General features: G+C 36.3%; 1 protein-coding gene, 1 non-coding gene and 1 pseudogene across 2 annotated transcripts; 2 read left to right on the plus strand and 1 right to left on the minus strand.

The window, feature by feature from the left end:
* The first annotated feature begins 16544 nt into the window (after positions 1-16544).
* On the plus strand, positions 16545-18223 carry LOC131630322 (uncharacterized). Its single transcript, XM_058901107.1, has 4 exons — positions 16545-16853; positions 17023-17444; positions 17772-17917; positions 18039-18223. The coding sequence occupies exons 1-4, from the start codon at positions 16545-16547 to the stop codon at positions 18221-18223; spliced, it is 1062 nt and encodes a 353-aa protein (XP_058757090.1).
* Positions 18224-32328: 14105 nt separating this feature from the next.
* On the plus strand, positions 32329-32435 carry LOC131630328 (small nucleolar RNA R71). Its single transcript, XR_009292305.1, has one exon. It is a non-coding gene; the product is annotated as a small nucleolar RNA R71 (small nucleolar RNA).
* Positions 32436-48207: 15772 nt separating this feature from the next.
* LOC131630308 (leucine-rich repeat receptor-like serine/threonine-protein kinase At1g17230) lies at positions 48208-52593 on the minus strand (annotated as a pseudogene).
* Positions 52594-72089: the final 19496 nt, after the last annotated feature.

Here is a 72089-nt window from a genome sequence, read left to right on the forward strand (position 1 = left end):
CACCATCAAATTCAATTTGGCACCCCCTGTTTACATTTTAATTTAGATTTTAATTAGATTTTTTGTCACTTTCTTAGTAATAAAAATGACTTCCTTTTCCTATCATTTTAGACCATTTAATCAAACTCTTTTGACATTAAAAATGTGCATAAAAATATTAGTTTTTACCATTTTCTTTTAGTGGATTAATTGCTAATTTTTCTACTATCATTTTTAGACTTGTAATATAATTTTTGACACATATAAAAAATAATCACTAAAAATAGTAGTTTTAGGCTATTTTGTTTTTAGTCTTTTTATTTGACTCGTAATTCAATTTCTCCCATAAAAATCAATATAAAAAAATAATAGTATTTTACTTCATTTTACTATATTTTGACTTGTTACTTCATGCTTGTATGTAACTTTGTACCATTGTATCATTCTTCACTTTCGTTTCTAATTGCGACTTTATTTTCATGTTTCTTTTATTCCTAACCTTAGGTAGAAACCATGATAACATTAGGTAGAAATTCCCTTCATGCTTAGGCTAGTTTCTTTTCCTTTTCAACCTTAAAACATCTAACAAATACTTGAATTAAATCTCATAAAAAATACAAAGAAAACACTTAAAAAACATTAATAAAAAAGTGAAAATCATTAAAAAGGGAATGGAAGCTTGAATCTCCCTTGCTTTAGGGAATCATTCGAGTGCTTGGATCTCCCTTGCTTTAGGGAACCATTCGAGCGTAAGTTCCCAATTTCTAAAAAACACAAACCAAAGAGCAATTCGAGTCTCCCTTGCTTTAGGGTGCCACTTGAACGCTCAAACTCTTTTCTCTATCTCGCCTCTGAGGCATTCTTTAATCGGACACGTTATTTCCGCTCCATTCCCAGCTTAAGACTCCAAAGGTCGAGCAGCGGAGTGCGAATGTAACTTCGTCCACTAAAAAACACAAAAACAAACAAAAACTAAAGAGCCGAACTACGGCGCTCTGATTCCTGAAAAGGATACGTAGGCATTGGGTCGCGGGGCCTAAGCGAGCACAACTATTTATAACCCTTATTTTCCCCGTGTTTCTTTTCTTTCATTTGCATGCATTCCCTTAGCATTAAGCCTTAGATTTATAGCACACACCCTTTAGATAGCAACAAACATAGGTGGATACCATCGAGTACGATGGGCGTGAGGGGTGCTAGCACCTTCCCCTCGCGTAACCGACTCCCGTACCCTATCTCTGGTCGAAAGACCTCGTTCTTATTCATCTTAGGTTTTCTGATATTCCTTTCCCTGTTTGGGATAAATATATTGGTGGCGACTCTGTCTCATTTTCGCGAGCGTGCGACAAAAGTGTTGTGGGAAGATATCGGTAATTTGTTAGCATTGAAGTCGCTTCCTTAGTCGTTTTTTTGGTGATTTTAATGCTATCGTTAGTGCCCATGAGCATAATGGCAGTCATGCTTCAGCGAAGGTTCCTATGCGGGATTTTCAGTTATGGACATATGTGAATTAGCTTATCCATGTTCCCACCAAAGTGTCATACCCTAATTTTGACCCCCCTGAGATGTCACATCTCCAGACTTTTCATCAGAATCAAAATAGATACTCAAAACAGTCACTTGTTCATCTGGTGCTTAATCGAGGATATTCAGGAACAAAAGAGCTCAGGAAAAGGATCATTCAATAAAAGAGTTAATCTATAATACGATCATAGGACTCAAAAAGCTTCATTCTATTCACTTGTGATTGGTTAGACACCCAATCATCTGGACTCAAGTTTGTTTAGTTCACCAATCTAGGGTTTTGAGCCCGTCAAGGACTGTAATCACTGATCACCTTTGGGAAACCCTAAAAAGCTCCAGGGCATTTATCAATTAGTTCAAATATCTTCAATTGGTTCATATGACATTCTCCATTGGGCATTACACTTCAAATCAAGATCTACAGTCATCAACTTCATCTGGTCGACAATTAGGGTTTCTAACCTAATTCACTTGGACAGTTGACTTTTAATCAGGACATGGATCCAAAATTCAAAACATGGCTCAAGAACTTCTATTACCTCAATATAATCCATTCACATCACTCATTTGAGGAGGAGATCTTGATTCCACACAAAAGTCCAAAATTTCACTTCATCTGAAAAAAGTCAACTATACAAGATCACCTTTGACTTTTGAGATTATTGGTCAAAATATGACTCTTAGGGATCAATATCATCAACATATGATCATTGAAGTCATTTTACCAAAGAAAATCAAGAAAATTCATCAGGGATCAAAAAGTCGGGAATTAGGGTTTTTGAGGGCATTATGGGAACTTAAAATTTCACCTACACAACTCAAAAAACTTTCAACATGAAAGTTGTAGATCTTGCAAAATAAAACAACTTCTTAAAATGAAACTTTTTTCAACAAATCAATCATTTAAGTGTTTTTAACCTAGTTTTCTTCCAACTTTGGGCTCATTTTTCACAATTTTCTCAAATGATTCTGAAGAAACCCCAAACTAATGAATTGAAGTAGATGTTTAGGGATTTCCAAATTGTGCTCAACCTCCTCCAAATTCATTTTGAGCTAAGAGATATGATTGATCAAAGTTAGGCATTTGAAGTGAAATTACAGGTCATGCATAAGTTTGAAATTTGCAATTTTATGCAAATGCTTACACTAATTGGTACCTCTAAACCTCATAAACATTGCAAGGATAAGAGAGGATTGTTTGCATCACTACGCAAATATTTGAAGAGAATATTCCAAAACCAAAACATGTGATTATGTAATGATTGGATTTTGAGAATTTATGGCCAATTGGTGAATCATCAAGGAATCTTTCCCTAAGCCAATTAGAAGCCATTCTGCATCAGAATTGTCCCCTATGATCAGAAGAGATCAATGGACGGGGAGCTAGCTCGAAAACACCATCATTGTATCTTGGAGATTCTTTGAATTCCTTCATGGCCAAGAAACCAAACTTACTTCACTAAGCAAGCTCACTATGTCCAATTGCTCTGCATCATTTGCCTATAATTAGAAGAGCATACCTTAGTAATTAAACACACCAAAGCAACTCAATTCCTTGCTTTCTCCTTCTCTCTCTCATGCTTATGGTTTTTCAAAGTTCTTTGGCAAGAAGAATCGATTTCTTCAAACCAGAGCTCTTCTTTGGAAAGTAAGGTTCTAACATCTTAAGGAGGTTCATAGGAGTTGATCCAAACCTCTGGATCACTTCTGTAAGTAGGAGAACACCATTGTTGCTTTCATTTTGAAGCTCGTGCAGTTGGAGGTCCATAGAGCAGTTCAAAAGGTGTCAAGCAAATCTAAGCACATCCACATGTTCCTAGAGCTGTAGTGAAGCTATTCAGATGCCTGCAGTGTGCTGTAACCACATAATCACCAACCTCCATGTTCACTTGAAGCTCAAGTAGAAGGTGTCGAGTAGAGCAATTCTGGAACACTCAAGGTGCAATAAGTATTCAGTTAGTATCACTGAGTCCCAAGGAAGCTTTTAGGATCACTCACACAAGCCCAGAAGCTCTCCATCATTCATACGACCTTCAGTTTCAGAGGTAAGTTTTTGAACTCCACCTCTTTAATTTAAGCACTCTTTGTGATAAATCTCGATACCATTTCACTCAGCATCATCAGAGGATTAAAAACCCTCTATCATCATCTATTTATCTTTCAATATAGTCATTTAATTTGATTTTCAAATTTTAGGGTTCTTCACGTTTTTCAGTTAATTCATTAGATGTAGTTAATATAAATCTGTGTTAGTTACATATCTGGATTCGAGAGGAAATTTGGAACAAAATCCATGTTTTACACCATCACGTTTGGTTGAGAAACCAGAGAGTTAGAAATTCAAATTGTTTCGAGCTCAAGGAAGAAGACGACCATGGTGCGCGTGAAATTTGAATCTCCTGGGATGTTTTAAAATATAATTAAATGCGTGTGTATGAATGACAAGCTGAGCGCGCAGCTCATTTGGTCAAGTTTTATGATGTGATCATAAGGGCGTGTGTTCGAACCTTGCTAGGGCCAAAAGCCAATTTTTTACCACTTTTCTTCTTCAATTTCTTCACAAATTCAACCATTTATTTAACCTATCAAACTAATTCATTTTAACTTCATTTTTCACACACTTGTCAATTAATATATATATTTTATGATTAAACAAAAACACACAAAAAAAATATTATTTATTTTATATATTTTTATTAGGTTAAAAAGGGTGTTGTTTTAAGTGTTTTAAAATATATTTTAATACATGTTTTCCTTGAATTTTCAAAACCTAATCTCTCATAAATACTTTAGTGATAAAATCCTAATCATTTAGGTATTAATTAGGTATAGATCTTATCTTTACCTTGTTTAAGTCGTCTTGTGTCAATAATTTAAAATTGTTTTCAAACTTCAAAGTAAACAGACGATCGAGGTTTTCAAACAACAGAACCTTGCATCTTTTCAACTGTTTCTCATAAATAGTGAAACACCTTTTTCTTTTATTAGTTTGTTTTCAAAAACTGTATTTACAAGATCTTCTTTCTGTTTTCAAAACTTTCTTCTGGTATTTGAAGGGCATTATTCTCGGTGAAACTCTTCAGATACCTATGTGACCTATGTCCATCTTCACTTCTTCTGTTTTCAAAACCCTTTAACTATCTATCATAAATATTCAACTGTTATCAATCAACTACTGGTAAGGCTTTGTATATACTTCTTCAAAGGCCTCCACTCCATCCAGGTTAGGCTTTATAGCTTTCAATTTACAGTCTTTATTTAAATTACTGTCAAATATAAACTGTTTATATATTGTTTAGAATTATGTCTGAGTGTGAACCTTAGGACAGTTAAACTATATATATATATATATATATATATATATATATATATATATTATAGGACTATGGCCTAGGATTGAGAATGTCTTCCCGGTGAAAGCTCTTTCTTAATTAAAGATCTTTAGTTCAAACCCTCAAGATAAATTATTCCCGGTGAAACATCTTGAAAAAGCCTTAGAACCCAAAACTAGGACACATCCACCCAAGAGGAATTATTCCCGATGAAACCTCTTACCCATTTTCTTAAAGCCAAAATAAGTTCAAAACCACATAGCTTCCTCTTGTGCTATAACAAGGACCCTCGATGACCCTCAATTAGCCTCCTCTTGGGCTTTGTACAAGGACCCACAAGCTTCTTAAAAGCATTTCCAGCTTACTCTTGAGCTTGTATACAAGGACCCATCAGGTTTATTATAAACATAGGAACAGGTCTTCCGTTACCTTTTAGCCTACCCTTGTGAGTTTCTTCTATTCCTTAAACCATACTTTTAAACAAGCTAAGATTACCTCAATCTCACATTGAGCACACCTTTTGGAATGAGAGACATGGACAGTCTCTGTCACCCTTATCTTCATTAATCTTCCTTAGCAGAGTCTAGGATCCATAGTTGTTTATCCTCAATCAGAGTCAGCCTTAATCTTGGGCTTTAAACAAGAAGTCTCAATTATATAATCTTCCTGCCATCATTCACAAAACCCCTGGAAAGGGTCAGCCACCATTCATTTTTTCCAAAAGATAAACTCTCCAGCTGAGTAAAATCCATGGAAAGGGTTAGCCTCCAAAATTACTCCTGTAAATCCAAAACCCCTGGAAAGGGTTAGCCTCCAAAAATTCATTCTTTCAAAAGATAACTTCCCAGCTAAGTGAAACCCCTAGAAAGGGTCAGCCTCCAATCTCAATCAATAAAAGACATATTTCTTAATAAAGAGTCCGCCACAACCTTGGGCCTCATACAAGGCATGAAATAATAACTTCCCCAGTCAAGAGTCAGCCTCAATTCTGGGCTTTGTACAGAACACCAAAACTTCTAAATTTAAGTCAATCTCCAGTAGAGTTATCTCCCAGAGTCAATAAAATAATAAATCAATCAAAAGCCTCAAGCTTGGGCCTCATACAAGCCAACTAAAAATCAAATCTTTTATACAGTATATAGACATAACTTATCTCTATAGAGAGATCTTTCTCCTATCTCACCACATTCAATCAAACAAACATTTCAATTTCAATTTCAATTTCAATTCCAATTCCAATTTCAAACATTCTCCCATTTAGGACTTTGAAAGGCATGCTCTGGGGAAAACAAACCCAGACTTGTACACTTTCCCTAATTTGGATGAGAATCCTTCTTTCATTTAAGAGGCATGTTGGCTGTCATACCTGATCAACCAAGTAGGCTCCCTCTCTTAATGAAATGAATTCAGTCATTCTGTCACTCTTTAAAAATGTTTGTGGTGGAATAGTAGAAATACCTCTCTATAAAGATGATTTCATGTCTCTTTACTGTAAACAGAGATTTAATTCAAGCTTCAACCTTGAGCTTCAAGAAAGGCACCCAAAAATAGTTAATTTCACTAATTAGTTCTCCGAACTACATTAAGCTCCGACTTCCATTAGGGATATGTAGGCATGAGGTTCACAAGGAATCTCAGCGAGCTAATAAAATACCAAAAATAGCCAGTCTGTCTGTCTGTCTTGTTGGAACAAGAATTGTTCTGATCAATATTCTTAGTTTTGATGATAACAATGTATATGAATTTTGCTTAAGATAATGTGGTACTCTAATCCTATGCAATTTCCTTTTCAAGAAATATATAAAGAGTATGCACAAATCAGCGCTCAGAAGCTTTGACTCTGAAGGTTCATCATGCAACATCAGAACATGATCTGGCAAGACATCAGAAGATGGTCAAGCAGAATCAGAACATGGTCTATGGAAGCATCAGAAGGACTGGAGTTCAGAAGCAGAAGCACTGAAGTCATGGTATCACGCTCAGAAGCACTTCAAGATCAGAAGATCAGAAGATGCTTATGCACCAAGTTGTTTGTACTCTGATGATATTCAAACGTCGTATCTACAAAAGATCAATCAGAATCAAGTACAAGATGGTAGGCTTCGCTGACTGACAAAAGGAACGTTAGAAGCTATTAACGGCAACGTCAGTAGTCGCAGCAAAAGCAAGGCTCGAGGTAGTTGACAAAAGAGTGAAACATTAAATGCAATGCTGTACGGAATACGCAAAGCATTAAATGCTCCCAACGGTCATCTTCTCATACGCCTATAAAATGAAGTTCTGATGAGAAGCAGAAAGAACCTTTGCGCATATTTACAAAAACGCTGTCAAATTCAAAAGCTCTCAAACTTCATCTTCAACCTCACTTATTGCTGTTGTAATACTATAGTGAGATTAAGCTTTAAACTGTAAGAGAAATATCACAGTTGTGATTATCGCTCTTAAGAAGCATTGTAATACTCTTAGAATTTGTTTACATTAAGTTGTAAAGGACTAGAGTGATCAGTTAGATCAGAAGACTCTAGAAAAGTCTTAGAGGGTATCTAAGCAGGTTGTTCCTAGAGTGATCAAGTTGTGATTAGAAGACTCTAGAAGACTTAGCAGTGTCTAAGTGGAAAACCATTGTAATCTTGTGTGATTAGTAGATTAAATCCTCAGTTGAGGTAAATCACCTGTAAGGGTGGACTGGAGTAGTTTAGTTAACAACGAACCAGGATAAAAATAATTGTGCAAGTTGTTTTTATCTTACAAGTTTTGAAACTAAACTTATTTAAACCCCCCCTTTCTAAGTGTTTTTCTATCCTTCAATTGGCATCAGAGCGCCGGTTCTAAGGTGCAAGCACTTAACCGTGTTTAGAAAAGATTTAGGAAGAGAAAAATGCTTAAGTCAAGATGGCTGATCCAACAAACACAAACACATCTACATCTGGCTCTGAGAAAAACAATGGTAACAATGGTTACACTAGACCACCAGTATTTGATGGTGAAAACTTTGAATATTGGAAGGATAAACTTGAAAGTTACTTTCTTGGTCTATATGTTGAATTATGGGATCTTTTGTTGGATGGTTACATACATCCAGTCAAAGCTAGTGGTGTAAGGCTCACAAGAAAAGAAATGTCTGATGAGCAAAAGAAAGATTTCAAAAATCATCACAGGTGTAGGACTGTATTGCTGAACGCTATCTCTCATGCTGAGTATGAGAAGATATCCAACAGGGAAACGGCCCATGACATATATGAGTCCTTGAAAATGACTCATGAAGGAAATGCTCAAGTCAAGGAGACCAAAGCTCTTGCGCTAATCCAGAAGTATGAAGCCTTCAAGATGGAGGATGATGAAGACATTGAAAAGATGTTTTCAAGATTTCAAACTCTAAATGCTGGATTAAGAGTTCTGGACAAAGGCTACACCAAGGCTGATCATGTGAAGAAGATCATCAGAAGCTTGCCCAGAAGATGGGGCCCAATGGTAACTGCATTCAAGATAGCAAAGAATCTGAATGAAGTCTCTTTGGAAGAGCTGATCAGTGCCCTGAGGAGTCATGAAATTGAACTTGACGCAAATGAACCTCAGAAGAGAGGTAAGTCTGTTGCATTAAAATCTAATTATAAAAAATGCACTAACGCTTTTCAGGCTGAAGAAGTAGATTCTGAAGAATCAGAATCAGAAGAAGAAGAAGATGAACTGTCCATGATTTCCAGAAGAGTTAACCAACTCTGGAAAAGCAAGCAGAGGAAGTTCAAAAGCTTCAGAAGCTCAAAAAAGTCTGAAAGAGGAGAATCTTCTAGAGGCAGAAGATTTGACAAGAAGGTCATGTGCTATGAATGCAATGAGCCTGGACACTACAAGAGTGAGTGCCCAAAACTTCAGAAGGAAAATCCCAAGAAGAAGTTTCATAAGAAGAACGGTCTTATGGCAACATGGGATGAGTCAGAAGATGAATCAGACTCTGAAGATGAGCAGGCAAACGTTGCACTGATGGCCACTGTCAATGATGGATCAGAATCTACATCAGAATCAGATTTTGAAGAGGTATTTTCTGAACTAACTAGAGATGAGTTAGTTTCCGGTCTAACAGAGCTTCTTGAACTAAAAGCTCATCTTAGTATCAAATACAAAAAGCTGAAAAAGCAATTTGAATTTGAAACTAAGAAGCTTGAGTTGGAAAATTCTGAATTAAAAGAAAAAGTTTTAAAATTATCCAACAACATTGGATCTTCTTCTGATTCAGAAAAGTCCACTCCTAGTCTGAACCATATTCTGAAAGAATATGATTTAAGCTTCAGGAAGTTCTTATCTAGAAGTATTGGCAGAAGTCAGCTAGCTTCTATGATATATGCTGTGTCTGGAAACAAAAGAGTTGGCATTGGTTTTGAGGGTGAAACCCCATACAAACTTGAACCTGTAGATGATATGAAAATCACATACAAGCCATTGTATGATCAGTTCAAGTATGGCCACTCACATGATATTAGGCACACATCACATGCTCAAAGCTTTCACATAACACACACCAAGAAGCATGTGACACAACCTAAGAAATATCATGAAACTCAAAATAAGAATTATCATGTTGTTCCTCCTATTGTTTATAATGCTAAACCCAAGTTCATTCAGAACTTGAGGAAAACTAACAAGAAAGGACCCAAGAAAATGTGGGTACCTAAGGAAAATATTATTCCTATTGCAGATATCCTTGGCTGCAAAGAAGACAAAGCACAACATGTCATGGTACCTGGACTCTGGATGCTCGCGACACATGACAGGAAGAAGGTCTATGTTCCAAGACCTGGTGCTTAAATCTGGTGGAGAAGTCAAGTTTGGAGGAGATCAGAAGGGCAAGATAATTGGCTCTGGAACTATAAAGTCTGGTAACTCTCCTTCCATAACTAATGTACTTCTTGTAGAAGGATTAACACATAACTTATTGTCCATAAGTCAATTAAGTGACAATGGTTATGATATAATCTTCAATCAAAAGTCTTGCAAGGCTGTAAGTCAGAAGGATGGCTCAATCCTATTTACAGGCAAGAGGAAGAACAACATTTATAAGACAGATCTTCAAGATCTTATTAGTCAGAAGGTAACTTGTCTTATGTCTGTTTCTGAAGAGCAGTGGGTCTGGCATAGAAGATTAGGACATGCTAGTTTGAGAAAGATTTCTCAGATTAACAAACTAAATCTTGTCAGAGGACTCCCAAATCTGAAATATCAATCAGATGCTCTTTGTGAAGCATGTCAGAAGGGCAAGTTCTCCAAACCTGCATTCAAGTCTAAGAATGTTGTTTCTACCTCAAGGCCGTTAGAACTTCTGCACATTGATCTGTTTGGCCCAGTCAAAACAGCATCTGTCAGAGGGAAGAAATATGGATTAGTCATCGTAGATGATTATAGCCGCTGGACATGGGTAAAGTTCTTGAAACACAAGGATGAGTCTCATTCAGTGTTCTTTGAATTCTGCACTCAGATTCAATCTGAGAAAGAGTGCAAAATCATAAAGGTTAGAAGTGATCATGGTGGCGAATTTGAGAACAGATTCTTTGAGGAGTTCTTCAAAGAAAATGGTATTGCCCATGATTTCTCTTGCCCTAGAACTCCACAGCAAAATGGAGTTGTAGAGCGAAAGAATAGGACTCTACATGAAATGGCCAGAACCATGATCAATGAAACCAATATGGCTAAGCATTTCTGGGCAGAAGCAATAAACACTGCATGTTATATTCAGAATAGAATCTCTATAAGACCTATTCTAAATAAGACTCCTTATGAATTGTGGAAGAACAGAAAGCCCAACATTTCATATTTCCATCCTTTTGGATGTGTATGCTTTATTCTGAATACTAAAGATCATCTTGGTAAGTTTGATTCTAAGGCACAAAAGTGTTTCCTTCTTGGATATTCTGAACGATCTAAAGGCTACAGAGTATACAATACTGAAACATTGGTTGTAGAAGAATCAATCAATATCAGGTTTGATGATAAGCTTGGTCTTGAAAAGCCAAAGCAGTTTGAGAATTTTGCAGATTTTGATATTGATATATCAGAAGTAGTAGAACCAAGAAGCAAAGCATCAGAAGCAGAGCTTCTCAGAAGCAAAGAATCTGAAGATCAAGTTGCAGCTTCTTTGGAGAACCTAAGCATTTCTGAAGAACCAACTGTCAGAATATCTTCCAGACTCACTTCTGCTCATTCAGAAGATGTCATTCTTGGAAAGAAGGATGATCCTATCAGAATAAGAGCATTCTTTAAGAACAACGCAGAATGTCATTTAAGTCTTGTATCTTTAATCGAGCCAACTTCTGTTGATCAAGCTCTAGAAGATCCAGACTGGATAATTGCTATGCAAGAAGAACTTAATCAGTTTACAAGGAATGATGTATGGGATCTTGTTCCTAGACTAAAAGGATTCAATATCATTGGTACAAAATGGGTCTTCAGAAACAAGCTGAGTGAGAAAGGAGAAGTGGTAAGAAACAAAGCCAGACTGGTCGCTCAGGGATATAGTCAGCAAGAAGGGGTTGACTATACAGAAACCTTTGCACCAGTGGCCAGGTTAGAATCTATTCGTCTATTAATTTCTTTTGCCACTCAACATAATATCACTCTGTATCAGATGGATGTTAAGAGTGCCTTCTTAAATGGTTATATAGATGAAGAAGTCTATGTCCACCAACCTCCTGGTTTTGAAGACTCCATGTCTCCAAATCATGTTTTTAAATTAAAGAAATCATTATACGGATTGAAACAAGCTCCTAGAGCTTGTTATGAACGTTTAAGTTCTTTCCTTCTGGAAAATGGTTTCACTAGAGGAAAAGTGGACACTACTCTCTTCTGTAAAACCTTTAAAAAGGATATTTTAATATGTCAAATATATGTAGATGATATTATCTTTGGAACATGTAATGCTACACTTGGAAAGGAGTTTGCTGAGTCTATGTAGGCTGAGTTAGAGATGAGCATGATGGGAGAACTCAAGTATTTCCTTGGGATACAAATCTATCAAACATCAGAAGGAACATATGTTCAACAAACCAAGTATGTGAAAGAACTTCTAAAGAAGTTTAATCTTTCTGACTGCAAAGAAGCCAAAACTCTTATGCATCCAACGTGCATCCTAGGTACGGATGAGGTAAGTAAAAAGGTAGATCAGAAGTTATACAGAGGTATGATTGGATCTCTTCTATATTTGACTGCTTCTAGACCTGACATACTGTTCAGTGTTTGTTTGTGTGCTAGATTTCAATCAGATCCTAGAGAATCTCACTTAACTGTTGTTAAGAGAATTCTGAGGTATCTGAAAGGTACTACTAATGTTGGTTTAGTCTACAGAAAATCTAAAGAATACAACTTAGTAGGATTCTGTGATGCTGACTATGCTGGAGATAGAATTGAAAGAAAGAGTACTTCTAGAAGTTGTCAATTTCTTGGAAGTCATCTGATCTCCTGGTACAGCAAGAAGCAAGCAACCATTTCTCTCTCAACAACAGAAGCAGAATATGTTACTGCTGCTGGTTGTAGCACACAAATGCTCTGGATGAAGAGTCAGCTAGAAGATTATCAGATATAGGAGAGTAACATTCCTATCTTTTGTGATAATACTTCTGCTATATGTTTATTTAAAAATCCTATTCTATATTCAAAAGCTAAACATATTGAGATTAAACATCATTTCATAAGGGACTATGTTCAGAAGGGTGTTCTATCTTTAAACTTTGTGGATACAGACCATCAATGGGCTGACATCTTTACAAAACCCCTGGCTGAAGATAGATTTAAATTCATTCTGAAGAATATCAGTATGGATTTATGCCCAGAATGAGAAGATGAGAAGATCTTATGTATGGTTAATTTCTGAAATATGATTGGACTATTAGAAGTTCTGATTTTAATCAATTAGAAGTAGTGATTCAGTTATTACTAACGTTTCATTGTCTAAGTTGATTCAGAACTGCTTTAAAAGTAAAACTGCTGTCAAGTGGCTTTCCAGATGGTAAACACGTGTTCACTATTTTTGGACAAGCATGCGTGCAGTTGAGGTGACGCCGCCCTAGGTAACTGTGCTAATCACGTCTTTTGTCATAAATCTCTCTCCTCATGTCACGTAATATTAAATGCCATTCATCATTTCGTTTTATTTCTTTTTCGTTTTATATTTCTTCAAATGTTTCACCTCCCTCTTTTATTTCTCTCACTCTTTGCATTTTGTGTCATTCTCTCTCTCTCTCTCTCTCTCTCTCTCTCTCTCTCTCTCATTTTCTGCATTTTTTGCATAAACCCTAGTTTATTCATCATCAACCTAGCATTCACCATGAATCCTTCTTCAAGTTCCTCTCAACAAGCATTCAACAAACAAGAAGATTCTCCACTGAAAACTTGCTCCATTCCTCCATCAGAAATGGAAGTTCTGTGTGAGTCTCCGATGGATGTTGATGACTTGGATGCATGTGGTTTCAAACCAAAGGCGAAGACTAAGGCTCAAGGGTGGTCGATCTATGTGAATAGAACGGTTGGAAGGGTTGATTGGTTCCAGGATAAGAAACAAATCTCGGGGGTCGCCGACATTGATTTCAAGACGGATCTCACAAGAGACTCAAGATTCCAAGAAGTCTCAAGTCAGATCTCTTCTTTGATACTGTTATCAACATTTATCCAAAGGAAGAAGACTTTCTTGAGATATTGGATGAAGTTAAGTCTCATGTACTTGACTTCTATGTTAAGGGAAAGCCCCATTTGAGACATTAGCTCTCTTCCTGTGAGATGTCTTCAGTTCCTCCTTGTATTCATGTATTCTCCTCCAGTAGAGCTTCTCGTCTGGACAGGCATGCAGAGTTTCAAGCTTTCATGGCTAGGCAAACTGAGAACAACGCTGGGATTCATGATATGTTAGCTAAGATTATGTCTAAGCTAGAGTTATAGTATTTGAGTCTTTGTAGTTTTTCTTTGTTTGTTGCACATGTCTATCTGCATACCTCTTTTGTAATTCTGATTGTTTAATCTAATGAAAAGTTATTCTGTTTCTTTCCTTTTGTCGTTTTCTACATCTGAATCTTTTTATGCTTTTTGATGTTATGACAAAAAGGGGGAGAAAATGTGATAAATGATCTGATTTAACTTATCAGTTGCTGGGTGAAAGTCCCCACATTTCTAACAAGAACTTGTAAGTTCTGTGTTGTTTTAAAGTGTTTTTGCAGGATTGAAGAAAAACTTAGAAGCAAAACCATGGGAAACGCAATTCTATAAAAGGAATAAGCTCATGGAACTGAAGCAGGCTGAGTGCTATGAAGCTTCAGAATTAGAAGCAAGAAGGAAGGATGTTATGATATTCTAATGATGGAATATACACTAACTTTTTCTCCTGTCCTTATATGCTCTGATATATTTGTTTAAGCTTTACTATATATATGATCTGATGCATTCTGTATGTTCTGATACATATTTTATGCTCTGATATATATATATATATATATATATATATATATATATATATATATATATATATATATATATATGTGTGTGTGTGTTATGCTCTGATTCACTCATTCTCTGACTTTTGTCGTATAGTTTGTTCCGTAACATTTCAGAATGTAGAAGATGCTCTGATGATGCTCTGGTACATTCAACAATGTTCTGATACAATCTAGCATGGAATGATTCTAGAAGAAATTCAAGCTCTGAAGCTGTCCTCTGGAAGCAAGAAGCAGAAGCTGTAAATATTCTGAAAATCTAAGCATGTGTGATCGTCTCAACTGAAATAGAAGATACTCAGGGAAGTTCTTTATGCAAAATTTCTTCCAGTATTTATTTCAGGGGGAGATTGTTAATCTCAGGGGGAGACACATTCACACATTATGTTTATATGCTGTTGCTATAAATGTGTAATTGTCTTTTGCCGTCTGATATTCTGATTGCAAATTCATATCATTTATATATGTTTTTGTCATCATCAAAAAGTGGGAGATTGGTAGAACAAGAATTGTTCTGATCAATATTCTTAGTTTTGATGATAACAATGTATATGAATTTTGCTTAAGATAATGTGGTACTCTAATCCTATGCAATTTCCTTTTCAGGAAATATATAAAGAGTATGCACAAATCAGCGCTTAGAAGCTTTGACTCTGAAGGTTCAACATGCAACATCAGAACATGATCTGGCAAGACATCAGAAGATGGTCAAGCAGAATCAGAACATGGTCTATGGAAGCATCAGAAGGACTGGAGTTCAGAAGCAGAAGCACTAAAGTCATGGTATCACGCTCAGAAGCACTTCAAGATCAGAAGATCAGAAGATGCTTATGCACCAAGTTGTTTGTACTCTGATGATATTCAAACGTCGTATCTACAAAAGATCAATCAGAATCAAGTACAAGATGGCAGGCTTCGCTGACTGACAAAAGGAACGTTAGAAGCTATTAACGGCAACGTCAGTAGTCGCAACAAAAGCAAGGCTCGAGGTAGTTGACAAAAGAGTGAAACATTAAATGCAATGCTGTACGGAATACGCAAAGCATTAAATGCTCCCAACGGTCATCTTCTCATACGCCTATAAAATGAAGTTCTGATGAGAAGCAGAAAGAACCTTTGCGCATATTTACGAAAACGCTGTCAAATTCAAAAGCTCTCAAACTTCATCTTCAACCTCACTTATTGCTATTGTAATACTATAGTGAGATTAAGCTTTAAACTGTAAGAGAAATATCACAGTTGTGATTATCGCTCTTAAGAAGCATTGTAATACTCTTAGAATTTGTTTACATTAAATTGTAAAGGACTAGAGTGATCAGTTAGATCAGAAGACTCTAGAAAAGTCTTAGAGGGTATCTAAGCAGGTTGTTCCTAGAGTGATCAAGTTGTGATCAGAAGACTCTAGAAGACTTAGCAGTGTCTAAGTGGAAAACCATTGTAATCTTGTGTGATTAGTGGATTAAATCCTCAGTTGAGGTAAATCACCTGTAAGGGTGGACTGGAGTAGTTTAGTTAACAAAGAACCAGGATAAAAATAATTGTGCAAGTTGTTTTTATCTTACAAGTTTTGAAACTACACTTATTCAAACCCCCCCTTTCTAAGTGTTTTTCTATCCTTCATGTCTTTCTTTAAATTCAATTCAATTCCTTCTCCTAACACAAAGGAGAAACTTTCCCAATCATTCAGCAACAAGCACAAACACATTGACACAGAGAAGGTTCCCGTAGAGTACTACGGATATGTAGGGTGCTTAAACTCTTCCCTATGTATAACCGACCCCCCAGACTCCAGAATTTCTAGTCTAGGTGAACCCCCTCACTTAGCAAACTCCTAGGGTTTATTTGAGATCTTTTTCCCTTCTCCTACTCGTTAGGATAATTAAAAAGTTCGTGTGATATCGTAGGAAGAACTGAAACAAAATTCATTCCGCCCCAGGCGCATTCTCCTTCCAAATTTCGCGTGAAGGGTCTAGCGTGCCGTCCTCCCAAGTGAAACGGGGAGGTAAATAAAAAACGACACCACACAAAGGATATTTTTTCACTTGGTCCAGTAAAAGGTCTCCTCCTTTTCTAATTGAGAGAAGGTTAGATAGGGTCATTGTCAATCAAGATTGGTTGGATCTCTGTGTCGGTAATGATTTTTATACCCTTACAAAGTTGCGTTCATATCACTTTCTTGTTTGAGTTCTCTATTTATTCTACTAAAGTGGCTTCGCAATTTCGGTTCTTGAAATCTTGGACGATGCACAAATGTTGCGAGAAATTAATTTCGGACTGTTGGAATCTTAAGGTGTCGGGTTGTCCTCTTGAGGTTATTGACGAGAAGCTAATAATCTTAAAGAAGGAGCTCAGAGTTTGGAATCATTCCTGTTTCGGTAATGTGACAGAGAACGTGTTGAAAGTTGAAGAAGAGTTGAACCGGATTCAGTCCTATCCGGAAGGGGCTGATGGAAACTTTAACAAGTTGGAAAAAGAAGCTCACGACCAGTTATCTCTAGTTCTGACATGGAGGAAAGATTTTGGAAGGAAAAATCGAGGATTAATATTGAGGGTGATCAGAACACAACCTTCTTTCATCGTTTAGCTAAAATCCGTAATGCGTTCAAGCCAATCTCCAGTCGTAGAGTTAGGGGGAGTTTTTGACATATCCAGTTCAAATTTCCTCGCATACGGTGGACTATTTCAAGAATTATTTTGCTACTAACGTTTCTATTTTGCAGGATTGTTCTATGGTCTCTAAAAGCATTCCCTATATGGTTAATGAAGATATGAACAAAATGCTCACTATCCTTCCCTCTTTGGTTGAAATTAAAGCTGCGGTTTTTTCTCTTAACGAAGATAGTGCTCTTAGGTCGGATGGTTTCAGCGCGTCGTTCTATCAAACCTATTGGGAGATTATCCAACATGATATTGCGGCGGTGGTTATTCAACTTTTCTCTAATGGGTGGCTTCCTCACGATTTTAATGTGAATGTGTTAGTGCTTATTCCAAAGGTGGTTAATACGGATTCTCTAGATCTATTTCGGCCTATTGTGTTTTCTAATTTCAAGTTTAAGATAATTTCAAAGATCATTGCTGTTAGACTTGCAGCTATTATGCCACAGTTAGTTTCTCAAGAACAAAGAGGCTTTATTCCAGGAAGGTAAATTAAAGATTGTATTGCGTTAGATTCACAGGCGTTTAAAATGCTTGACTTAAAGTCTTGGTGTGGGAACGTTGCGCTAGAGTTGGATATTTCGAAGGCTTTCGACACGTTAAATTGGAATTTTCTTCTTCAGGTTTTAATTCGAGTTGGATTCAATGCTAAGTTCTGTCAGTGGATTGAATGCATTTTGCAGTTGGTTGGATTTCTATCTCGGTCAATGGCGCGCTCCATGGTTTCTTTAATTGTAGTAGGGGGTGCGGTAAGGCGACCCTTTATCTCCGCTTTTAGTAAGCTGGTGCTAGACGGATCTCTTTCTTTGATCAGGGGGCCTAACCAAATTCAGGTTCCTCCTCATTTATTTTACACCGACGATGTGCTGATCTTTTGTAAAGGTAGTGTTGCAAATATCAAGTCTCTGATTAAGGTTTTTAAGGCTTATGAGGCAGCTTCTGGTCAGTCAGTTAACTGCAGTAAGTCTTCTATTTTTTGGTGGTGCAATGTTGCAATCTCGGCTGAACATTCTTTCGGTTATGTATGGCTTCACCATTAGGAATTTTCCTCTTATTTATCTCAGAGTTCCTATCTTTAAAGGTAAGCATTGGGCCAAGTATCTCCTTCCTAATGCCGATAAAATTATTCTTAAGTTTGCTTCGTGGAAAAGTGCTCTTCTTTATTTTGCGGGTAGAGTGGAGTTAGTTAAATCTTTGATTCAAAGTATGGTGATACACTCTATGTCCATATACGATTGGCCTGTTTCGTATATGAGTGTTATTTAGCGTGCAACCCGTAATTTTATTTGGAGCGGCGAGGTTTCCAAGAGCATGATTGTTACTGTTGCTTGGGAACACATTTGTAAACCATATTCTGAAGGTGGGCTTGGTATTAGATCTCTGCTTGACCTTGTAATACAGTGGGAGAACTGACTTTGTTTTATATTTCGCAAAACAATGTTGCGGTTAGCAAGAGTCGCCACCGACTTTTATTTTATCCAATTAAGAAAGGTATCAAAGAACAGGAAAGACCTTTTGCAAATAATTAAGTTAGGGGAGTTGGTTATACAAAGGGAATGTATTAGCACCATTTGTATCCATGGTTATCCATGGGCTCTTAATTGCTTAGCTCACTTGTCTTTGTTTGATTTTTTTTGAAAGAGTGTAGTGTGTGTATAGAAAAATATTTTTGTAAAAGAACTTTAACTTTGTAATGATTCTCATGTGAATGTATACAAAGTGTAGTCTTTGAAAGTGTTTTGAAATGAAAGGCGTGAAAAGCATTTTTGAATGTTTTGAGTTGAGCAAGCAATCAATAGTTACCTACCCTAAGTTCGTAAGGTCTTTATTGTTCTTAAAGTATTTCCTTGAGTGAAAGAGACTATCCACACCATTAGTTAGTGGGAAGTCCTTTCATTGGATGTGAAAAGTCATCAAAGGGTCGTCGAATGGTCATAGAAGGTAACTTGTAAGGATATCTTAGCGTTCGAAGGGACTATCATCATTTTTGTAGGCAACTCGAAGGACCATATCATATTTCGTAGGAAACATCGAAGGTTCATCGAGGGGAATATGATCTTTATATTGAAGGGACTATGATGATATTAATCGGAGGCAACCTTGCTAATACATCCCTAGGTTCGAGGGACTTGAACATGTATCGAAAGGCAACAAGAGAGGGTTACCTTAAAGGTGAGTGTGCGAACAAGAGTGTGTTTGTTTCAGATATTTAATCTTGAAGTTAGTGAGCTAACGATTGAGTTACTTTATCTTGCCATACACACCATAATTAGCATACATCTAAGCATTTAAGTGGTACGGAATGTAAAAGCATAAATTAAAGATCCTAAGCTATTACAAGGCTTCGAAATAGGGGGTACATAACCAAAATTTGGGAAGTGCGGAAAAGTAAAGTCCTAGATTAAAACTATTACATCCCTTAGCAGTTACAATTATATGTACAAAAGAAAGTGTGAATAATAAGATAGCGGATAAATCGAATCATCGAGAAAATAATGGAGGATGAGAGAGGAATGGAATTAGGATTAAGAGAATTAGGGTTGAAAGGTAGAAACCTAATTAATGTTACTTACTCCAAATTTAAAAGTCTAAATTAATTTTAATTAATTAAACCCTAATTCTAAAATAATTAATTGATTATTGGTTAAAACCTAATTAATTAATAATTGGCTAGAAAACCTAATCGAGCAAATTAAATTAATTTTCTTAGCTAAAAACCTTAATTACCTAATTAATTAAATTGGCTAAAAAACCTAAATCTAATTATAAAAAATTTTGGCCAATGGCTATTAGTTATTTCTGGGGTTTTTGATTGGTTATCTTTAATTAAGATGTAACTTAAATAAGTTAGAGGAATAAAAATAAGGAAGAGAGAAAGAAAAAAGGCGCTGGAATCAGGTGTGATGGCCCTCTAAGGGTGCACCATGTGGAAGCATTCCTAGGACTCTTGGATCTGAGCTTATAGAGATCCAATGGCAGTGGCATGATGGCATATCATGGACGTGAGTGAGTCACACGCATCTAATCTGCAATCAAATGCAAGCAAAGGAAATTTAGGAAAAATAAACGCAAGAGGCAAGGATGGAACTCGTGCCCTTGCGTATAGAACCCTTTGGACGCGCTGTTTCACCACTGGGTTGTGTACCTGTAGCTGACAAATAATGCACGTGATTCAAAATAAAATAAAATTAGAATTCAAATCTGGAAAAGCGCGTGCTAGCCCTCGTCTCTTTCCTTGCAAATAACCAGGTTTTTAGCTACGGTTTTGTTCCGTGGCTATAAGCTTTTACCTACGGAAGAAGCGTAGCTACAAGACCTGCACATTTCAAAACTACAAAATATGCAATGAAAATTAATGGGAAAGTCTAGTCTGGCTCTAAGTTTTCTCCTGAATGCAATGGTATCATTGGTTTCGTCCAATTGTGCCTGTAACAAGAAACCCTGTTTTGGAGCTCTAAAACCCTAGCCATGGTGAAACCTTCATCCTGTCCCAAAACTTCAATCAAACTATCCAAATAGCATCAAAACATCATAACAAACACAAATATATAATCAAATCATATTACAATTGCATGTATGAATGAGATCGAATCTGAAAAAAATATGGTCCAAGTATGATCGTGATTTAATGTTTCAGGTCGTGTTGATGGAAGAAGATGGTCTGGAATCCTTCATAGAGAATCGATAAAGCTATTGGAGTCCTTAGAAAGGCTTGAATTGGTTGAAGTCTTGGTTTGCAAACTCCTTGAAGGCCACGGTTTTTTTGCTCTTGAGGGGTGATCGCGACTTTACGTGTCTATAAATCTGATAACTGCAAGTGCACAGTCGTGTCGTGTAGTTTTAAAAGATATCGAATCCACAGGGACTATGAATCGATCTACCGTTATCTAAGGTTACTATGTAAAGCTAGGAGTACTAAAATTTTCGATTGTTCCTAAGGGAAAGTGATTGTGAGAAAATAAAGAGTAATAATAAAAGACAGGTGTCAGTATGTATTTCGTTTAACTAAAGGTAATCCGAAGGTCCATTGGCTTTTGCATAATTAAATTAAAAATCTTTACTAATTCCAATTGATTAAAAATCCTCGTCTCAAATTTTCGCTCTGTTGAGTCAGACTACTGTCCTAATCCTAATGTACGCTTTCGCCATCCCATTAGATTTTAGAAGAGCTTTTTGGAAACAATGTAATTAATAAAATGCCTATTTTACGAGGTTGTTATCTATTTAAATCTCCTAATCTCAAACTTTCGCTCTGTTGACTCGGAGCAAGCTAATACCCCTAACGTACGCTTTCGCCATCCCGCTCGAGTGTAAAAACAATTTTTGAAAATAAATAAGTTCCAATTAGTTTTAATACGCTTTCGCCATCCTTAAAACTAATGTCCTATGTCTACTATCCAGTTAAAGATCTCAAACTTTCGCTCTATTGATTTTAACCTTTGACCGTCCTAATCCCTCAAACTTTCGCTCTATTGGTTTTAAGACTTACTAATTAAACTAGACATATAAACCAAAAATAAGTGATAATTAATAAAACATAATTTAAGCCAATTTATTTCGGACCCCTACGGTTAACTTACTTTACATACCGACACCTTTAGTATTTTAGCCAGACATATCAATACGATTAAACATACATATATCGGTTCGGTTCATAATAATAAGCATATTAAATGGCATATGATATATCATGCAAATAAATAATATAAATAAGGCGGTAAATAAAAAACCTGAATTAAAATAAATCTGGATTGAATTGAATCTTGAAGTACTCGAACTTCCACCACAGGTTGGCTGGATCGTTCTTCGGAATTTAAATGGCAGAAAATAAAAACAAGGAAAATAAAGCGATAAATCTAACGTAAGGCTAGATCTATGAAAAGTTCACAACAATTTCCAGTGTAGAAATCGTTGTGAGAAAATAGACGGTTAAATGAAGACAGAATAAAGAAAAGCAGTTCGCGGTACAATTTCGGCAGCACTTCGTTGGCAGGAAATCGGACCGTTTGGACTGAAGTGACTGCCTCTATTTATAGGTGAGGCTTTGCAGTTGCTTTGCGTGAAAAACGGGACTTTTTGCAGACCGGGACTTGGAGACGTGCGTCTCCTGTTCTTCAGGGAGACTGGGTACGTGACTTGAGACGTGCGTCTCAAGTGGAGAAGATGTAGGAACATGGAGACGTGCGTCTCCCTTTGCTGACGTGGCATGGAGGATGTGGAGACGTGCGTCTCCACTTGCTGGGCAGGTTTGGGCCACGCAATTTTGTTCCTTTGTGGGCTGGTTCGTCTCTTTTGGGCCTTTTGGGTCCTAATTGCACCCCTCTTTAGTTTCAGCACCCTTTTCGTCTTTTAAGCATAAATATTGGTCATTTAAGCTCGATTTTCTTTCCTTTTCGCAAATAGTCGGAATTGAAGTGTAAAACCTGAAACAAAGCAAATACACGCGTAATATCATAATAAATTGACATAATAAATGGAAAATGCTATAAATATCTATGGATTTTTAGGCTAAATATACGATATAAAATCGTGTTATCAAATTCCCCCAGACTTGAACCTTTGCTTGTCCTCAAGCAAAATAAGAAGATAAAGATAAATGAAACACACTTCCACCACGTCGTTCAGTCATACTTAGCTACATAGTGTTCTTATTCGGAAGTAACGAATCTTAGCAATAAACCTATAGTAACAACACTAAACAACTCCCAGTATGCATACCAATCCGAATCATGCCATTATAGCTCGACCTATTTGACTTGTCATCATGTTTCACCCTTTTCATTCGCGCGCAATCACATTAAGCCCATTATCTTGACACGCACGTAGCAGAGTAGTCGGTTAGTGACTATGATCCTTCTCATGGAGTTCTGGCACAATATGTGGTATACTCCTTAGCATTCACTTGTAGATTGTGGGGAATCGGACAATAGTCCTTCCTACCAAGTTCATTACCAGATGACTTCTGAACCAATCGACAGTGAGTTTTTAAATTCTTTGTATATGAGATTTGCGACCGTTAGGTTAAATGATCTTGTGAGGATCACCTTACTTAGTAGGCACATTTCTTCTTATAGCTGAACACATAATTATTATGAGGATCATACACTTATATTCATCGACTCTCTGCGTAATTTGTATCTAAGACGGTGCCGACTGCTAGAATAAACTACTAAGGGTTATTTCAAAACTTAAAGTCGATGGTTTTGGTATAACGGGTATTCAAATCGGTTATGTATACTCGGGGGTTTTAGAGTGTTGCGACAATAAGGATATTGATTAATTCAGTTTCGGTTCGTTGAGTGATTGAGTAGCTTCGTATTTCTTGAACGTGTGGGGTTTGCGTTTATCGTTTAGGAGCAAAAATTTTTGTTATGGCTCAAGAAAATGGAAGAAATTGAAATAACTACGGAATTATACATATAAGACTTAAATTCCATAAATATTCTTTATTGAATTAGAAAAACATTACAAGGAAGGGAAATAAACTGAAGGGAAATAAAACTAAAGGAAATATAAATAATACGACTCCCCCAGACTTAGATGATGCAATGTCCTCAGTGCATAAGAACTACTCCTCATTGTTGCGGTTTCGAGAACTGCTCGCGCCTCTTGTACGAACACGGCGACGTCTATCAGGAGAGTCATTAACACGAATGTCAAGATCATGCAAATATGTGGCAATTTCAGCGTATTGACTTTCGTTCCTAATAGCATAGTCACGGTGCTCCTGTTGCATCTCTCGGATGAGCCTAATTGTTTCAGTTTGGTTTGTCTGCATAGCTTGAACGAGTTGATCTTGGCGTTGAATAGCAGCATACATGGCTTCAAGAGTGATAGGCGGAGGGTTGTTTGGAGGAGGTTGGTTGACATCAGCTTGTCCTTGGTTGAGCTCTTCTTCATTTGCATCCATAGGTTCATTAGGATGATCAGGTTGGTTATCTTGAGGATTGTCTTCAATAAGCCTCCAACGCTGAACATAACGGATGTTGATTCTTTCAGGACATGGAAGGATGACATAAGGAATCAGAACTTTGTTGACGACCAAGGTGTATCGGCCATCATGGCGTGGTGAAACCAAGTGGGAGTCACGACAATAGGTGAGGTCAAGTGATTGAGCAGGCATCATGAGATGAGAGAGTGAAAGGAGCTCGTCACCAAGACCTAAAGCACAGGCCAAGGAAGTAATAATTCCGCCAAACAAAAAGGGATTTGTAGCGGGGGCGTTGACACAGCCTTGGATGTGTTGGAGCATAAACGGTGCGGCATTAAAACGGATGTTGTTTAGCGCACAGTAAAGGAAGAATAGTTCATGTTGATTTACCTTGTGGTTGTTGGATCGCGCAAAAATAGTATGCCCCAAAACACGTTGAAAATAACGTATAGCGGGGTTTTGAATGTGAGAAGCATGTAGGGCCCTCCAACCAGTTTGAACTTCGCCAGTGAGGTGAAACCATAGGTCGAAGGCATGTTGTTCCCATGAACGACCATTGAGTTCTTGAAAGATATTGCGGAGAGCATTCGGTGATGTATTGAAATTCAAGTACGTAGCCACAACTTCTTGATCCAGTGTATATTCACGGTTGAACATCCTAAATTGGATGCTACCGGTTGAGAGTGGTTGATCAGAAGGAGTGTCGTAACTGAAAGAACTCAAGAATTCTAAGACGAGCGGCTCATAAGTGGGTACGAGTTCGGTACAGAGATGGTGTAGGCTAGATTTAGTGAGTAAACGGGTAACACCATCAATGAGGCCTAGAGTTTCTAGACATTCGGTGTTCACAAATTTTGTGGGAACAACCGAACGTTCGTAGAAAGCGAGGTATTTGGTTCTTTGAGCATCATTGTCGTCTTCGCGGAATATAATATTGTTAAGGTTAGGGGGTGGTCTCTCAGGACGCACACTACGGATGATTGAACGTGGAGGCATGATGAGTTTGAAGATGAAAAATAAAGATGGTATTAGAATGGTAGAAAAGAAATGGTATGAAGGTTGTGAAGAATAAGAGTGGTGGTGGTGTGGTTTTATAGTGAGGTTTGAAAATGGTAAATTAAATATGGATTAATGGTGGTGTTTGAATTTTTGAATAGAATAGAGAAATGGGAAATGAATGGAGTTTAAGAGGTGAATGATGGAGGATGAATGAGGTTAATGGAGTTTAAATGGAATAAAGAGGGGAAGAATGAAGAGAATGAATTTTGAAATTCAAATTCAAAATTCAAGAGGGAGAGAGGAATGGTCTGCGTGGTCAAATGCAGACTGCTAGCCTTGGGAGACGTGCGTCTCAGGCAGCCAGTCTGCTGGGGCAGAGCATGGAGACGTGCGTCTCCTGTCCCTTGTTTCGTCCCAACTGGTCCCACACAGATGGAGACGGGCGTCTCCTGTGGCAGACAAGTGGGTCACGCATGCAGGTGACCAGACAGTGCTGACTGATACCATTAACAGCAAAAAGTGTCCATCAGTTCAGAACAATGTCTTATTTTAATACTATTAACAGCAAAGAGTGATAGCCAGGCAAATATATATAGCAGTTAATAGCAGTGTATTATAACACAGCAGCAGAATATTATAACACAGCAGCAGAATATTATAACACAGCAGCAGTAGTGAATAAAATATTGCATTTAAAATTAAACCAGTACTGAGTGTTAACAATAGCAGAATGGAAAAGTGCAGAAAAATGTAAATCTAAACTAAGAATAGAAATTACTAAAACTAGAAATAAAAATCTAATAATCTAATACGGTAACATCTAGCCACGTCTATTGTTGTTCTGATTAGACTGAATGTGTTTGAAAACTTCGTCGAACTGAGCATTGACGGTGTCGATGAAATCGAAGAAATGCATTTGCAAAGTGTGAAGCTCGTTGCGCACATGTTGTACATCTTGTTGTAGCGCATTGATTGCTTGTTCGTGCGTATTCAGATTAGGCATTCTTTGATTCACCGAAGCGGTAGATGTAGCGGGTTGTTGTTGCTCGACCTCGACATCAGTCATATCAACAGTGTGATCTTCAACGGAATCTTCAGAACGAGTTTCAGGTTCATACTCAGATACAGGCTCGTCAATAGGAAGAGGTTCATAATCAGGAATGGGTTCATCAACAGGAAGAGGTTCATAATAACCAGGAGGTGTTTCAGGTTCAGATTCAGATGCAGGCATTTCCTCATCAAAATGTTCATAAGCTTGAGGAGTCTCAGGTGATGGCTCTCTCTCAGGAATCTGACCATAGTAAAGCCAGTTGGTAGGGTTGTGCACACTTGTCCTAGGATTCGGTAAGGTGAACTGATACCAAACTTTGTTATCAATGAGCAATTCAAAACGATCAGGTCCAAGATTACCGATGATACCTCGATTAAAGCAGAAATTGATGTCCATAGAGGTATGGGTACCAAAAGGTGTCAATCTAAGCAAAGGCACTCTCATTCCTATGGCATTAGCGATCATAGTGACAAATCCGCCAATCCTAATGGGTGAAACTTCGTCTTGCGTGATGCGCTCGAAGTTTGTTAGCATGAATGCGATGGCATTGACCGGGCGATTCTGAGATGTACAAAACATGATGAACAACTCTTCTCTAGTTACTTTAGTGACATTATCTGGTTTGCCAAAAATATAGTGAGCAAGGATCTTGTGAAAGTAGCGGAAAGCAGGATTGTGGATGTTCTCAGATTGAAATTCATTCTCTTCAGGGTTGTCGTTTCCAGTGATCTTGCCCCAGTATTTTTCCAACTCCCAGTATGGAAGATTTTCTTCAGCTACTTGGGCGTATGCATCAGGTCCATGAGGTAGTTCTAACATTTCAGCAAAATCTCGGATGCAGAAATTAAACTCCATACCAAAGAGTCTAAAGAGAATAACTCCTTTTTTCAGTCCTTGTCCACAGTTTGGAAGATAGGTCAGGGAGCTCAAGAATTCCAGAGTGAGCTTCCTATAAGGGCTAAACTTGCGGAACAAGTGAGAACCAGTCCAACCGATTTGGTTAAGCAGGTGTAGGATGCTTTCTTCGATACCAAGCTTCACCATAGTTGGTTGGTGAGGATAGCAAGTCAATTCCATGTGTCTTTCAGCCAGCTTGTTAAATCTTGCTTCTTGTCCTCTACCACGGAACACAACTTCCATATTGTCAACTTCTTGCATCGTAGTTAGTAATTAAATGAAAAACCTAGAAGTTGAAAATATTAGGATAAGTTAGAATTAGGCTAGTGTTAATTTAAAAAAAATAAAAAAGTTAAAATTTAGCTTAGGTAACAAGTTATAATAATAGATATAATTATAACGGAAATATTTTCTCAAATCAAGATAGTAGTTATAATTATAATAATTATTATAAGATGTATGAAAAATCAAAAATGATTAAAATTAAAATTAAAAATAGAATAAAGTTTAAAAAATGAAAAATAAAAATAATAAAAAAAATAGAAAAAATTAAAGTTTTAATAAAATAAAATAGAAGAATAAACAAATGTGGGTTGTCTCCCACCAAGCGCTTTGTTTAATGTCGTAAGCTCGACGATTTAAAAATAGAAAACTATTTTTTCGAAAAAAGCGGGCAGTTCGTCAAGTTTAAAAACTTCGATGTTTTCATCGTATTCGAGATGATGGTAATACTTAAGACGTTGCCCATTTACGACAAAAGGTTTGACGGTTTCTCCTTTGATTTCTATCGCTCCACTCGGAAATATGTTAGTTATTTCGAAAGGGCCAGACCATCTAGATCGTAACTTACCAGGAAATAATTTTAGTCTAGAATTAAATAAGAGCACTTTATCGCCTATGCTAAAATTTTTCCTAGATATACGCTTGTCGTGCCATTTTTTCGTTCGCTCTTTATAGATTTTGGCGTTTTCGTAAGCGTCTTGTCTAAGTTCTTCTAATTCGTTTATGTCTAGAAGTCGTTTCTCACCAGCGGCAGTGTAGTTTAGGTTTAAGTTCTTAATGGCCCAATAGGCTTTATGTTCTAACTCTACTGGTAGGTGGCATGATTTTCCATAAACGAGTTTGAATGGTGTAGTTCCTATTGGAGTTTTGAAAGCTGTTCTATAAGCCCATAAAGCTTCATTTAGCTTGGTTGACCAATCTTTCCTCGATATAGCAACAGTTTTCTCCAATATTTGTTTTATTTCGCGGTTAGATACTTCTACTTGACCGCTTGTTTGTGGATGATATGGTGTGGCTATTCGATGATTTACTCCATATTTTCGAAGGAGTTTCTCAAGTATTCTTGAAATGAAATGGGAACCACCATCGCTAATTACCAATCTTGGCACACCGAACCTAGGAAAGATGACGTTTTTGAAAAGTTTAATAACTACTCGTGTATCGTTTGTAGGAGAAGCGATAGCTTCTATCCATTTTGAAACGTAATCGACGGCTACGAGTATATATTGATTTCCAAACGATGACGGAAACGGTCCCATGAAGTCTATTCCCCAGACGTCAAATATTTCTACTTCTAGAATGCCTTTTTGAGGCATTTCATCGCGTCTTGAAATGTTTCCAGTTCGTTGGCATCTATCACAGCTTAGTACAGCAAAATAGACGTCTTTCCACAGGTTGGGCCAGAAAAGTCCAGATTGAAGGATTTTGGCGCAGGTTCTAGATGTGCTATGGTGTCCTCCACACGGTGCAGAATGACAGTGTGTTATTATGCTTCTTATCTCTTCCTCGGGTACACAACGTCTAAAGATTCCATCGGGGCCTCTTTTGAAAAGGAGTGGGTCGTCCCAATAGTAATGTTTTAGGTCATGGAAGAATTTCTTCTTCTGTTGGTAGCTTAGATCAGGAAGAAGCACACCAGCAGCTAGGTAATTTACGAAATCTGCATACCAAGGTGCGTCAGATCGGGCTAAAGCTATTTCAGCTAATTTGTTGGTTTCAGAGTTTGGACGGTATGGTTCGAATTCATTTGCTTCTAATTGGGCGATGAGTCTTTCATAAGGGAAATCATCGTCAATTGGTACTTGTTCGGGTTTCAGATTTTCCAATCGAGAGAGGTGGTCTGCTACGACATTTTCAGTGCCTTTCTTATCTTTAATTTCTAGGTCGAATTCTTGCAGTAACAAGATCCATCTCAAAAGTCTTGGTTTAGCGTCCTTTTTGGTTAGGAGGTACCTAATGGCGGCGTGGTCAGTGTATATGATTATTTTGGCTCCTACCAGGTAAGAACGGAATTTGTCTAATGCGAATACGACAGCTAATAATTCTTTTTCTGTCGTGGCATAATTCATCTGAGCTTCGTCTAGGGTTCTACTCGCATAATATATGACATGTAGTTTCTTATCCTTTCTTTGTCCTAGAACGGCTCCTACAGCATAATCACTTGCGTCACACATTATTTCGAAAGGCTCATTCCAGTCGGGAGGTTGCATGATTGGCGCAGAGATCAATGCTTGTTTAAGCGTTTGAAATGCTTCAGTGCATTTATCGGTGAAAACAAATTCGGCGTCTTTCATGAGTAGTTCAGTTAAGGGTTTGGTTATTTTAGAGAAATCTTTAATGAAGCGTCGGTAAAAACCAGCATGTCCCAGAAAACTTCTTATTTCTCTAACGGTTTTGGGAGGTTGAAGGTTTTCGATAATTTCGATTTTTGCTTTATCTACTTCGATTCCTCTATCTGATACGATGTGTCCAAGTACAATTCCTTGTCGCACCATGAAATGGCATTTTTCCCAATTAAGGACTAGGTTTACGCTTACACATCGTCTAAGCACCATTTCAAGGTTTTCTAAACATGTTTCAAAACTTCCTCCACAGACAGAGAAGTCGTCCATAAAGACCTCCATTATCCCATCTAGGAAGTCGGCAAATATTGCCATCATGCATCTTTGGAAGGTCGCAGGTGCATTGCAGAGTCCAAAAGGCATTCGTCTATAGGCGAATGTACCATAAGGACAGGTGAATGTGGTCTTCTCTTGGTCGTCAGGGTGGATAGGAATTTGGAAAAATCCGGAGTATCCATCCAGATAACAAAAATGTGAGTGTTTAGCTAGGCGTTCGAGCATTTGATCTATGAAAGGTAAAGGGAAATGGTCTTTTCGGGTAGCTTTATTTAGCTTCCTATAGTCAATGCACATCCTCCATCCAGTTTGGGTACGTTGTGCTACAGATTCTCCTTTTGCGTTAGTGATTACAGTGACTCCTCCTTTCTTTGGTACGACGTGAACGGGGCTAACCCATTTACTATCGGATATAGGATATATTATTCCAGCTTCTAGCAGTTTTTGGATTTCCTTTTTAACCACATCGCTCATAATAGGATTTATTCGCCTTTGATGTTCCCTAGAGGTTTTACTATCGTCTTCGAGCATAATGCGGTGCATACACAGAGAAGGGCTTATACCTTTTAGATCTGATATGTTGTATCCTAAAGCGGTAGGGTATTTTCTTAGGACATTAAGTAATTTTTCAGTCTCAGTTCGTCCTAAGTTGGCGTTCACTATAACTGGTCGGTTTAGTTCTTCGTCTAGAAATTCGTATCTAAGATCGGTAGGAAGTGTCTTCAGCTCTATAGCAGGTTTCTTTGGTCCAGGTATAGGATCAGGGGTTAAAGCTAAGCATTCACTCAGGTGGTTATCTTGATATTCCTCACGCCAGTTGTCATCTTCAAAAATTGGCGGCATAGGAATTCTTAGGGTTTCGGTTTCCTTATTTGGTTCGGATTTTATTTCCTTGACACACTCGTCGATTATGTCAGCAGAACAACATGTGTCAATTATAGAAGGTGCTTTTAGGAATTGGGAAAGGATAAATTCTATTTTCTCTTCTCCTACTTCGAAAGTAAGCTTTCCTCGCTTTACATCTATAATTGCACCAGCGGTCGCTAAAAATGGTCTTCCTAAAATGATCGGGATGTTAGAATCTTCTTGGATATCCATAATGATGAAGTCAGTTGGGATGTAGAATTGACCTACACGAACAGGGATATTCTCTAACATTCCTACAGGATATTTAACTGAACGGTCTGCTAGTTGAAGAGACATTCTTGTTGCTTTAAGCTCACCTAGATTGAGTTTCTTACAGGTCGAAAGAGGCATCAAACTAACACTAGCTCCTAAATCGCACAAGGCTTTCTCTATGATGGTTTTTCCAATTACGCAGGGTATAGAGAAACTACCAGGGTCTTTCAGTTTTGGAGGCATGTTGTTTTGGATGATAGCGCTACATTCAGCGGTAAGTGTTATAGTTTCGTTATCCTCGAGTTTCTTTTTGTTTGATAAGATTTCTTTTAAGAACTTAGCGTACGAAGGCATCTCAGTTATGGCTTCTGTGAATGGTATGGTTTTGTTTAATTGCTTCAGAAGTTCTACAAATCTTTTAAATTGCGCTTCGGTTTTTGATTTAGCTAATCTTTGAGGGTAAGGAATTGGTGGCTTATAAGGTGGTGGTGGAACATAAGGTTTCTCTTTTTCGGGTTCCACTTCGTTATTGGTCTCATCAGTCTTAGCAGTTTGTTCGTCGGTTGTTTTCTTTTGGGTTTCCTTTGGCTCTTGTTGTGACATGGGTACGTTTTGGGTTCTAGGATCTATGGGTCCATCGTAATTAGTTCCACTTCGTAGTGTTATCGCGTTCGCATGTCCTTTAGGATTAGGTTGTGGTTGAGCAGGAAACGTGCCAGCAGGGGCAGCAGTAGGTGCTTGTTGTTGAGCTACTTGTGAGATTTGAGTTTCTAACATTTTGTTATGCGTAGCTAAAGCATCTACTTTGTTCGATAGTTGTTTTAGTTGCTCGCTATTGTGGATGTTTTGATTCAGGAAGTCTTTATTGGTTTGTTGTTGGGAAGCTATGAAGTTCTCCATCATGATTTCTAGGTTCGACTTCCTAGGGGTGTTTTGAGCAGCTACAGGCGCTTTTTGGTAGCCAGGTGGTACAGCAGGTGCTTGTCCAGGCGCGTACAACGCATTGTTGTTCTTATAAGAAAAGTTCGGGTGGTTTTTCCATCCAGGGTTGTACGTGTTAGAATAAGGGTTTCCTTGAGCGTAATTTACTTGATCAGATGGGACTCCAGTCAAGAGTTGACATTCAGCAACTACATGCCCAGTCAATCCACAAATCTCGCAGTTAGGTGCTACAGCGGCAGCGGTGGCTGAAGGAGTGATGGTCAAATTCTCGATCTTTTGAGTTAAAGCGTCTACTTTAGCGTTAACGCGGTCTATACCACTAATTTCGTACATTCCTCCTTTGGTTTGGGCTTTCTCTAGAGCGGCGCGTTCTCCTCCCCATTGGTAATGGTTTTGTGCCATGTTCTCTATGAGTTTGTATGCTTCATCATGGGGTTTGTCCATTAATGCTCCGCCAGCAGCGGCATCTATAGTCATTTTAGTGTTATATAAGAGACCACCATAAAAGGTATGGATGATCAGCCATGGTTCGAGTCCATGATGAGGACATATTCTAAGCATGTCCTTGTAACGTTCCCAAGCTTCGAAAAGCGATTCGTTATCTTTCTGGGTAAATCCGTTGATTTGACCTCTAAGCATAGCAGTTTTGCTAGGCGGAAAGTATCTTGCTAAGAATACTCTCTTCAATTCGTCCCACGTAGTTATGGAATTGGAAGGCAGGGATTGAAGCCACGCTCTCGCTCTATCTCTCAAGGAGAAAGGGAAAAGGCGTAATCGAATAGCTTCGGAACTAACGTTGTTGGCTTTGATAGTGTCGGCGTATTGCACGAACACGGATAAATGGAGATTGGGGTCGTCTACAGGGCTTCCAGAGAATTGATTCTGTTGAACAGCTTGGACCAGTGAAGGTTTCAGCTCGAAATTGTTCGCTTCAATCGCAGGTGGTGCGATACTTGAATGCGGTTCAGCGCGCGAAGGAGCGGCGTAGTCTCTAAGAGGACGAATAGCAGCCATCTCTAACTTCGGGGTGATTTGATTGATTTGATCAGTAAAATTCAATTCCTGATTAATCGGAATTTCTGCTACTTCGGGAAGGTTGCGAGCTCGACGTTTAACGTTAATGAAACGTTCGATCTCGTTAATTCGTTGTATTAAGTCTCCTCCTTGTGAACGAGTATTTGGCATACAATCGTTCAAAAAGAAAGGGAAGAATTTTCCTAGTCTCTACGGTGTAACAGTGAGTTACGATATCGACTTAAATAGTCCCCGGCAACGGCGCCAAAAACTTGATCGCGACTTTACGTGTCTATAAATCTGATAACTGCAAGTGCACAGTCGTGTCGTGTAGTTTTAAAAGATATCGAATCCACAGGGACTATGAATCGATCTACCGTTATCTAAGGTTACTATGTAAAGCTAGGAGTACTAAAATTTTCGATTGTTCCTAAGGGAAAGTGATTGTGAGAAAATAAAGAGTAATAATAAAAGACAGGTGTCAGTATGTATTTCGTTTAACTAAAGGTAATCCGAAGGTCCATTGGCTTTTGCATAATTAAATTAAAAATCTTTACTAATTCCAATTGATTAAAAATCCTCGTCTCAAACTTTCGCTCTGTTGAGTCAGACTACTGTCCTAATCCTAATGTACGCTTTCGCCATCCCATTAGATTTTAGAAGAGCTTTTTGGAAACAATGTAATTAATAAAATGCCTATTTTACGAGGTTGTTATCTATTTAAATCTCCTAATCTCAAACTTTCGCTCTGTTGACTCGGAGCAAGCTAATACCCCTAACGTACGCTTTCGCCATCCCGCTCGAGTGTAAAAACAATTTTTGAAAATAAATAAGTTCCAATTAGTTTTAATACGCTTTCGCCATCCTTAAAACTAATGTCCTATGTCTACTATCCAGTTAAAGATCTCAAACTTTCGCTCTATTGATTTTAACCTTTGACCGTCCTAATCCCTCAAACTTTCGCTCTATTGGTTTTAAGACTTACTAATTAAACTAGACATATAAACCAAAAATAAGTGATAATTAATAAAACATAATTTAAGCCAATTTATTTCGGACCCCTACGGTTAACTTACTTTACATACCGACACCTTTAGTATTTTAGCCAGACATATCAATACGATTAAACATACATATATCGGTTCGGTTCATAATAATAAGCATATTAAATGGCATATGATATATCATGCAAATAAATAATATAAATAAGGCGGTAAATAAAAAACCTGAATTAAAATAAATCTGGATTGAATTGAATCTTGAAGTACTCGAACTTCCACCACAGGTTGGCTGGATCGTTCTTCGGAATTTAAATGGCAGAAAATAAAAACAAGGAAAATAAAGCGATAAATCTAACGTAAGGCTAGATCTATGAAAAGTTCACAACAATTTCCAGTGTAGAAATCGTTGTGAGAAAATAGACGGTTAAATGAAGACAGAATAAAGAAAAGCAGTTCGCGGTACAATTTCGGCAGCACTTCGTTGGCAGGAAATCGGACCGTTTGGACTGAAGTGACTGCCTCTATTTATAGGTGAGGCTTTGCAGTTGCTTTGCGTGAAAAACGGGACTTTTTGCAGACCGGGACTTGGAGACGTGCGTCTCCTGTTCTTCAGGGAGACTGGGTACGTGACTTGAGACGTGCGTCTCAAGTGGAGAAGATGTAGGAACATGGAGACGTGCGTCTCCCTTTGCTGACGTGGCATGGAGGATGTGGAGACGTGCGTCTCCACTTGCTGGGCAGGTTTGGGCCACACAATTTTGTTCCTTTGTGGGCTGGTTCGTCTCTTTTGGGCCTTTTGGGTCCTAATTGCACCCCTCTTTAGTTTCAGCACCCTTTTCGTCTTTTAAGCATAAATATTGGTCATTTAAGCTCGATTTTCTTTCCTTTTCGCAAATAGTCGGAATTGAAGTGTAAAACCTGAAACAAAGCAAATACACGCGTAATATCATAATAAATTGACATAATAAATGGAAAATGCTATAAATATCTATGGATTTTTAGGCTAAATATACGATATAAAATCGTGTTATCAAGGGGGTTCATGAGGCTGCCAAAATCGTGTCCTTACTTCTGATTAGGTTCAGTACTTATAGGGGATTGATTTAGGTCAACTTGTTTAGTAAGAATTAAGTCAAATCCAATTTTTTTTATGAGAAAATTTGATTGGAATCTTTCATGTACAAACTTTCTATTCTTGACCCAATGCTATTTCTTGCACTTTTCCCACATTTTCTAGCCCTTAGATTGATTTGGATCTGAATAAGTGAATGAGAATGATTCATAGAATATTCTTTCATTTAATTATGATTTTATTTGTATTAAATTGATTTTAAATAAATAAAATAAAAAATAATTTAAATAAAACCATAAAATAAGTAAAGATTGACTTATGGGCCTCTTACAAGCTTGGTATCATGTGGGAAAACCAAAAGTCAAAGCCCAATACGCAAAAGTATGAATTTTGCCAATTATGGTTTCAAGCATTTGTAACACCCCAAATCTACCCCGTAAATATAATCGGAAATCAGAGTGCATTTAAAAATATTCATCAAAGATGGGATGTCACAATTCGACTTAAACAAACAAACATACTCATATTGTAATCAACAAAGATACATAGCATTCGGAAACAAAACTTTATCCAATAACTTCCAATTTCAACTCATAGACATCTTTCAATTCAACTCAACACAAATATCGTCATAGAATACAACAATCAAGTAATAACTACTAATCCCCCCGAGTGCTACGTATCAGAGCAATGGACACCAACTCGACTTGCCATAAAGCAACATAAAGACTTCACATAGACAACCTCGGACATCCACGACTAATCTTGAGTACCTGCCCATTTCCCATGGTAGGGGAAATATCAGCAAAGGGGTGAGATATCTTACAATATAAAGGAATGCATGATAAATAATATAGGAGATATAGATCATACATAATTTCACCACTTCACATCACATAACATCTCACAACATATTTTCATCGCAAAACAACTTATCAATATAATACAACTTTCGAAAACGGAAACGATGTCATTAATCACATATTCAAATATACAAGTATGATATCAAATACATCACAAAAAACGTATCATTATCACGTCACAACAAACACCTCGTCATCTCAACAATCCAAACACAATTCAAATGCAATTCAAATGCGACTCGAATGTGACTCAAACTTATGCATATGCATGTGGTACCATTGGAGTAAAACTCCCGTCTCAAACAGTTTGCCATTGGGCCGTCTTAAACATTTGCCACAAGGGCCGTCTCAAACATTTGCCACAAGGGCCGTCTCAAACATTTGCCACAAGGGCCGTCTCAAACAATGCAATGGATGCGACTCAAATGATGCACATCCACAAACACAACTTAAACCATTTAATCAACTTCAAACGACATAATCAACTTGAACAACATAATCAACTTAAACAACATAATCACATCAACTAAACAACATCAACTCAATGCCAAGGTTCTATGGCAATAACCGTATCATAGTAATTTACCACATCTCAATCACATCATATCGACATACAACATCTATTCAACTTAATTCTTATCAACATAATACAACTTATCAATAGTGACCATAGGATCTACAACAACAACGACAAATTCATTATGTCATAGCAACAATAACAATTCAACATATTGCACAACAACAACAAACACCAACATGTTACAACAATAACAACAATTCATCATGTTATAACAATAACAATTTGTTATATTGCACAACAACAACAACACATTCAACATATTCCTTAATTCAAGTAATCATCATAATACGTTATATTCAATATCATATATATTGTTAAGTCATCGCATGGCATCTTCGTCGACTCATACATATCAAATACGCACAATTAATCGCATATAGCATACAACATCTTTGTTAATCATGCATATCATCACATACATCATTATCTCATTCATCATAAGGAAGGTACTTATCATCATCTCAATAATATTGTATCATCATAAGAAAACATACGTCAAGTTATACTACAACACAATTATGTCAATTCATCGCAAGGAGCATACTTCATTTGTTAACTCAACATAGTTCATCATTTAATCCTAATAAACATAATAGGAAACTATATCATATGGATCATTTTATTGCATCATGGTATAGTTCATTACGTTAGCTTTCCAACGCTTCGAACGGCGCCTAAAACGGAGTTACGGATCAAAAGTTATGGTCTTTACAAATGCAAGCTCAGTTAGGTCGACTCAAAACTCCTCTAGGTCGACGCAAACTCAGTTAGGTCGGCTCAAAACTCCTCTAGGTCGACCTAACAGAAGGAAAAATAGATTTTTGGCCTTCTGGACTGTTTAGGTCGACTCAGGTTCGGCATAGGTCGACCCAGGCTGCGTGAAAACTCAGATTTCACCATTTTCTTCCCTAATCCCCTCATACAACACAACACCCATTAACCCATATACAATCCATACATCAATTGAAACGAATTTTAGAACACATAGAAGGTTCCTACACATGTTTCTAACCTTGGGTCATTCATACAAACATCAACAACATGATTAATGTCACAATTTCATGGATTCTATCATAAACCCTAACAATTTCAAACTCACACATCCATGGAGAATAACATACAATCTAACCCAACATAAACATCATCATGCCAACCCTTAGAGAGTAAGAACCCCACCCTTACCTTAGCAAAAGCTTCACTTCCTTCAATGGAGCTCTTCCTCTTCATGCCATATCATTCCCTTTTCCTCTCTTCTTTCTCTTCTTTCTCTTCTTTCTCTTCTTTCTCTTATTTCTCTTCTTTCTCTTCTTTTCCACAAAATGAGTAATGAGGTTTAATCTCTAAAACCCTAACTCTTACTATCCTTCTTTTCTTTATTGGGCTTAACCCACAATCCAATCTCATAATCTATATAGGCCCAATTCATAATATTACTCTAATTACATAATTAAGCCAAATAACACACATAATTGAATAATCACATAACATAACGAATATTATTCCCAATAATATTCCCCAACTACAATTGCTCCTTAACTTAATTAATACCAACTCGCAATTGTATTTCTCCGACTAATTAATCCGACCATAAACTTAACTTCTCAAATCAACATATTAATCCAATTACGCCTTTAGAATAATACCGATAAACCTCGACTTCAACTAATTCCAATGAATAAATCCTCGATCAATTTAATTAAATAATTAATTAAATCTATCCGGTTCTGGTTTGACTCTTGGTGTGGCAATCTGTTGCATTTAGAGGGGGTACAACACCGGTCTCTAATGAGTTGATGGTTAGTTCCTTCTTTGTTGACAGGAAGTGGTTTTTTCCTAGTGCTTTAGGCTTTATTCTGGACGACGTACAAGTCTGTATTCTTCATTGTCATATTCCCTTCGATCTTCGTCAGAATAAAAGAATTTGGACGGGTTTGGTTTTGGGGGAGCTTACGCTCAAGGAGGCTTATGAGTTCAAGAGGGCTTGCGGTGTTGGGGCGGATTGGTGGCGGTGGATCTGGCCGAAGTCCATTCCTCCATCTAAATTGTTCTTGGTTTGGATATTGTTGCTCCGTAAATTAGCTTCATATGACCAGCTTAAGAAGAGAAATTTTTTGTTCCCGTCGATGTGAAACCTTTGCTTTAAGGCGGAGGAGACAATTTCTCATCTCTTTTTCGACTGTGATTATGTGCGGAAGTTATGGGATTGGTTGGCCAATGCTTTAAAGTTCTCCAATGGCATTTTTCGTGGGAGGATATTTCGAGGCTTCGAAACCGAACCTGGTCTGAGCAGTGTCACTTAATTTTTAAAGTTGTTGTCATCTTTCTTCTTAATTGCATTTGGTATTCCTATCTCCGCTTCCATTCCAGGTATTGTTTCAGCATGTGGGATAGTTGATAATAACAGTAAGACTCCGTCTTTTGTTAACATTTTTTATTTTGAGATTTTGAAGAATTTTAGGGTTATTATTCAACGGCCTAGTGCTCCTAGAAATGTGGAAGTTATTTGGAACCCGCCCCATTGGGATTGGATCAAGATTAATTGTGACGGTGCTTCTTTTGAGAATCTTGGGCCTTCTGCTTGCGGGGGCATAGCTAGAGATTTCGACGGTAGGTTTTTTTGGGGCGTTTGCTAGCTTTTTAGGTGTTTCTAACTCTCTCATTGTCGAACTCACTGGCGCTATGATGGCGGTTGAGTTCACCCATGAGAAGGGTTGACGTAGGATTTGGTTAGAAGTTGACTTTGTGGCGGTGGTTCGAGCTTTCTCTCCTCCTTTCAAAGTGCCTTGGCTAGTTCAGAACCGGTGGGTCAATTGTGTTAATATCACCGACAGTATGGGTTTTGTGGCTTCTCATATTTTCAGAGAAGGAAATAGTTGTGCGGATTCATTGGCTAACGTTGGGCTAACGGTGACAGAATACACTATCTATAGTTGCATTCCAAATTTTTTGAGAGCAGGTTTTGTAAAAAAATAGTCTTGATCTGTCTTTCTTTAGGTTTATTTTTTCTTGAGATGGTTTCGGTCTAGTCCCCTGCTCGTGTTTGTTTTGTTTTTTTTATTCAATGAAACCTTATATATATATATATATATATATATATATATATATATATATATATATATATATATATATATATATATATATATATATATATATATATATATATATATATATATAATTCAATGAAGGTGTTATATTTGCATAACATAATAATATACCATTTGAAATTCTCAAATAAATTGAAAGGTTCAAGAAACATAAATCAAAGTGACACGAAATTTATAGAAGTACTAAAATTACAACTTCTAGACAAAATTATATTATCATAAAATAATGTATACTTATTTTTCAAGTTATTTGTTACACTTAAATGCACACACATTTTTCACGAACGCATTTCGGATTTGTAGTTGGATAACACAAACTTCTTGGACAATCACAACTATTCTTGCAGTAAGTAGGAAAATATTTTAAATAAGACTCAGAGCCAATTGTTACAATAAGAAAAAAAGAAAAAAAGAAAACATGAAATAAGCTTGAGATTTTAGACATATTTTTCTTCTTTTGAATGTAATAAATAGAAAATTGTTTGATCACTTTATAAGAAAAATTGCATAATTTTAAGCATTTATAAGTTGAAAGAATCCATTAATAATTTAGAATGAATAGTAAATGTCTCTAAAGAGCATCAATGTATCTTTAGTAACTCTTGGATTTAATCAATTGATCACTTATTTTATTTAAAGATTCAATATAAATTATTGTTGATCATCAAAATTGATTCTGCATTTTTATTAAACATTCAAAATATTTTATTATTTATCTTGTTGCCTTTCATGATAGACAAACGAAATGTATCGAAAGATAAATAATATATTGTAGAAATTATGCATCAAAGATTTGACAACATAATTATGTAATCGCTAAAAGTATTACATGGTTATTTATTTTACTGACAGAATTATAAGTGTGAATTTATTAAATGGAAATTAGACAATTGAACTTGTTAAAAGTTGTGTTAGGGAAGAAACTTCAAAGCCTAAATCCCCAAACCAATTATTCTCCAACCAGAAACCAACTTCACACACTTTAGAATTTGCACATGGGCCAGATGATAAATATTGGGAATTTCTTACGTCATCCTATATAGGTGAAATGAACCCTATAAAAACTTCAAAGTGTCCTTGAGTTACCTGAAGTCTATTTTCGGACCTACCCTTCACATCACATAGACGAGACCAAATGTGGTGTCACCTCATTCTGAATTTAAAAATCATACCGGAGATATAATTCTGGTTATATCTAAATAGTCATCTCCGGTTAATTAGTGCGGAAAATTGGAAATTCTATTACCTTTGCATTTCAGATATTATCGGAAGTGTATTTTTGGAAAAATCAAAAGTCAAATTGCTTAAAACAGCTACTAGCATGTACCAGCATGATCATCTTAATTTGCAAAAATTTCCATAAACCCTCTCCAAAAATCCTTTCATTTTCAATCAAGTTTTTTACTCCAAATCAAGTTTTTTACTCCAAATCTTCATTCTTGTGGTTCATCATATCAAAAGGAATTAAAGGAAGTGGAATTTAAGGTAAAATTCATTCGTTTCAACCCCATTCATCTCATTAATCTGGTTTTTCATAGAAAAAAGGCCACACCTATACCAGAAATGTACTTCCGGTTACGCAATGAACTGGACCGTATATATACAACTTTGGTATCTGTTTGTGCTTATATTCCAGCAATTTCTTCCTTGCTATGGAGGTTTCCTATAGAGGCCACCAAACTAGGGTTTGGTGTTGTGATCGGAAGTTCCGATAATGGTTTGGATAGAAGATGTGCATTTGTGACATTGACATGCGAAAGAAATGGGAAATATAAGCATCCACTCCGAAATTTGAAATGAGATGATACCGGTTCAAGAAAATGTGAATGTCTATTTAAGTTGCATGGTTATCGATTGACAAATAATAAATGGATATTTAATGTGATATGTGGTTTACATAATCATGATTTATATACAAAATTAGTCGGTCATCCAATTGCATGTCGGCTCTTGGCGGAAGAGAAGGAATTTGTTTCGGACATGACATTGAATTTGGTACCTTCCAAAAACATACTTGCAACCTTTAAGCGCAAAAGACCTGAGAATATCTCAAATATCAAGCAAGGCGTTATCAATCCAAATCAGCGCTTAGGGGGGATCGAACTGAAATGCAACATCTCTTGAAACTTCTAGATGATAATAATTACATTTCTCGGCACCGGAGTTGTGTGTGTGTATATATATATATATATATATATATATATATATATATATATATATATATATATATATATATATTGGACTCATCCCGATTCCATTAAATTGTTCAATATATTTCCGGATGTGCTTATAATTGATTCAACGTATAAGACCAACAAATACAGGTTTTCATTGTTGGAAATTGTTGGTGTTACATCCATTGAAAAGACGTATTCTACCGGTTTTGTAGTTTTAGAGTGCGAAAAAGAGGACAATTTTGCATGGGCTTTAGAGGTTTGTTGGTCAATGTTTGTCGATCAATTTAAGATAAACGAGTAGACCCCTCTTGAAGATATGAAATACATATTGCAGAGCCTTCTACCATATGATGACAATCACAAAATTGTGAAGATCGAGTACCACACGCCATCCATTGACAACAAAGGGAAGCTTGAGTTCATCAACCACGAGCTGAAGACGGTCGCTGATTTACGGGCTATGTGGAATACTTTTATCCATTTAGAATCAAAAGTTCTAATTGAGCTGAATGTGACTATTTCAAGATCGATCGATGATATTATCAAGATGTTCCACGTGGATGTTGAAGTGTAATATTTGATCTATGTTAAAATCCCTTATGTATTGCTTATTTTATGATATCAATGGTATTTTGATTTTGTGAAGTTAGTGTATTTCAATTTTGTTTTTCTTTATTTTATAAGGCATTATTCCGCAAATATACTGTCGGTTTGATATCAGAAATATAACTTCGGGTAAAATTTGTATTTTATTACATCTTGGCGCGTTCTAGAGATGTATCTCCGAAATCTAGGGACATTTAAGTATTTGTGTGCAATGTGCAAGAAAAACATAGGTATGTTACGAAATTCCCTAAATATTTGGATATAAATTTCTCTGAAGTATTTGCGTGCAGGTGATGCTACCTCCAAAATAGATTTGTATACTCTCGTGTGACATTCCAATTGTTCTCTAAACAACACACAATAACAAGGTTTATAAAAGTGCAGTGCAAAATCTTTAAAGAACACAAGTAATTGTTCACCCAGTTCGGTATGAACAATACCTACTCTTGGGGCTACCAAGCCAAAAATAAGTCCATTATGATAGTATCAATTTGAAGTACTACGCAAACAACCTCCAGTTCACACGTAAACAACCTCTGATTTACTGTCTTCTCACTTAATCACTACCCCTGCTAACTTCTACCTAAGACTCACCTAGGTATAAGGCCCTTCTCAATCCCCCTCAATCACAATCGTGATGATCAATTACAAATATTTGAAGACACACTTCCAAAACACGATCACTCAATGCTTAAAAGCTTATGAATGAACACAGAACTTACAACTCAATGAAAACACCAAACTTTTTTAGTAAAATAATATTAGAGAGGCTCACAATAGACAAGACTGCACAAACCCTAACACTAATTACAATGTAAGTTCCACACAATATTAGGTTTAATGCTTGCTATTTAAAACAATCATCTAGATTGGACTTGGGCTTCAAATTGTAGCAGGGCACTCCAAAAAATACTCCACAATCTTCTCCTTGAAGAGAGGGCTTCAATCATTAGTTTCCTAAATATTCTCCATATTTAGAAACCAATCAAATATCTTGAAAACAGAGATAATTTCTTATCCCTAAAATCCAACACCATATAGGATTGCATAATATTCCAAAATATTCTGCACATGTACGTTAAATAAACATCAACTGATCCAGTTTTATCTTTAACAGACGCGATGTCGAATGGATCTTGCATAGAATATCTTTCTCGACATGTCTTCTTTAGTTGAAGTGAATAGAACATCTTCTTTAACATGTTCCCATAAGTTAGTATTACCAAACATAATGCCAACCAGAACACGGAGAATTAACATCGACCATCAGGGATAGCTGAGGATTTATTGATTAAAGTTGATAAATTTTTGTTCCCTACAAATTTTGCAGTGATGGATATGGACACATGATGATGTCCCTTTATTATGGGTCGACCGTTCATGAAGACGACAAGAATGATGATAGATGTGGATGAGGGGGTAAAGAAAGTTAGGATTCAGTATGAATAAGTAAAATTCAATTTGTTTGAAGCATTAAAGCATCCAACCAACAAAGGAGTATGCTGCAAAGTGGATGATATTGATGAAGCAAATGAAAAACTTCTGTCACCATAAAAAATCAAAGGTTGCAGAATTAATGAGAGAGCCAAATCTTGCAATAAAGTCATTCGTGTTGCTGTCAACAGGGGCAAGCCAATAAAGATACAAGACAGGACAAAGCCACATGATGGTGATGGAGATGAGTGAATCATATCACAAAGACCACCTTGAGTTTACTTGAAATAGGCATCGAGCTAATGACATTAAACAAGATCTTGTTGGAAGTTAACCCAACTTTATAAGTATTTAAGTTTTATTTACATCATAAGTTTCACAAGTAAGAAGGAAATGGCATGAAAGGTGCACAAGAAAATTTCTGCAAGAAAATGCATTCTAATAAGATCGCTAAGCAAGCTCATTCTCTCTAAGTAAGAATTTTCGGTTCACATCTCGCTAAGTGAATCCTCTTTCGCTAAGCGAGAGTAACAGAATTAACAAAAAAAAAACTGACTTTCATTCCATTTACTTCCCTTTAGTATTTTTTTGTATTTTTTTAAGTAGTCCAAATTTTTGAAGGTGTCATTTATCCAATATTCTTTGTTTGTGTTCAAACATCGATCCTCTAAATGATTTGAAAGAGGCCAAGAGTGGAAAATGTCCAAGTTTACATGGATCAACAACAAGTGCAGTGGTAATGATAAAAATTTGAAAGAATTGCAAAAGCCAAGTTACATGTTTATTACTCTCTAGGGACATAGCATGAATATGAAATAGGTCATTTTCATAAAATCGGTTCACACACTCATTTGCAATAACATGTCTCATGCTTGAATCACTTTAGAGCCAACATTAAATGTGAGGTAGCTTGCCATTATTCACTTATATGCGTAGGATGACTAACAATCCTAGTTCTAACTAGTTATATTCATGTTTAATCTTGCAATTATTCTGAGATTTTTGAAGCATAGAAAGGATCAAGGAAAAAAATTTATGTCGAGCAAAATCACCAATCCAAAAATGGCCTCATCTTACCATGTAAGTGAGTGAGCACTTGGTGAATGTTGTGTATTTCATCAAACAAATCAAAAAGTTCATCATTGATTCATTCCATTTTTCTTGAAAGCAAACCCTTAACCAATCTTGATGAATTACTAAAGATAAAGAGTGTGGTTCTTAAAAAGAAAAGTAATAATTACTTAAGTTGGGGAGACGTTGCTTCTTGGGAAAAAAAATAAGAATTTTGAACAAATATTATTAAACCCGGCCAAGTTACCATGGAAAAGTCCTTAGTGATCTATGTTTATGCATATCAAAATGATTTGCTTAGATGAATGCATGATTTGATCAAGATGCTAGCAATTTATCAGATGTGAGTTCAAATCCCACATGCTTTTCACTTATACAAAAAGTGTGTTAGGTGTGATTCATGATTGACATGGTTATTGCTTTGGATTGTTTGGCATGACTTTTGTGTTGAAAACTTGTTTCATAATCATGTTTTGACTCTAGCAAAGTGATGAGTATAACAACTTGGATGCGTAGTTTTGAATTGAACCATAAACACTGATTGTTTCTCTTAAAAACTTGGTTGATCATGTAAAGCTTGGTATAGAAACTCTTGCTTTCAATTAGCTTTTAAGGCTTTGATTTGAGGATAAAAAAGTTCTAAGGTGGGGAGAGATATTGTGATGAGATTGAGGCATTGTTAGCTAAGTTATGGAAGGGGTGAGAAACGGAGAATAAAAGATACACTGGATGTGGTGGGAAAGATTAGCAGTGTTGAAGGATATTGGAGGCATGGGTTTCAGGGGCTTTAGGGATTTTAACATGAGCCTGTTGGGAAAATATTTATGGCGCTTTCTTGGGAGGTGAGTCTCACTTCTTGGAAGAGTCTTCAAAAGTAAATACTTTCCCAAATGCCGAATTCTTGATGCAAATATAGGTTTCTCCCCAAGATATGCTTGGAGGAGCATCTATAGTGCGAGAAAAGTTGTTAAGAAAGGCTATAAATGGAGGATAGGAGATGGCACACCAAAGTGAGAGTGTGGAAGGATAATTGGCTATCTGGCCAAACAAGCCTCAATATCAAAAGCTCTGTTTAAATCCTTGGCCCAAATGATAAGGTTTGTGAATTAATTGACCCGGATCTCCATATGTCGTACAGAGAACTGATTGGCAATTACTTTGAACTGTATGAAGCTATGGAGTCTGAAGCATTCCTCTGTCGTGCAGGAAACATGAAGATAAGATTATTTGACCTCATAGTCAGAACATAATTAATAGTATGTATTTTATTGATTAATGAAATAGTTAAAGTAGTTAATGAACTATAAATAAAATAAGTGGTTAATAACATACATTTTGTGGTTAATACAATTGGGAAGTTGGTTAATGAGGTACACTTTTGTAGTTAATACAATTATAAAATTGGTTAATGACATAATTTTATATTTGTGTTAGAAAATAAATATATGTTTTTTTTTAAAAAAAAATACTTTTTAAAAATATTATTATTTTAATAAAAAAATACTGTCACATATAAATACGGTTTACCGTGCATATAGTATAGTATTTGATGTTATATTTTAGTATCAAAGTAGCACTCCTGTTTATAAAAAGTCTATCTTATATATGTAATATTATTTTGTCGATTATGGTTCTAGCCATCTTCTGAAAATATTTATTTTTCTTTCTACAAATTGTGTTCTATAAGATGAGAAATCATCTAAAATACCATTTTTATCACAATTTTTTAAAAGTTATTTTTCATTTTGTCCATCAGAATAACTATTTATTAATAATAAAGTTAAATAACGGTTTTGATCCCTTTATTTTAGTTTATTTACGAAATCAATCTTTTTTTTTAAAAATTATTACACTTAATAATTAAATTATTAATGCTAATCGTAATTTTTAAAAGAGTGAAGACACATTTTGGTCCCTCACAAAAATTACACAGCCCAAACTAGTCCTTCACAAAAATAAGGACCTGATTTAATCCCTTACAAAATTTAACCGGACCATATTAGTCCTTCTATTAATATTTTTTTCAAACCAGTTTTTTCCTACTTTTAAACCGTGACTAGACTGCCACGTTGTATTTTATTTTTTATTTTTTAAATACTATAGTAATTTTTAATTAAACTTTCAAACAATATCTTAAGTCTTTACCAACAGGCCAATATGAATTCATGACAAAAAATTTCCAAGATTTTTAATAATATTAAATAATTCTAAATTTAAAACAAAAGTTACAAAATTTATACCGATGGGGTCACGAACCTAAGTCCGATAAATAATAATCATTTTACAACTAGACAAATAAATTTCTATTGTTAATATTCTTAATGATAAATACTTAACTTAATAATTTAGAACAAGCATTTACTTATTTCAAATAACATACAAATAAATATTTACTAATTTCAAATAATACACCAATTTAAAAATAAAATTTATAAAATATAAATCCTCAATATATTTAATCCATTAGAAATAAGTTAAATCATATGTAATTGAAATTAAATATCACACAAATAAATATTTATTTATTTCAAACTAATTTAAATTAAATAATAATTAATTAATTTAATAGTAATTCAATTAATTGTTAAAATATTTAATCAATTTAAATTAAGTAATCAATTAATTTTTAAAATTATTTAGTTAATTCAAACTAAATAGTGATCAATTAGTTTAATAGTTATTCAATTAAATATTAATTATTTTATTTTTATTTGATTAATTATATTTAGGATTTATACTTTATTAATTTTATTTTTAAATTTTGTATTATTTAAAATTAATAAATATTTATTTGTTTGTTATTTGAAATAAGTAATTGTTTATTCTGAATTATTAACTTAAGTATTCATTATTAAGAATATTAACAATAGAAATTGATTTGTCTAGTTGTAAAGTGACTATCATTTAACTTGAACGAATTTAAATTTGAGACCTCATTGGTACAAATTTTAACTTTTTGTTTTAAATTAAGAATTATTTATTATTACTAAAAAATCATAGAAATTATTTGTCATGAATGTAAATTGGACTAGTGGTAAAGGCTTAAGATATTAGTTAAAGGTCTTGGTTCAATTCCATATGAAAAATAATTTTGGTTTTTTTGATATTATTAATTTAGAATTGTTTAAAAATGAAATTATAATTAAAAATCAATTGAGTATTTAAAAAAATAAAAAATAAAAGCCAACGTGACAGTCCAGTCACGATTTAAAAGTATAAAAAAAAACAGTTTGAAAAAATATTAACAGGGACCAAAATGGGTCTTCACTCTTTTTAAAAACAATAAATTATGCCTTTTAAACCAAAGTTTAAATGGTCTCGTTTTAAGATTTGCGAGGTAGGATATAATTGAGATAAATAAGTCATTATAATGGTTCATCATAATTCTCAGCTCTATAAAAAAAAAAATAATTGGTTGTGTGTAAAATAATTTCTTATAAAATCCGTGTCCATTTAAGAAATTTTCTAAACAAAGATAGACATCAATAATTTAAGATTCAAAGAGATGGAGAGATTTTGTATGCTCAACTTGCCATCATAGGCATGAAACAAAGAATACCTACATGGAGAAGAGTTTTGCTATGTTAATAAGAGTCATCACAAATACACTTGCATTACAGCATTAGATTTTTTTTTACACCCTTTGGATTAAAACTTGTCAAACAACTTAGGCAATGTTCTTTGAGGACATTGAGAAGCTTGTAATTCACAACTTAAGGCCATCATCTACATGCATCAAAACCATGATAAGTCAATATGTTTTCTACATTTTGAGACGGAACAAGTAACGAAAAATTATTAATCGAACAATTGAGCATTCTAACCTTTGGAAGAAGAACTTTTTTCTTCGTCGAGTGGAGTTTCACACGAAGGAGAGGTTGGCGATGATTGGTTGACGTATTCCCTCGCATCAATCAACATCGCAATAACCTCTCTCATTGTAGGCCTATTAAGTGGAGATGCACTTGTACAAAAAAGCGCGATTTTGAGAATAAGAGACATTTCTTCCACGGTTCTTTGTTCGTCCAGATTCAATCTCTTGTCGAATAATTCAGACGTAGGCGTGGATGCTTGAATCGATCTTCTCACCCAATTCACTAAATCCCCGCCTTGTTCCAATGGTTGAACCGGTGACCTCCCCGTTACTAGCTCCAGCAAAACTACCCCGAAACTATATATGTCACATTTTTCTGTCACCTTCATGGTGTAAGCATATTCTGAAAATATATATAAATCGTGCAACAATTAGAAAAGCGCGCGCAACGGTTAAAATGACTTAATTATGATTCTAATTGCTGAACTTATTCATACCTGGAGCAATGTATCCATATGATCCGGCCACGGCAGACATAGATTTCGAGAATGAAAAGTCAATCAATTTCGCCAAACCAAAGTCTCCAACATGAGCCTGAAAACTTTGATCAAGCAAAATGTTGTTTGACTTAATATCGCGATGAATGATTTGAGGCTTACAATCATAATGCAGATAGCACAAACCTTCTGCTGCTCCTAGCGCAATTTTATATCGAACATTCCACTCCAATGAACATTTTTTAGAACTCGAATGAAGTTTTTCCCCGAGGCTTCCGTTTTCCATGTATTCATACAACAGAAGATTCGAATCCTCGTGAAAACAAAATCCATGCAGCTTCACAATGTTCCTGTGCCTAATCTTTCCGAGAGTTGAAATCTCCGCAATGAAGCTTCGGTCGACATTTCCTGCTTCTCCGCCGCGTGCATTCAGCTTCTTGACAGCAATGACTTCACCATCATTCATAACAGCTTTGTAGACAGTTCCACAAGCTCCTCTTCCTATAACTTCGTCTTCCGAAAAATTTCCAGTAGCTTCCAAGAGATCATTGTAAGTGAAGCCTTCTTTCGGAAAGTAGTAGCTATCATCTAGAACATGAGGCTTTGTTTGTTCTTCAATTGAAACAAAAGAGTCGCTGCGGCGGCGTTTCATCATAGTCCAACATATGCAAACAATGAAAACAAGAGAAACAAAACCAACCACACCAGAAACAATGCTCACTATCTTTTCCCTCGACAGACCGTCTTTCGTTGGCTTTTCACGATGAGATGAGGCTAGAGAAGGATGACACTGATTAGTACCTACGCGGCACAAACCGTTGTTCCCAGCAAAATTCGTGAAATCCATCTTTCTAAATGTGGTTGTGTCAGGAACAGTTCCTATCAGCTTATTGTTAGACACATTGCATACTAAAAGACTAAGCAAGTCACCGATCGACGAAGGAATTTCCCCGACGAGTTGATTGTCGTTCAAGTAAAGCGATTCTAGCATTTGCAAGCTCCCTAAGCTATCAGGAATTGTATCAGAAAGATTGTTGTGACTCAAGTTAAGTGCTATCTGAAGAGCAGAAAGTCTTCCAAAATGAAAAGGGATCGTTCCTGAGAATCGATTACCTCCGAGCTCCAAATCGGTTAGCCGAATAAGGTCTCCCAACGCGCCCGGTATTTCTCCAAAGAGCATATTATCAGAAATTTTTAGTAACTCCAAATTCACAAGATTTCCAATTGAACCTGGAAGCATACCAGTAAACTTGTTCCTACTGAGATCAAGCCTCTGCAGCCTCACACAGTTTCCTAACTCGTCCGGAATACTTCCACCAAACCGATTCGACGAAACATTGAATGTGACAAGTTGAGACAAATTTCCAATCTCAGAAGGAAGATAACCAGAAAAATAGTTATCCGACAAATGCAGCCTCTCTAAACTCCTAAGCTGACCAATCCCAGGGCTAATTAGTCCCGAGAATCGGTTCTGATGAAGCTCGAGCGCGGTTAGATTATGCAGTCCATACAATTCAACAGGTAAGCTTCCTGTCAAAAGATTATCCCCTAGCATTAACTGCACAAGCGACTTGCAAACTTTCAAGCTATAAGGAATATTACCAAAGAGCCTATTTGATCCAAGGCTAAGGAACTGAAGTTTCTGATATTCGCAAAGATGAATCGGAATCATACCGACAAGATTGTTCGAAGATATATCAAGAATAGTAAGGTTCCTAACAGCTCCAAGATGAGGTGGAATCACACCTTCAAGTTGATTATCAAATAGCTGCAAATCTTGCATGAGTTCCAAATTTTGAAACTCCAATGGAATTCTACCTGTCAAGTTGTTCAAAGACAAATCTAAGTTTTTCAGCAGCCTCAAATTTCCAAGCTCCTTCGGAATATCGCCTTGCAAATTGTTTTCGAACAAGTGAAGCAAGCTAAGATTAGAGATTTGGCCTAACTCTTTCGGAATTATACCAATCAAATGGTTTTCAGATAAGTCAATCTCAATAGCATTAGTACAGTTTCCTAACTCGGCCGAAATCGTACCATTCAACTGATTCGTATACATGTACAATCTCTTCAACCGCGATAGCCTCCCGATCTCTCTCGGGATACCACCAACCAACAAATTTTGATGCAAAGCAATCAACTCAAGGCTGCTAATGTTACCTATCTCAAGAGGAAGCTCACCCGAAAACGAGTTCTGCCATAGAATCAAATTCGTAAGACTCTGAAGCTTTTGAAGCTCCTTTGGAATAGAGCCTGTTAACTGATTCTGTGCTAACCCTAATGTCTCTAAGCTTCGCAATCACTGATTTCTGAAGGTAACTTTCCTGACAAGCCATTCAAACCTGCTCTTATAACTCTAAGCTTCTTCAACTTACTTATCGACGAAGGAATGGTTCCGGTTAAGTTATTGCTATAAATCACCAACTCTTCGAGCGATGTTAACTCACCAAGATCTTCCGGAATTTCGCCATACATATAGTTTTCACAAAGGTAAAGCTTTCTAAGAGTTTTGATTTTCCAAACAAGGCTTAAAAATGCTCCATGAAACCTATTAGTACAAAGGTCTAAAACCTCGAGTTTATCACAGGTAACAAAAAAAGCTTCACGAATCGGACCCGAGATAAAGTTTTTCGACACATTCAACTCGGTTAACCACGGAAGGTTACAGATTGATGGAGACAAATTACCAGAGAGATTAACGTTGTGGAGTGTAACAGAAGTTACCACTGAATCACTACAATACACACCAGTCCAATTGCATGGAGATACATCAGAAGGATTCCAGTCAACAAGATTATCATTTGAGTCTAAAAGAGAAGCTTTGAACTTCAAAAGAATTGAAACCTCTTCATTGATTGAACCTACAAGGAACATTCCAAAGCTAAACAATAGAATCATCATATAGTAAAAGTTAAAAAACACATTTTTTGAATCAAATGCCATTTTCTCATAAGGGTTGGCTTAAAAACCAGAAGCAAAAAACACAGAAAGTTTGAACATGAAACAATTGAGAAATTGAAGACAAAACAAAAGATAGCGTGTTGTGTAAGAAAAACAAAAATGACCCTTTTGGTTAGAGAGAGAAACTAAACAGACCCATGAAAGCAATGAATACAGAAGAGAGAGAGAAAGTAAAAAGACATAAACTTTGATAGATGAGAGCATGAAAAAGTGAAGATAAACCGTGAAATGATCACGATTATTATTGAGTCAACGCTATTTTTGTGTTGTACAACTTTACAGCAAAGTAGCATAAACTAGTTACTGTTTTGTTCATGTTCTGGGAATGTGAAACCACAACCATAATGTGTGGTTTTTTTTGTTGCATGCACTGTTGCTATGATTTGTGTGTTTAACAGATGGAGTTGAAAAAAAGGTGTGTGGAATGTGAGAGAAAGAGAATAAGGACGTGTGGAATTGTTAGGATCATTACAATTCTCCGCCATTGTTGCTGAGCCTACCATAATGGGAATTTGATTTGTTGTGAGTCAGAAGTGTAATCATTTGCAATATGAATGAATGAAAGTTAGTGCCATAGTGCCTAATTACACCTCAATTATCTACTTGTTTGATCTTTTTTCCACGGCCACTCATATTCAATCACTTGTTTTTCTTCTTCTACATGTTGGTCAATATATACCGCTTATATCATGACATGAGGGTACTTAGGTGTAAGGTAAGTGATTTTTGACATTAGTGTTAAATATTAGTAGTATTACATAAATTAAGCGTTTATTAGTATAATCAATCAAAGATTTAAGACAATTTTTTCGATTCGAGATATTAGCCTATGCATGATACCCGATTTCTACTTGGAAAAGAGTTTGCTATGGCTTCTTGGAGCAGCGGAAACAAACACCTAATCAATCGAAACAAGAAAGTTTCAGTCACGCAAACACAGATAATAGAATATAACGCAAGTACAATCAAGAATACTAAAGAACACAACAAACACTTTGCTAACTCATTGCGGAGAGAAAAATCCTACTATGGATAGACGCCTCCGAAATTGAGGTGATCCGAGATGTGATATTATTGAATTATACAAAGGTCACTATTACAAAAAACACATCTAACTTCGGACGCGAAATGCGTTTGACGTCGGCTACGAAAGCGAGATAACAAATGGCGTCATGAAAAGCTACCCCTTATCACCTCGGATATTAAAACGCCGAGGGGTAAAGTTAACAACACGTGAGTTTAATTTCCAGCAGCACCATTTTTATTATTTTCGGAATTAGATTGCGCGTCCAATATTAACACTCGGTGTTTTGAAGAACCGAGGTAATAGTTAGATGTTCTTACCTAAGTTTATTGAGAAAACCGAGGGCTTAAGATATTTTGTACTGTCGTTTGCGCCTGTATTACAGAACCATATTACAGAATACATAATCATATTTTGCATAAACCTAAAACAGAGACATTGTATATTTTGCCTATTCCTCAATCTGAAACACAAATATTCATTTATTACACCAAATGCAAACCCAAAATGGCACACACTTTATAATTTTACATCAAAACTAAAACAAGTGATTAAGAAACAAAAGCAGTAAACCATTTACTTACTAGTTTTCACATATCCCATCTTCATGATCACGACGAATAGCATGCACAGCATCTGAATAATTTTCTTCAGATGATTCACGTACACGTGTTGCTAAACAAGGTGTCTCATAGTTAAAATCTTGATTTTCATTAGTACTATTGCGAATATGTTTTCCTTAAAGAACAATTGACCATCTAGTGTTAGATGGATCATTGACATAAAAAACTTGTTTTCCTTGGTTTTCCATGATGAATGGTTCATTCTTATAGGTTGCCTTTCGAAGATCAACCCTTAATTCATCAATTTCTACAACGGTATTACTGTCAATCCACATGCACTTAAATAAAGGCACTTTAAAAGAAACATAGTCAATCTCCAAAATCTTCTCAATGACCCCCAAAGTATGCTCTAGATGCTAGTACAGGATTGTTAGCTTTGGAACTAGAAAAGTACAAACTATCACATACATTTTTCTCCACATGCATCACATCAATACAATATCTTACATCAAGACTAGACCTGTATGGAAGATCAAAGAATACCGACATCTTTTTCCAAGATTTTTTTCCATGGGCATTTTTTTGTTTCTTTCTAAAGAGAACATTAATATGTTGATGTCTTCTATAAACTTCATTCTCGGTTAAGGGCTTTAGAGCGATACAAAATTCCTGGTCTCCATTAAAGGCCTTGCGCAATCTACGATACGAATGATAAGGTCTTAGAAATTTTTTATGCCTAAGATAAACTTTTTTTTCATTTTTGTAATTGGTGGTGACAGGTATCAACTTCACATATAGGACATGCTTTATGACCCTTGACGTTGTACCTAAAAAAATTACCGTATGTAGGAAAATCATTGATTTTGAAAAACAACAGGGTACTCAACTTAAAGTTATCACACGTATACGCGTCATCAACATCAACACATTCCTCCCACAAAAGTATTAAATCTTCAATCAATGGAGTTAAATAAACATCTATGTCATTCCCTGGTTGTTTTGGACCAGAATTCATCATCGATAGCATCATATACTTGCGTTTCGTGCACAACCATGAAGATAGGTTATAAATTAAGAGAAGAACAGACCATGACGTATGGTTAATATTAAAATTACCAAAAGAGTTCATTCCTTCGGTGACAAGTCCAAACATAAGGTTCCTCGGTTCAAAGGAAAATCTAGAGATAAGGAATCAATTTTCTTTCATTGCAATGAATCAGCTACATGGAAAATTTTTCCATCACACACTCTTTTATATGCATGTCATATTCTTTGTGTTACTGACATTAGCAAACAATATCTTTAACCTTGGAAGTATGATTAGGTACCACATCACCTTGGAAGAAACACTCTTGTTAGTTGCACCATCATCATCATCAACATAATTGTCCTTCTGCTTGTAGCGCGACACCCCACACCTCGGAAAGTTCTTCAGGTTTCCAAACTTTTTCATATATAAGATGCAACCATTACGACAAGCATGTATTTTGACATAGTCTAAACCCATTGGGCACAATATCTTCTTGCCCTCATAAGTACGGTTCGTCAACGTGTTACCTTCGAGAAGCATTTCTTTCAACAATTCAAGTAATTGAGTAGTTCAGTGAAATTTTTATCCGTCCACCCACATCTTGCCTTAAGATTAAATAGTCTTAATACAGCTGACAATCTTGTAAAACTTTTACATCTCGGGTACAACAAATCTTTCATGTCTCTTCGCAGAGTATCTACCATATTATAGCCTTCTTGAAAGAATCTACTCCAATATAACGAATGATGTCTTCTAGATTATCAGTCATAAATTCATCATCTTCATCTTCAACTGTATGAGACAGAGGTCTCTTTTTGTCCCTTCACCATGCCATATCCATTTCGTGTAATTTTGAATAATTATATCCTAACCACAATGATTGAATATAATATTCCTTGGATATTTTTTCGTATTATAGCATTTCATACAAGGACATCAAAAAATCTCATTATTGTCAGGAAGGTTTTTTCCCCAAAATCAAGAAACTGTAACACTTCATTCTCATACTTTTTATTTAATCTATTGGCTTTCATTCAACTACGATCCATAAAATAAAGCTTCTTAACGACAACAACAACAACAATAATGGAGAACAACAAAAAGAGCAATAGTAATAGAGAATAACAACAACAACAACAACAACAATAATAACATATCGCAGAGAAGAGTTTTTATATTACTGGTGAGAGAGTTTTTTCGTTCGCTATGGCTCCTTGGAGAAGAAGTGTTCTTTCGTTGACTGGAGAAGTAGTATTCTTTCGTTAGGGCACGAAAATTTAATTAGGCAGATATTAGGGATGGCAACGGGGAGGGTACGGTTATTACCTCCCCCAAACCCAAACTCGAGTCTCCAAACAATCTCTGTTCCCCGCCCCAACCAAAACGGGGATGGAGAATTAAAATCCAAACCCGACCCAAATGGGTTCGGGTTGGGTTCAGATATCCCCGCCCCGCCACCATCCATTTAGTGAAATCAATTTTTTTAAATAAAAATACTTATTTTTCCAAAATAAAATTACATTATAAATAATGAAATAAAACAATTTCATACATACATTTAAAATATTTTAAATAATAAATACAAATCAAAATATCATTGGCCACTTATTTAACATTCTAAATTATCAAAAATAAATAATAATAATAATATACATAATGAAATAAATGGGGCGGGTTCGGGGTGGGTACTAGTGTCCCCATTACCCGACTCGTCCCCATATTTTGTAATCAGGGAAAATCCAAACTCGAGTGCAAACCCAGTCAAAGCGAGTTTTCCCCCGTCAACTTTGGGGAGGGTTTGGGTGGATACTTGCGGGTACGGGTTTTATTGCCATGTCTAGTAGATATTGAGGGAATAAAAAATATAAAGAGTATTTATCGCGGTTAATCTAAAAAACTAAGGTAACATAGCCGCATAAAAAAATAAAAAATAAAAATAAATGTGCCTTTTTGGTTGCAAGAATAAAAAATTAGGGAGTTTTTATCTCGATTTTACTGAAAACCAAGGTAACATATTCGTTGTAAAATCTATTAAAAAAATAAATACATCTTTTTGGTTCCATATAAAACATTAAATAGCAGGAGCTGAGAATCGAACCTCACACCCTAAGCATATATTTATGTCGGTTTTATCTAAATCTGAGGTAACAGATTTATTATTATTTTTAAAATAAAACAAGGAGCTCTAGTATTATGTACCCACAAATTGTTATCATACGTGGTAAAAGCTTCATCATAAAAAGCGTTATTTGTTGTAAAGGGTACAACAATGAAGATTCGCCTTTCCCTCACACTACGCTTTCACCAGTATTTATCCCAAACTAAGCCTACACTCACTTTGAATGATAGAAAAACACTTAGAAAGGGGGAGTTTGAATAAGTGTAACTTTAAAAACTCTTAAGATAAAAACAATTGCACAATGATTTTTATCCTGGTTCGTTGTTAACGAAACTACTCCAGTCCACCCCCTTGGAGTGATTTACCTCACCTGAGGATTTAATCCACTAATCAACCTTGATTACAATGGTTTTCCACTTAGATACCTTTTAAGTCTTCTAGAGTATTCTGATCACACATTGATCACTCTAGGAACCTTTTACAAATTAATGTAAACAAATTCTTACAAGAGTATTACAATGCTTCTTAATAAGCTATGATCACAACTGTGATATTTCTCTTAAGTTCTAAGCTTAATTCTCACTATGATAATACAAAAGTAATGTGAGTTTGAAGATGAAGTTTCAGAGCTTTTGAATTTGACAGCGTTTCTGTATTTTTGCGCAAGAGTCGTGTATTCAGCTTCTCATCAGAACTTCTATTTATAGGCGTTTTGAGAAGATAACCGTTGGGAGCATTTAATGCGTTGCGTGATCCGTACAGCTTTACATTTAATGTTTCACTCTTTTGTCAACTACCCCGAGCCTTGCTTTTCCTGCTTTAACTGACTTTGCCTTTAATAGCTTCTAACGTTCCTTTTGTTAGTCAGCATAGCCTGCTACCTTGTACTTGCTTCTGATCTGATCTTTGTAGATACAACGTTTGAATATCATAGTCATTCAGCTTGGTGCAGAGCATCTTCTTGTCTTCTGACTTTGAAGTGCTTCTAGCGTGATACCATAAGAACTTCAGTGCTTCTGCTTCTGAACTCAAGTTCTTCTGATGCTTCAATAGACCATGTTCTGATTCTGCTTGACCATCTTCTGATGTCTTGCGAGAGCATGTTCTGATGTTGCATACTTGAACCTTCTGAGTCAGTGCTTCTTGCGCTGAATTGTGCATAATCTTTATATATTTCTGTTGAATGCAGTATAGGGCAAGCAACAGAAAAGATTTGGAAATATTGATCCGGGAATTATCGTCCTCAGAGATGGAGAGATGCCATTCAACAGTTTCTACGGTTTCGAGCTCGGGATTGAATGAGCAGAAAGTAAACAAAGATATAGACAGGAAAAGAATAAACACATTCTTAGAAGAGAAATAACTTATCAGGAATGTAAATATATTCACTCTTCACAAACATACACTTACCAACCCGTTATACTCAACCTACAATACTCATCTATGTTATCACGTATCTCTCACATAAGCGTCCATCTCTGGAGCACAAACGAGATAATCTCACAACTAAGGTTATCTCTAACGCGAAGTCGCGAGAACATCCGTATTCTCGCGTCGGCGATCTCTCGCGCGCCGCTCAAACACGAAAGCATTAAGAACAGATACAAACAGTGAATGCTAGCTCTAAATCTATCTCTAGAGTTCAGAACCAACAGATTATCATCCTAGATAAAGATTCAAGCAGTTTATCTCTAAAGCAACTCAAATCTTCAGCACAGAGCAAAAATCCAGAACAATATCAACACAGATTCGTAAAGCAAGTTAAACATAACATTATAATCGGTAAATATACATAAGATTCAAGTAACTATACAAACAAACCCAACACAAAGAAATACACAGAGAATAGAGAAGATAAACCAAACATCTCGCGGGTTGTCAGCTCCGGTTGATGAGAAATCCACCTCCAATCTTCCAAGTGCATGACCCGGTGTTGTTTTCTAAGCTAATCCTAATCTAAGAATGAAAATGATGGAGTTGGAACCAAAAACTCTCCAAAACCATAACCTAGAAATGTTACAAATGAAGAAATATAAAGACAATTTCTGCTACGGCCGCTTAGCGGCCAAATCTCGCTTAGCGGGCTACACGTATTCACAAAATATCTACAACAGTAAACAGGCCTCCGCTTAGCGGCCAGAACCGCCGCTTAGCGGCCAGGGAAATTTGGTTCGCCCCTGGAAAGCGCGCTTACACGCCGCTCAGCGGCGCTCTCTGCACAAAACTTGCTTATTTGATCCAAAATCGCGCAATCGGAGCTGTGCCTTCGACACTTTATTCCTCGAGGCTCCAATAAGCATGAATACCTATAAAAACAAAGGAAAAACTATTAAACGGTATATAAAACATATAAAAACTAAATAATGTGAATATATACACAAAAGTGGGGATTTTATTACAAAATCAGAATGAATAGAATCGATAAGTGCCACAATTATATACTCAAAATAACAATATTTTGGCACTTATCAATTTCCTGAAATGGAAAATGCATAGGATTAGAGTACCACATTGTCTTATACAAAATTCATACACATTGTTATCATCAAAACTAAGAATATTGATCAGAACAATTCTTGTTCTAACAATATCCCCCTTTTTGATGATAACAAAAACATATATAATTAATATGAATTTGCAATCAAAATATCAGATGACTAAAGACAATTACACAGTTATAGCATTAGCATATAAACATAGTGTGTGAATATGTCTCCCCCTGAGATTAACAATCTCCCCCTGAAATAAATACTGGAAGAATTTATAAATAAAAGACTTCCCTGAGTATTTTCCATTTCAGTCGAGACGTTCACATTTGCCAAGAACTTCAGAACATTCAGAGCTTCTGCTTCTTGCTTCCACAGGACAGCTTCAGAGCTTTGAATTTCTTCTTGAATCATAGCATGCTTGATTGTATCAGAACATTCTTGAATGTACCAGAGCATCATCAGAGCATCTTTACATCCTGAAATGTTTCAAAAACGTATAAACAAAGTAAATACTTACCACTATCCTACAACGACAACATGTAAATGAAACGAATCCTAAGCACAAAAATCATACAAAACATTCTAACACAATACATGCTCACATCATGAATCACACCTAGAAAAATTTCATCAATGGATGAAGAACACACAAAGGTGAAGGACTTTTAACACTCATCCAACAATCTTGCAAACAAAAGATTAAATTATGCATTCATCTAAAAATCACATTGAAGATACAAAAGCAAGAATCACAAGGACTTTTCAAGGTTGTAATGTGGCTTGGTTAACAAACAAGGGATATGTCCTAAGGCTAATCGAAACAAAAACTTGCCTAAACCTAAGGGAGTGATCAATCCACCAAAGATTCAAACAACAAAATCTCGATTAAACTTACTCCTTAACCACAAGTTTCTCAAACCAATCACAATACTTATTAGCACATTTATTCACTTCTCTTTTCTTTTTCTTTTTCAAAACTTTTTTGCTTTTTTCTTTTCTTTTTCTTTTCCTTCCTTTTCAATTTTTTTTCTTTTTTTTCTTCTTTCTTTTCAACCTCATAGCAACAACCACATAAGTACACAATCATTTATCTCCCCAACTTGAATTCAACCACATCATCATGTGAATACTCCCTACTTTTTAAGGCAAGGTAAAAATTCATACCAAAAATCATGGTTGAGAGTTCAAGAAAACAAAGAATCAATCATCCATGCAAAAATGACAACTAAACACTCAATGATAAGCATTTAGCAAAAACAACATGGACATTGACAAAAAGGCTCAAAAGGGGTAACAAATGATCACACACTCACAAGGTGAATTGACTATTTGGTTTTGGTAGTTGTGCTCAAAATGAAATAAAATGCCTTGATCCTTTTCATGCTTCCATAAAATCAACATAAACAAAAGATTAAGCATAATAAAATCTAGTTAAAACAAAGATTGTGGCCTCCAGCATATATGAACAATGGAAAGCTTCCTCACATTTATGGTTTGGGAACTAAAGTGATTCAATCAATAAGCAAGTAATGCAAAAGAATGAATCGTATGGTAATTGTACAAATGAAAAGTTTCCTAAACATGTTATGCTATAGAAAGCGATAAATGAGTACCTTGAATGATACAACTTCAAAAACAATATTCTACCATACACCCGCAAGTTGAAACACTCAAGCTTTGGAAAATCACCTCAAAAATCTTCGAATTACCGAACAAAATTTGAATACAAACAACCAACAAAAGAATTAGAAAAATAAAACTAGTATCTATAACTACTTAGCCTTGGTGAAAGTGGGAAAAGGAGTGAACCAAGTGGAATGGAAACCCCACTGGTACAGAGCAGAAAAACAGAATTTTACTGTCATCGCTTAGCGGAGCTAGGCTCGCTTAGCGGATGACAGAAAAACCAGAAAAATCAGAACTGCACCAGCTGTTCAAATTTTCTTCCACTTCACCTAAATACCTCTTAAACATAAATATAAACAAAATTTACAATCGTTGGGGTGTCTCCCAACAAGCGCTTGTTTTACGTCGTTAGCTCGACGCCTTTATTGTTTTGGTGTTTGGAAAGTAGCCTCCTCTCGTCATGCCATGGTGACATCTCACCGCACAAGCCTAAAGATAGTGTCCTAACCAACCACTCAACAAACGTTACGGGTACAAATATATACAACAATTATACGAACATAAAAGAAAACGCAAGTATACAATTATGTACACAAACCAACACATATGCACAAGTATGGAACAAATACACTATTATCGTACAAAAAGGAAAAATTGGTGAATATAAACAAGTAAACATGTACAAGTGGAAATATACAAGTAAACATATACAATATATACGTTATATACGAAGCTCAAAACCACGAAAACTATTGTGATGCAATCACAACCATCCCCGGCAACGGCGCCATTTTGTTGAATGCACTATAGGGCAAGCAACAGAAAAGATTTGGAAATATTGATCCGGGAATTATCGTCCTCAGAGATGGAGAGATGCCATTCAACAGTTTCTACGGTTTCGAGCTCGGGATTGAATGAGCAAAAAGTAAACAAAGATATAGACAGGAAAAGAATAAACACATTCTTAGAAGAGAAATAACTTATCAGGAATGTAAATATATTCACTCTTCACAAACATACACTTACCAACCCGTTATACTCAACCTACAATACTCATCTATGTTATCACGTATCTCTCACATAAGCGCCCATCTCTGGAGCACAAACGAGATAATCTCACAACTAAGGTTATCTCTAACGCGAAGTCGCGAGAACATCCGTATTCTCGCGTCGGCGATCTCTCGCGCGCCGCTCAAACACGAAAGCATTAAGAACAGATACAAACAGTGAATGCTAGCTCTAAATCTATCTCTAGAGTTCAGAACCAACAGATTATCATCCTAGATAAAGATTCAAGCAGTTTATCTCTAAAGCAACTCAAATCTTCAGCACAGAGCAAAAATCCAGAACAATATCAACACAGATTCGTAAAGCAAGTTAAACATAACATTATAATCGGTAAATATACATAAGATTCAAGTAACTATACAAACAAACCCAACACAAAGAAATACACAGAGAATAGAGAAGATAAACCAAACATCTCGCGGGTTGTCAGCTCCGGTTGATGAGAAATCCACCTCCAATCTTCCAAGTGCATGACCCGGTGTTGTTTTCTAAGCTAATCCTAATCTAAGAATGAAAATGATGGAGTTGGAACCAAAAACTCTCCAAAACCATAACCTAGAAATGTTACAAATGAAGAAATATAAAGACAATTTCTGCTACGGCCGCTTAGCGGCCAAATCTCGCTTAGCGGGCTACACGTATTCACAAAATATCTACAACAGTAAACAGGCCTCCGCTTAGCGGCCAGAACCGCCGCTTAGCGGCCAGGGAAATTTGGTTCGCCCCTGGAAAGCGCGCTTACACGCCGCTCAGCGGCGCTCTCTGCACAAAACTTGCTTATTTGATCCAAAATCGCGCAATCGGAGCTGTGCCTTCGACACTTTATTCCTCGAGGCTCCAATAAGCATGAATACCTATAAAAACAAAGGAAAAACTATTAAACGGTATATAAAACATATAAAAACTAAATAATGTGAATATATACACAAAAGTGGGGATTTTATTACAAAATCAGAATGAATAGAATCGATAAGTGCCACAATTATATACTCAAAATAACAATATTTTGGCACTTATCAATTTCCTGAAATGGAAAATGCATAGGATTAGAGTACCACATTGTCTTATACAAAATTCATACACATTGTTATCATCAAAACTAAGAATATTGATCAGAACAATTCTTGTTCTAACAATATCCCCCTTTTTGATGATAACAAAAACATATATAATTAATATGAATTTGCAATCAAAATATCAGATGACTAAAGACAATTACACAGTTATAGCATTAGCATATAAACATAGTGTGTGAATATGTCTCCCCCTGAGATTAACAATCTCCCCCTGAAATAAATACTGGAAGAATTTATAAATAAAAGACTTCCCTGAGTATTTTCCATTTCAGTCGAGACGTTCACATTTGCCAAGAACTTCAGAACATTCAGAGCTTCTGCTTCTTGCTTCCACAGGACAGCTTCAGAGCTTTGAATTTCTTCTTGAATCATAGCATGCTTGATTGTATCAGAACATTCTTGAATGTACCAGAGCATCATCAGAGCATCTTTACATCCTGAAATGTTTCAAAACAAACTAGACGACAAAAGTCAGAGCATGAATAAATCAGAACATTCTTTTAAGAAAGAACATGTATCAGAGCAATGCTAGAAAGACTGTCAGAGCAAACTTTGATAAGTTCTTAAAAAGAATATGTATCAGAACATATGAGGGATAAGAATGTGTTAGAGCATATTTTGTTACGATAATATCAGAACATTCTTCCTTCTTGCTTCTGATCTTGAAGCTTCACAGCACTAACCTTGCTTCAAATTCCAAGAACATGTTTCTTTATAGAATTGCTTTTCCCCATGTATTTTCTTCTCATGTTGAGCTTTTTCAGAATATCTTCAATCCTGCAAAAAATCTCAAAGACATAGAACTTGCAAATAATGTTAGGAATGTTGAGACTTAATCCCAGCAACTGATATAGTAAACCAAATCAATTATCACGTTTCTCCCCCTTTTTGTCATAACATCAAAAAACATATAAAAGATTCAGATGAAAAACAAACAATATGAGAGAAGAAGATAGTATTTCATTGATTCAACAAAATATCAGAAGATACAAGCAGATGCAAGAAACAGATGCAAAAACAAAAAAAAACAACTAAGACCAACAGACTACGACTAGCCTAGCTTAGAAGCTATCTTGGCCAGAAGGTTTTCAATCTCAGAAGTGCTTTCTGTTTGCTTCTTCATGAAGGATCTGAATTCCTCGTGAGTTTCCTCATGCTTATCCAGACGAGAATCAAGATCAGCTTGGTTCTGTTGAAGAGCCTTTATAGTGTTCACCAGAACAGAAGGTTCAGCAGAAGAAGCTTCACAGCTATCGCTCAAAGGAACAACATGCTCAACAGCAGCATCTATCATGAGAACATCATCTTGATTTTCCTGAACAGGAAGTTTCTCTGCAGGATGATTCTCAGCATCTTGAGTCTCAGCATCAGCTTCAGACATAGAAGCATCTTCAGCATATTCTGGAATGGGGATATCAGAATCAGAATTTGTCAGAGCCAGAAGGATCTCAGCCAGATTCCTTGGAGGTGTAGGAGCAGCAACTTCAAATGGGTATTCAACTTCTGGATATACCATATCTGGTGCTTTCTCAGAGGGATTCTCCCTTAGCCAATTGAATAGAAACTGAAAGTCTCCAGTCAGAACATGAAACTGGGGCTTCCATACCACCATAGCAAAAGGCTATACTTCCTCAATCTCATCAACAAACTCTTTCTCTTCAAGAGATCTCCAATTTCTGATTGGATGATAGTACCTACCATCATCAACTTCTAAGAAACATCCAGGAGAACCAAGTGCTTCAGCCAAGCATTTCTTCTGGATGTTTAGAGCATCAATCTGAAAGTCCTTCTTGAAGATATTCCATAAGCCTCGAATAGCAACATGATCCATCTTGGAGTCATGAGCAGCTTTCAAAGTTTCCATCCTTGTTCTGAACTTAAGCTTGATCAGATCAAAGCAGATATCAATAGAGGGTTCAGGAGGCTTAAAGGTGAAACGATAATCAGGGTACAGAAGGCAATAGGGTTTGGATTTTCTTGAAGGTAAATAATGGGTTAAAGAAGGTGGAGAATTTGTGATGAAGGTGGATGAAGATGAATTTTCTGAGGGTGTTGGGGGAAAGGTATTTAGTGGTTGAGGGTTCAGAATTTGTGTAGAAGGAGGTGGTTGGTAACTGTTTGGAATGATGAAAGAATTTTGAGGTTCAGAAGGAGGAGGCTTTTTCTGAGAGGAACAGGTGGGATGATCTGCACAAAAAGCTTTATGAATACGCTTTTCAAGGTATTCATCAGATTGTACCTTGAGAGGATCATAGAGTGGCTTCTGCTTCTTAGGTTGCTTAGCATTAGGTCCTGCTTTTGAGGCCTTTCTCTTCAACTTATTTTCTTTCTTCTTCTGTTCTTTCTTTCTCAACTCATCCAGAGATGGAAGAGTTCTTCCACGAATCCACACAGAATCAACATAAGTTTGAGCCTTGACACATGACTTCAAATAGCGCTTAACAGACTTGTCTAGCTCTTCTTTGAACATGTGATAGAAACTCACAACAAGAGTTCTTCTAGTCAGAATATCTAGAAATATTCTTGGAGTAGAAGTTACCTTTTCAATCAGCTGCATCCTTTGTAAATCAAGAGCATTCAGAATACGTCCTTGGATGACAGTTAAGAACTTGGGCGAACCAACAGCTCTCAGAAGATCCAACAAGTCACTTTCTATCAGAATATCTGAAATCATTCTGGCAAGAGGAATAGTGTTCTTCTTGAAATTTGGGTTCTTCTTACGTTCTTCATCTCTTGATTCTTCAATATTTGTCTTCAAATGTTGAAAGAGAATGTTTGAGAGATTAACTTTTTATACATTTTCCAATGCAGAAAAGTACATACTTCTGATCCTGATTTACGTATGTAGCAGTAAGTGATCGCTTTCTATGATAGATAGATCCCAGAATAATCTCAGCCCAAACTCGATAAGAAGGCTTCAAAGAAGTAGTGAGATGAGATGCAGATCCAGGGGAAAACAATTCTCTATCAACTTTCACCCAATCAACTCTACCAGGAAGAGCTACTGTGATTCCATCTGAATCATCAAGACAATACAGCTTCCTTATCATTTTCTCAGTCACAACAACTTCATGCCCTAATACGAAAGAGATGATAGCAGTTGGAGTAACTGTTGCATGAGTCCAGAAATCCATCACCAAAAGAGGATAAACTGGTCCAATCAATCTTTCAAAGTAGTTTGACCAACCTTGCACCAGTATTGCAGCCTTGGTTTTGAAATCATGTTCCAACAGATTTTCAAAATCCACCATTCTTTCACATGAAACTTCCATTTCATCATATGGGATAGAACAAGTCTTCAAGGGATGATATCCATATTTGTGTTGAACAAGATGTGCAGAAGACATTTTGTTTAGAGTACTTGAGGATGAAAGCATGAATTCACTCTGATATTCAGTTTAGAAACTAGGGTTTATGCGAGAGAGAGAGAGAGAGAGAGAGAGATAGAGACGAGTGAAAAAGACGATGAATGAAGAGAGAGAATGTAAAGAGATGAAATGTTATAAAGATGTGTTTATATAGAGACGGATTTGAAATAATATGCAATATGTGTTTGAATGAACAAGATTACAGAATGAGAAAGAAATGCATTTAATGAAAAGTGACGTTAGGAGAGATAACGTAATATTTGAAATGATTTGCACAGTTACCTAGGGTGGCGTCTCATCAACTGCACGCATGCTTGTCCAAATAGAGTGAACACGTGTTCAACTTCTGGAATAGCTGTGACAGCTGTTTTGCTTTAAAAGAGATTTTGAATCAACTTAGATAATGAAACGTTAGTAATAACAGAAATAGAACTTCTCATTGATCAATATCAGAACTTCTTATAAGAAGATAAAACAAAAACATTTCAGAACTAATCCATACGTCAGAACTTCTTATCTTCTCATTCTGGGCATAAATCCATACTGATATTCTTCAGAATGAACTTAAACCTATCTTCAGCAAGGGGTTTTGTAAAGATATCAGTCCATTGATGGTCTGTATCAACAAAGTTCAAAGATAGAACACCCTTCTGAACATAGTCCCTAATGAAATGATGTTTAATATCAATATGTTTAGCTTTGGAATGCAAGATTGGATTCTTAGATAAACAGATAGCAGAAGTATTATCACAGAAGATAGGAATGTTACTCTCATATATCTGATAATCTTCTAGTTGACTCTTCATCCAGAGCATCTGTGTACTACATCCAGCAGCAGCAACATATTTTGCTTCTGTTATAGAGAGGGCAATGGTAGCTTGCTTCTTACTGTACCAGGAGATCAGATGACTTCCAAGAAATTGACAACTTCCAGAAGTACTCTTTCTTTCAATTCTATCTCCAGCGTAATCAGCATCACAGAATCCTACTAAGTTGTATTCTTTAGATCTTTTGTAGACTAAACAAACATTAGTAGTACCTTTCAGATACCTCGGAATTCTCTTAACAACTGTTAAGTGAGATTCTCTAGGATCTGATTGGAATCTTGCACACAGAAAAACACTGAATAAAATATCAGGTCTAGAAGCAGTGAGATATAAAAGAGATCCAATCATACCTCTGTACAACTTCAGATCTACCTTCTTACTTACCTCATCCTTACCTAGGACACACGTTGGATGCATAGGAGTTTTGGCTTTTTGCTTTCAGAAAGATTAAACTTCTTCAGAAGTTCTTTCACATACTTGGTTTGATGAACATATGTTCCATCAGAAGTTTGATTGATTTGAATCCCAAGAAAGTACTTGAGTTCTCCCATCATGCTCATCTCAAACTCAGCCTGCATAGACTTAGCAAACTCCTTTCCAAGTGTAGCATTAGAGGTTCCAAAGATAATATCATCAACATAAATTTGACAAATTAAACTATCTTTCTTAAAGGTTTTACAAAAGAGAGTAGTATCCACTTGTCCTCTAGTGAAACCATTATTCAGAAGGAAAGAACTCAATCTTTCATACCAAGCTCTAGGAGCTTGCTTCAATCCATATAATGATTTCTTTAATTTGAAAACATGTTCTGGGGACTTTGAGTCTTCAAAACCAGGAGGTTGGTGGACATACACTTCCTCTTCTATATAACCATTTAAGAAATCACTCTTAACATCCATCTGATATAGAGTGATGTTATGTTGTGTGGCAAAAGAAATCAATAAGCGAATAGATTCTAACCTGGGCACTGGTGTAAAGGTTTCTGTATAGTCAATCCCTTCTTGCTAACTATAGCCCTGAGCAACCAGTCTGCCTTTGTTTCTTACAACTTCTCCTTTTTCGCTTAGCTTGTTTCTGAAGACCCACTTGGTTCCAATGATGTTGAATCCTTTTGGTCTAGGAACAAGATCCCATACATCATTCCTTGTAAACTGATTAAGTTCTTCTTGCATGGCAATTATCCAGTCTGCATCTTCTAGAGCTTGATCAACAGAAGTTGACTCGATCAGAGAAACAAGACCTAATTGACCTTCTACATTGTTCTTAAGGAATGATCTGGTTCTGATAGGATCTTCTTTCTTTCCAAGAATGACATCTTCTGAGTGAGCAGAGGTGAGTCTGGAAGATCTTCTGATAGTTGGTTCTTCAAAAATTCTGAGATTCTCTAAAGAAGCAGCAACTTGATCTGCTGATCCTTTGCTTCTAGGTTCTTCAGCTTCTGAGTCGCAAACTTCAATATTTGCAAAATTCTCAAACTGCTTTGGATTTTCAAGACCAAGCTTATCATCAAATCTGATGTTAATTGATTCTTCAACAATCAATGTTTCAGTATTGTATACTCTGTAGCCTTTTGAGCGTTCAGAATATCCAAGAAGGAAACATTTTTGTGCCTTAGAATCAAACTTACTCAGATGATCCTTAGTGTTCATAATATAGCAAATGCATCCAAAAGGATGAAAATATGAAATGTTGGGCTTTCTATTCTTCCACAATTCATAGGGAGTCTTACTAAGAATAGGTCTTATAGAGATTCTATTCTGAATATAACACGTAGTATTTATTGCTTCTGCCCAAAAGTGCTTAGCCATATTTGTCTCGTTGATCATGGTTCTGGCCATTTCTTGTAGAGTCCTATTCTTTCGCTCTACAACTCCATTTTGCTGTGGAGTTCTTGGGCAAGAGAAATCATGGGAAATACCATTTTCTTTGAAATAAATCTCAAAGAATCTGTTCTCAAATTCGCCACCATGATCACTTCTGACCTTTCTGATTTTACATTCTTTCTCAAATTGAATCTGAGTGCAGAAGTCAAAGAACACTGAATGAGACTCATCCTTGTGTTTCAAGAACTTTACCCATGTCCAGCGACTATAGTCATCTACGATGACTAATCCATATTTCTTACCTCTGACAGATGCTGTTTTGACTGGGCCAAACAGATCAATGTGCAGAAGTTCTAGCGGCCTAGAGGAAGAAACAACATTCTTAGACTTGAATGCAGGTTTGGAGAACTTTCCCTTCTGACATGCTTCGCAAAGAGAATCTGATTTATATTTCAGATTTGGGAGTCCTCTGACCAGATTTAGTTTGTTAATCTGAGAGATCTTTCTTAAAGTAGCATGGCCTAATCTTCTGTGCCAGACCCATTGCTCTTTGCTAACAGACATAAGACAAGTTACCTTCTGATTCTTAAGATCTTGAACATTAATCTTGTAAATGTTGTTCTTTCTCTTGCCTGTAAATAGGATTGAGCCATCCTTCTGACTTACAGCCTTGTAAGACTTTTTATTGAAGATTATGTCATAACCAGTGTCACTTAATTGACTTATGGACAATAAGTTATGAGTTAATCCTTCTACAAGAAGTACATTAGATATGGAAGGAGAGTTACCAGTACTTATGGTTCCAGAGCCAATAATCTTGCCCTTTTGATCTCCTCCAAACTTAACTTCTCCAGTGGACTTAAGCACAGGTCTTGGAACATAGACCTTCTTCCCGTCATGTGCCGCGAGCACCCAGAGTCCAGGTACCATGACATGCTTTGCTTTTTCTTCTTTGCTTCCATGGATATCCGCAACAGAAATTATCTTCTCCTTAGGTACCCACATTTTCTTGGGTCATTTCTTGTTATTTTTCCTCAAGTTCTGATTGAACTTGGGTTTAGAATGATAATTAACAGGAGGTACAGCATGATATTCCTTAGGTTGAGCAACATGATATTTTCTAGGTTGTGTCACATGCTTCTTAGTGTGTGTAATGTGAAAGCTTTTAGCATGTGATGTGAGCCTAATATCATGGGAGTGGCCATACTTGAACTGATCATACAATGGCTTGTATGTGATTTTCATATCATCTACAGGTTCAAGTTTGTATGGGGTATCACCCTCATAACCTATGCCAACTCTCTTGTTTCCAGAAACAGTATATATCATAGAAGCAAGATGACTTCTACCAATACTTCTAGATAAGAATTTCCTGAAACTCAAGTCATATTCTTAAAGAATATTGTTCAAGCTTGGAATAGATTTTTCTGAACCAGAAGATGACTCAGTATCTTTGGATAGTTTTAAAACTTTTTCTTTAAGTTCAGAATTTTCCAATTCAAGCTTCTTAGTTTCAGATACAAAGAGCTTTCTCAGCTTTTTGTACTTGATACTAAGCTTAGCCTTGATTTCAAGAATTTCAGCTAAACTGGAAGCTAGCTCATCTCTAGATAGATCAGAAAATACCTCTTTAGAGTCAGAGTCTGATTCTGATGTAGATTCTGCTTCATCATCCACAGTAGCCATCAGCGCAATGTTAGCCTGCTCGCCCTCAGAGTCTGATTCTGATTATGATGAATCTGAATCATCCCAAGTTGCCATGAGACCTTTCTTCTTATGAAACTTCTTTTTGGGCTTCTCCTTCTGAAGCTTTGGACACTCACTCTTGTAGTGACCTGGCTCATTGCATTCAAAGCACGTGACCTTCTTCTTGTCATTTCTTCTGCTTCCAGAAGATTCTCCTCTTTCAGGATTTTTAGAACTTCCGAAGTTCTTGAACTTCCTTTGCTTACTCTTCCAGAGTTGGTTTACCCTTCTGGAGATCATGGACAGTTCATCTTCTTCTTCTTCTGATTCTTCAGAATCTTCTTCTTCTGCCTGAAATGCGTTAGTACATTTTTTATAATTAGATTTTAACGCAATAGACTTACCTTTCTTCTGAGGTTCATTAGCATCTAGCTCAATTTCATGACTCCTCATAGCACTGATCAACTCTTCAAGAGAGACTTCATTCAGGTTCTTGGCAATTTTGAATGCAGTCACCATAGGACCCCATCTTCTTGGCAAGCTTCTGATGATCTTCTTGACGTGATCAGCCTTTGTGTATCCCTTGTCAAGAACTCTTAATCCAGCAGTTAGAGTTTGAAATCTTGAGAACATTGTTTCAATGTTTTCATCATCCTCCATCTTGAAGGCTTCATATTTCTGGATCAAGGCAAGAGCTTTGGTCTCCTTGACTTGGGCGTTTCCTTCATGAGTCATTTTCAATGATTCATATATGTCATGGGCAGTATCCCTATTAGATATCTTCTCATATTCAGCATGAGAGATAGCATTTAGCAAAACAGTCCTTGACTTGTGATGATTTTTGAATTGCTTCTTTTGATCATCACTTATTTCTTGTCTTGTCAGCTTTACTCCACTAGCTTTCACAGGATGTTTGTAACCATCCACCAGAAGATCCCATAAGTCACCATCTAAACCAAGAAAGTAATTTCCGAGTCTATCTTTCCAATATTCAAAGTTTTCACCGTCGAATACTGGTAGTCTAGTGTAGCCATTGTTTCCATTTCCATTGTTTTGCTCAGCAGAGCCAGATGTAGATGTAGGTGTTGGAGTATCAACCATCTTGACTAAATGTTTTTCTCTTCCTGAATCTTTTCTAAACACGGTTAAGTGCTTGCACCTTAGAACCGACGCTCTGATGCCAATTGAAGGATAGAAAAACATTTAGAAAGGGGGGTTTGAATAAGTGTAACTTTAAAAACTCTTAAGATAAAAAAGCAATTGCACAATGATTTTTATCCTGGTTCGTTGTTAATGAAACTACTTCAGTCCACCCCCTTGGAGTGATTTACCTCACCTGAGGATTAAATCCACTAATCAACCTTGATTACAATGGTTTTCCACTTAGATACCTTCTAAGTCTT

Source organism: Vicia villosa, unplaced genomic scaffold (assembly GCF_029867415.1).
Source record: "Vicia villosa cultivar HV-30 ecotype Madison, WI unplaced genomic scaffold, Vvil1.0 ctg.000672F_1_1, whole genome shotgun sequence".
Classification (NCBI taxonomy): domain Eukaryota; kingdom Viridiplantae; phylum Streptophyta; class Magnoliopsida; order Fabales; family Fabaceae; genus Vicia; species Vicia villosa.

Excerpts from the sequence above, each read along its gene's own strand:
- LOC131630322 (XM_058901107.1), top strand. The coding sequence starts at position 16,545 with ATGCACAAATGTTGCGAGAAATTAATTTCGGACTGTTGGAATCTTAAG. Across the intron at positions 16,854-17,022 it reads ATCGAGGATTAATATTGAGG|GATTGTTCTATGGTCTCTAA; the intron begins GTGATCAGAACA and ends TCTATTTTGCAG. Across the intron at positions 17,445-17,771 it reads AGAGGCTTTATTCCAGGAAG|GGGGCCTAACCAAATTCAGG; the intron begins GTAAATTAAAGA and ends TTCTTTGATCAG.